Here is a 72,089-nt window from a genome sequence, read left to right as displayed (position 1 = left end):
TTATAAATATTAATCATCATTAGTATTATAATTACTGACATTTATATATATTTGATCCTCACAGCAACCTTGTGAAATAAGTCCTTCGTGTCCACATTATCTACATTTTACAGATGTATGTTTTAGCAAAGTATGGTTCAGCAAGTTGAAATGCTTTGCCTGTGACCACACATTGAACATGGGATTATTTCTCTTGATTCCAAGTGCATCAGGTGATGGTGACTCATTAGCATCCCATGACTTTTTTATTACTGATTGCTAGCTCTGATCTGAGGTTTTCTGGTCCAGAACAATGAAGTGATCAGATAGAATCCATGACTTTCCCCCTTAGATTATCTGTTGATTTCAGATGCCCCCACACTCTCCCTCTTCTATCTTGCTGCAAATATCAAACTTGAAGAGGATGTAAATTCTCCCTCTTTCTTTTAAAAGGCATTTGATTGTGTTTCTACAGTACAAACCTGAGAATGTTTAAATCACTGTGGATACTTAGTCCCAGAAACACAGTCCAGAAAACTTCTGAGAATGTGACCTGATTACTGAGGTTAAACTCACAGGCCATTCCTCAAAATCCCTCCTCATGCCCAACACACACACACACACACACACACACACACACACACACACACACACACAAGCTTGTATGGCTTGAAGCAGTGGGTGGTCTTACTGTATGTACAGTCTTACATAACCTACTATACCTAGGCACAATGGTGAGAGTCAGAGATGCTGTTAAACCCTTAGTTTCCTGGTGTGTGCCTGGGTGGTTGCTGCTGCTCCTGCTGCTAGGACCTTAATGCTGGTTTAATGCATTTTTGTGCATGTGTATGAATCCCTTTTCCAGTGCTGCCGATTGCCTACAGTAACCCCCTTTTTATGACTGAAAGCCAGTTGTAGTGTCCTTGAAGAATCAAATACTCTTCCAGTGGTGGAAAATCCAACAGTGGGTTTTTCCCCCTCTCCTTGTACCCCTTTTCATTCGGGCATCGACCCTTTAATCTTTCTCCTGAAAATCTAATATACTGGAACTAGGATGTTTTTCAAAAACTGGGAACACTTCAAAACAAGTTTAAATATAAATGAAATCGATTTCCAAATGTCTTGTTAAAAAAACGCAGATGTTTTATATTTATTATATCATTTTTGTTTTATCACCTTGCAAAATTTTACAGCCTGGAATTTTATTTAATGCAGTGGCATTTTGAGCAGCAATATTAGGCAGCTGTATTTGCTTCATACTAGGTTTTTTTTTTTGAAGGATATTAAAATCGAATCTGATATAACCTAGTGTTTGGGGAAATGTGGACTAGGCGTTTTGCATATTGGTAATTGGAAACAACAAAAGACCTCTGCCAAACCCACCCCTCCACAAAAGCTTTTATTGTTTAGATTGAGATTTCTCATGTACAAAGAAGTTCCAGTGGAGTCTTTTAAAGAAGAAATATCCCAGTCAAGGGCACGGGCCATATCTTTTAACTCAGATGGGTCATTGCCAACCATAAGGCCAAGTGTATAGGTAGCCATAACTAGCAATTTTTAGATTCTGCATATGGAACAAGAAACAGAAAATAGCACCTGTGACAAGTAGTACTACCTTTGCCCTCCAATCAACCCTGGGGTGGGTGGGTGGATGGGTAGGGGGAATGAGGGATGGCCAGAGAAACACTGGGGCCCCACAGTGCTTGCTGTTGGGAAAACTGACTCATAGAGTTGACCAGGACAGCGCCAGGCTGGGGAATTTTACCTGCTGTGGGACCTCTGGGAGAGGAAGCATGCCATCTGTTAGCTTCCTAGCTTAACTAATTATTGCTAATTAGTTCCTATGTTACTGAAGGAGTAAAAGTGTCATTCAAATATAAATGTAGCAAATTTTAAAATTACACAACTTTAAAATAATCCTCATTTAAAATATTTGCACCATCTATATCTTAGAACCCTGAGGCAAAACTCCAACTGTCCCACCCTAGTTATCTCTTTCTCTTAGGGAACAATTAGTTAATTAGATTGTGGTTTGGGTGAGTGGGGGAATGCTGCTGCTAGATTGTGTTTTCACAAGTAAATATATCTCTAATATTTCCAAACAACTAAGAAGAGATGGTATTATTATCATGCATGAGCTAAATAAGTCAAATCATTTTCCTTTTACCCTAATCTACCTGGCTCCATCTTCATTCCCTTGCCCCACCACAGCCCCCTTTTAATTTGCTTTTAAAAAAAAAATGTTTTGCTGCAGCCCTTAATGAGGGAATAGGCTGGTGGTTAACAGCTGAGGAAATGCCAGTCTTTTTCTTTCTTTTTTATATTTCCTTCTGAGTTGGACAGGCACAGGCAGGTTTCTAGCTTTCCTTTAACCAAACTGCAGAATTGCTGCTGGTTCTCACACCCTCCAGGTCACAACTAAATCCCCTATTAATTAAACTGAAATTATATCCGAAATAAATCACTCTGAAAGAAACCCACTGTGGAATTTTCTAAAGATGTTTGCAATAATTAATGAAACATTCAGTGACTGGTGACATTTTTGATAACTCTTAAAATGCCAGAGGATGTTGATATGTAAATAGTTTCCTACAGATTCTGGGGCTGAAAGTAAGTTATATGGTGAGGGCAGAATATAAAACTCTGATTTTCCTGAATATCTTTTTGCTTTTTTCCCCCCTCTGCTTTTTATTTGGACAATAAAAACTTTGGGGCTGTGCATTTCATAAGACTTTGGATTAAGGGGTAAGCATTTCATATTAAATAGAGGCCTGGCCCTATCCAAAGGCAACATGATTTGACTCAAAGGACTATTGTTTACCCTCCAAAATATGTCCTAGTACTTGCTTAAAAACTACATCATTAAAGACATGAATAGATTAAAAACCAAGGTATCGACATTGTCTCCTGAAGGCTTCTCCTATAAAACATGTTGATATCTTTAGACTCACATGATGAGAAACCAGAAGAGGTAAATATAAGAAGCTAGCTAGCAGGAGTATGGAAAAAAGAGAGAAGAACAAAGTCACCTAAAGTTGTTATTCATTCATCTACTTATCCATTTATCCATCCATTTATCCATCCATCCATCCATCCATCCATCCATCCATCCATCCATCCATCCATCCATCCATCCATCCATCCATCCATCCATCCATCTACCTATCTATCCATACATAGGGCACCTAGGTGGCACAGTAGACAGTGCTGGGCATGGAACCAGAGAGACTCATTTTCCTGAGGTCACATCCAGCCTCAGACACTTACTAGCTGTGTGACCTGGGCAAGTCACTTTACCCTGTTTGCCTCAGTTTCCTCATATGTAAAATGAGCTGGAGAAAGAAATGGCAAAATAGCAAATTATTCCAGTACTTTGCCAAGAAAATGCCAAAATGGGGTCATGAAGAGTCAGAAATGACTGAATTAACTTAACAACAACAACATACATACATAGATGCATCAGTCAATCACCTAACAGGTATTTACTATATTTTAGGCAATGGGAATACAAAGATAAATATTAAATGGTTTCAGCTCTCAGGGATTTTATATTATTCCTTACTTCTTTATTTGTAGCCTTTGTAGCACTAGGGATCCTTATCTCAATTCCTACTCTAACTGATGAATCAAGTCCTCCAGAAAAAAAAGCCTTCCCCCCTTCAGAAATTTTAAGCTAAGTCTGAAGGTCAGTGGGAGTATCTTTCTCTAAAGTCATCAACTCGTATCCCCATTCTGGTTTATTCCCCAATATCAATCACCAATGACAGTTAGTATTTTCTTTGTATCACTGATATCTTCCAGTGATTAGCACCCCACTATCATTTGACCAATGAACATCAATAAGTTCTTTCAAAAGGATATTTACTGAGAAGATATAGCATGAACAGAAACAATAGAATATTTCTCCTCAACATGAGGACACATTCTTCCCAATATCCCTTTGGTTCCTGGAGAGAGTGAGCTCAACTTCAGAGCAGTGCCAAGCAAAGTATTTGCTCTACCAAATTCACTTCTGAATGCAACGTAACTGAAGACTTTCTCTGGCAGAATGGGCAGATGTTTTTCCAACAGCCATGATGACGGGAAGCAGGTGCTATGGAGTATTAAGAGTTTGGTCAGACATCAAAGATGCCAAGATCATGTGCTTCATCTTGGACCATCATCAGTCATCTTTACTTTTGTCCTGCCACTGGGCTTCAATAATTGTGGAAGAGAGAGTGAGGCTGATGACTTTGTGCAACTCTGCCTCATTTAAATCCAATTCACTCACAAGTCAAGACATCACCATGATGTCACTAGTCCTTTCAGAAAACAAAGAATAAACAACAGCCAAATGGTAGATGAATCACTGTCACTCTTTGTTGGCTACTTTTAAATTATTGCTATGGTTTCTCCATTTTCTGTCTCTGTCTTTGTCTCATTTGTGCCACCTCCTCTATATTACTATCCCTTCTAGAAGGGAATCTCAGTATGATGGAACAAAATATAGGGTTTAGGGCCATGAAATAAAAGAGGAGATGGGTAGAACAAATCCTCGATGTTATTTTCTTCACAATGTTGTTTAGACTAGGCTTGACTCTGGGGTAGACATTCAAATGCACAACCGGATTATTCTGCTATAAAAAGAGAAGGAAAAGCTTTTAGAATCAAAGCCGATCTGTGCCACAGGGAAATCTTTGTTAAATTGTGAATCCCTAAGACATGGCATTGTCCAGATCTTGTAGCCAGTATAGAAAGGTGAGCATGTCTCTCTGTAACTGTAGAACTTTTGAAAACTGCCCCACACTTTTCGTTGTGAATAACTTACTAGGGGAAAACCACTGAAAACCAAAAGGGGGAATCTAGGATTGCATTCCTACCTAGTTAAGTCACTGATTAATTTTCTGAGAACTGGGCAAATCAAATAAAATCTTAGAGTTAGATAGGACCTTAAAGTGTATATTGATTGCTTGTGTGTACGTGTCAATTGCTTTAAACATGTTATTTCCATTTAGCTTTGATTTCATGATGCCAGTAAGTCTCTTAACATATTTAGACAGGGTACCACCACCAGCAGCAGCAGTTTGACCTCTGTCACTGTGAGATGAAGCATTTCTTAGAGTGTGCCCAGAACCAGGGCTTTATCAAGGTGCTGAAGCAGTGCAGATTTGCAAATAGATTAGCCTAATTGAGACCTTCAAAAGAAAGAAATGGAAAAATCAACTCTGAAGACCAATCTAATTTAGTAATCTGTAATTGATAGGGAAATGATAAAGAAAGCTGAGACCACCCCCCAAAAAAAGAGTAGAAAAAAATGAAATAAGAGACAAATTTGGGAAGCTCCTAAAATCTCAAGAGGGAAAAGTTCAAGAACCTGAGGTCACTGAAAACCTGAGGTCACATTAGATGAAAACTACAGAAGTTACATCTCACAATGAAATGTATGTTAAAAACAACACCAATGTCTTAAATAATTTTGAAAAGGAAATGAGTATACTTAGACTGGAAATTCATTTTTTGGGTTTGATGGAATGGATAAAGCTTGACAAATGATGCCAAACAGAGCAAGATGGCATTTGTCCTGATCACCATGAATGAATACATTCTCCAACAACATTTGAAAGAACATGTCAAAATATTTTAGGACTTGCTAACAGAGTTTATATGGCAATCATTGCTACAGCAAGAAGCATAAAAGGAAAGGTGGTTCTTTCTAGGAATATCCCTATGGATAGGGGTCAAACACCATCATGGGAGAATTGACTTGAGAGAGTCATTGAAGATCTGTAGAAAGGCACTGGAATATTGGAATAATAGCCAATTGGTAACCACAGCAGATAATTTGAATGCTATATCACCTGACTATAGGCAACAACCAAGGAACATTCTGAGTAGAATCTGGAAAGCAAAAGTATATCAAGTATATATGTTAATTCTTTTCTTCAGCACTTAAAAAAAACAAAATTCAAAGTGTTATCGTGATACAAGGAATCCATGTAGCATAAAGAATACTACAAACATTTAAATAGCAATAAAAACGTTTCTACAAAGGCTTCAGAAGCAAAGAAATCAGAAAATAGAGACAATCCCTGAAGAAGTAGAATGTGAAAAATTTCTGGTTATATATATATGGAGGCAAGAAGTCCAAAACAATGACAATTTCATAAATGATAAATAAAATTCTGTACACTGTTAACATAATTAAGAGAAGAATGGTTGTTTCAATGGAGATTACTTGAAGCCCAACTTCTCTGCAAAACTGTGAAGTAGAGGAGCTTTGTAGGATCCATAATTATTGGCTCGATGCTTAACAGTGGCACATAGATTACTAAAAGAGCACTTGACACCTTTTTTTCAGATGTAAGCCTGATTCAGCCTTTCTTAACTGAAGGAATCTCATATCTGCCGTCAAGAGATGAAGACACCAGTGATTCCTACAAATATAGAGAAATTATGTGCTTAGGTAGTTTATACAAAGCATTCACAGCTTGTTATCACTAAAACTATCTATAAACACAAGAAAACAATATATCAGTTGAGGAGCAAAAAGATTGTGCCCAAAGTTCCCTGGGTGTCAAGAATAAATTATTCTTGATTTCATAACTATCTAACAAGTTGCCTCAGAGTGTTATAATACCTATATGGCCTTTATTGGTTATCTCAAGTCTTTTGATTTGGTTCCACACTTGTGGCTTATTCATTAAATGTGAATATATAAAATAGACCCAAGTATAGTGAAAACATGTGAGTATTTGATGTCCACATGGAAAATTGTTCTCTATTTAAAACATGTCACCAACATAATAACGTCAAGAACAATTGATATAAAATGTGGTATTTTTCAAGGAGACAGTTAGAACCCATTATGATTCTATCTAGTCTAAATTCAATATCATTCCTCCCAAATAGAACTAAATATGGCTTCAGAATTAAAGAGGAAGACAAACCAAAACATCTTATTAATCTCTTGATGCACATGGAAGACATCAAGCTATATGGCTCCACTGAAAAACACATTAAGATAGTTCCTTCGTCTCATGAAATCTTTGCCCAGTTAGATCAGAATGTCATTTGGAATCCATAAGTGCAAAATTCTTAATGTGTACCAAGGAAAGCTAGAGACTGAAGGCTTGGAGCTTGAATCTTGAGGCCAAATTGATCAAATAGATGAAGGTGTTTTTACAAATATCTTGGTTGTTTCAAGGTAAGACACATTGAACATAAAACTTTTAAGAATAAAATTGTGGCTAAATATGTTAAGAGACTTACTGGCATCATGAAATCAAAGCTAAATGGAAATAACATGTTTAAAGCAATTGACATGTACACACAAGCAATCAAAGTACACTTTGGGGACTATAAAAGAAATCAGAATAGATTTGAAAAATATCTGAACAAAAATCCACAGGGCCTATCACCTGAAATAGCTACAGAAAGATGAACATTTCTTCATCAAAAACCTTTAGAAATATTTTCAAATAAGCAAATATCATTTTACTGAGTAATAGTAAAACTTGAAAACAGGTAGACACCATTGACTTTGTAAAATAAAACCAAAAGTGTTTTAAAATTGTTTTTCCTACCTAGCATTTATATAATGCTTATCATAGGCTTGCAAAGTACTTTACCAATGCCATCTCATTTTATCCTCACAACAACTCTGGGAGGCAGATGCTATTATTATCCTCATTTTATAGATGAGCAAGACACAGATTAAATGATTTGCCCAGTCACATAGCTAGTTAGAGTCTGAGTCTGTACTCAGGTCTTCCTGATTCCAGGTCCACTGCTCTAACCATTGTGATATCTACTTCCAGATGGAGCCTATAAAATGACTAAAAACCAAGAATGAAATCAAAAGGTTGTTCATGGACAAAATCTGAATGAACTTTGTAGAGGATAAAACACTGAACAAATGATTGCCATTTGGATTTGCTTATGAAAATGAAGGAGATTATTGTGGCAATGACAGACCAGGTCATCACCACTGAAATTCCAGAAGACTTATAATAAAGGAGCCCAGACTTAGAGATCACTGCATTTTATGCAAGGAAATCCAGAAACTGTAATACTTCACTGAATGTTGTAAAAATTTAGCACCCACTGAGCCTCTAGCAAGATGTGATGTGGTAATGACAATTCTGCATCAGAAACTTGTGATCTTTTGTGGACTGATGAGAGACAAATTCCCCATGATAGAAACACAGAATTCAAACTATTCTTGAGAACTCAACCACTAAACTATACTGGAAATGGAACATTATCACAGAGTGAACTGTTGCCCACAATTGTCCAGACATAATATTGATTCATCAAAACTTAAGAACATTTTAATAGATGTTGCCATATGATATATTCATTCTCTCCCAACTGTATGGAATGAAAAGCTTTCCAAATACATAGCTCTAGCTAAAGAAATCAGTATCATGTGGGAATGGGATAAAAAACATCACCCCGTTATACTGTTTGTTACTCGGATTGCTACTAGATCTATGGTCTAGCCAAACTAACCTTCTCTCTGCTCTTCACACATGGCACTCCTTCTTCTGTCTCTGAACCTTTGCTCTGGCCAAACCTTCCTGTTTGTAATACATTCTTTCCCACTCATTTCCTCCTCAAAGAGTCCCTCTATTCCTTGAAGATGCTGCTTAAATGCCATCTGGTATAAGAAACTTTTCTTGATTCCCCCAAATGCTAATGCTCCCTTGTACTTATTATAATGTATTCTCTTTATATTTATTCTGCATATATTAATGGAATATGTGAAGTGGTTTGCCTCTGGTGGGGACCCTCACACTAATTCTCTGGTTTGGCACATTCATGCTAGCCTGTCCTTACACTTTCAGTTTTAGCTTCTCAGAGAAGGCCCATCCCTATATGTCTGAACTAAAAATCTCTTAGGAGCCTAGGGGTAACATTGTAGCAGGAGATTACTTTCCTCCTACTTATCACTATAGCACTTGAACCCTAAGCAATGTGCTTCTTTTTACAAAGACCTATCTCCTCACAATGATGACACATTAGATTCTGAACATAGCCATTTACTAACAAGGTAGTGAAAGTAACAACAAAAACATCACAGATACCCACATAAGGCACAGTTCACACACACACACACACACACACACACACACACACACACACACACACACATCTGGGACTCACTCCCACCAATGCACTCAGTATCTGTGAGGAAGAGTGGAAACACACTTAGAGAAATGTGGCAGGAAAGCACCTGAGTAAAGAAAACCCTGGTGTTCAGAGTAACTCACAACTCAGCAACCATAAACTTAGCATCCTTTTTCTGTCTCAGGAACTGTCCATAAAAGTTCCTTGATGAACATAACTTCTATTTTGAACAGACACCTCTATTACTAAACTAAGTTATTCCTGATTAACTTTTTACTTCACATAACATCTCAGCCAAATTAACAGATCTACTGGGTGACTTTTTTGATTCACTGAATTCTATATGTTCTTCTACGAAGCTGGACTTACACCTCTACAGCAACTATAGTATCCATCACTGCTGGCTTCAGGCTTAGCTGATGCCTTCAGCTAAAAGATAATTATACTGTTTTAGGAGAAAGCATATTTTATCCTAAAGTAGGCAAAGCCTTTACAACTCTGCTTCTCTTCAAGATTCTTCTTCTCCTTTTCCATCCTTCAACCCCCAAACCAACCAGATAAAGCCAGTTAAAAAAAGGAGAGGGGGTACTTAATTAATGTCATAGAGCCTGAGGGAACAGAAATGTCCTGATGCTTTTTCAGCAGAAAAGTCTGAAGGAAATTGTCTCTATAATAATTTCAAGCTCAGAGATATGTATAACATATGTATTATTAATTTGCAGGTTATCAGGCTCTTGGTCCTCATTTCTGTGAACCCTCTATGATTCTGGAGTACTGGTAGTATGGAAGAGAAGAGTATATGTTTGGGCACAGATGTTAGTGTGTCATAGGCCATGCAAGGAGAAGGGACCAGGCTATGGTACCTCGTGTCCAAGTGACTACATAATAGAAAGGGAACCATAGAATATGTGAAAAATCATGAAAAATCATTTCCTCCCCAATTATCTGCTGATTCAGCTTAGATAGTTGGGTCTTTCCTTTCTCCCTCATTTCATCCTTACTGATCTTTCTGAAAGCACCATGCTCAAAATCCCTTCCAGATTTAAGAACCTTGCTTTAGTCAATGGTATATAAGAGTTAAAGAACAAAGCAATTATGGGACAGGTATTGTGAGCAGGTATATGAGCCAATGCCCAAACAGTACAATAGATAATACCTGTGACTCCAAGAATCATCTTTATATGGGCTGCACCCATATCTACAGATAAAGTCCCACTCTCTCTCCTGAGACCTAGTCCCATATTTTCAAGCACCTAGAACATCATTTTCCAGGTGTCTTGACTTTACTTTAAACTGTACATACCCAGATCCAAATTAATCTATCTAACTTGTCCTTCCTCCTCACTTTCCTTTTTCTATCCAGAGTGTCATCAGAATGATCTATAATTTTTCTTTCTTCCTTTAGCTGATGGTCCAGGGGATTGAGCTGTGAGCCTGGGATCAGGAAAATGTGAGTTCCATTCTGGCCTCACATTCTAACTGTGTGATCTTGGGCAAGCCATATAACTTCTATATACTTCAGTTTCCTCAACTGTGTCATGGAGATAAAGTAGCACTTACCTCCGAGTTATTTTGAGGATCAAATGAGATATTTGTAAAGTCCCTTTCACAGTGTCTATTATGTAGGAAATGCTTTATATATGTGTCTTCCCTTTCCCTCTCTCAACAGCCACATCTATGCCATGTTCTACTGATTATATCTCCACATTGCAGTCTGCATTCATCTCTTTGTCATCCCCTCTCGTCACTGCCCTAGTTCAGGGTGTCATTGCCTCTGGACTAAATTATTTTAATAGTTTCCTAAATAGTCATTGTTCTTCATTTTTAAAGAGGACCACTAACATCATGGAATGATGTCTTAACATGAGTATGAATTGGGTTTAAGTGAGGCAGAGTTGCATGAAGTCATCAACTTCTCTCTTCCTGGGTCATTGAAATCCAGTGGCAAGACAAAAGTGATGGCCTGAGACGCAGTGCATAACCTTGGTGTCTTCAATGTTTGACCAAGCTCAAAGTACTCCACGGAAACCGTCAGTTGCTTTCTTTGCCATTGGAATAAATTATTCTCATCCACCTATTCTGTGTATGTATGTGGAAGTCTTCACATGCTTGGGGTAGACATCCTGCTAACTAACAGAAGGGTTTGAGGCCTCTTGGTTACCCTCAATCTGGTCTTTTTACATATGTGAAGATGGTTTTACTGGTGTGTGGCTACTGCATATACTACAGCTTCTCGGAGCCATGGGTGAGAGTTGGATGAGCAGCCCTGAAAAGGGTTCAGCAAGTCCTCACATGAGAGGTACTAATCCTTGAACACTCATCTTGTCCCTTCCTAAGCGGTATCATTGCCCTTTAAGCTCTATACTCTCTAGTCTGACCATCCTATTGCTTTGGCATTGTGGAAAGAGTAGTAGATTTGGAATTAGAGAATGTGGGTCCAGATCCCAGTTTAGATAGTTACAACTTGTGTGACCTTCACCTTCTAGGCATTAGTTTGCTCATCTGTAAAAATGAGGGGGCGGGCCAAGCAAAGATCTCTTCCAGATCTAAAAATGTCTGGGCAAAGAAGGCTTAGCTATATTGTGGGAACTTCAGCTACTGTTGTGAGAACCTGCTCAGTATGTGTGTGTGTGTGTGTGTGTGTGTGTGTGTGTGTGTGTGTGTGTGTGTGTGTCTACATTTACATCTACAGCTATATTTAAATCTATATCTTGCTTTGATGTTTGCAACACATTTTGCATATGCTATTTCATTCGTTCCTTATAACAACCCTGCAATGTAGGTATTGTTATTACTCCCATTTTACAGATGAGGAAATTAAGGCAGACAGAGGTCGAGTGACTTTCCCAGAGCCACACAGCTAGTAAGTAGGTGAAGCAGGACTTGAATTTATGTCTTCCTATTTGCATGTCCAGGGGTCTATCCACTAATATATCTAACTTCTTGTTTACTCCAGTATTTCCCCTCTCCCCTTATTGCTCTAAGTATCCTGGAACTCTTAAATTTGACCTGAGTATTCCTTTACATTTATCAAAGGCTGTACTTAGGAGTGTGCTCATAAATGTTTAACGACTGGCTCTCTGAAAAAAAAAAAGTGCACACAGCACATGTTTAAGTTTAATTTGCTTTACTGACATTTTCTCTATTACTTTCTGAAGTCTAGACAATCAACAAAACACTGTCAAGTCCTGATTTGTAGTATTTGACAATTTCTGAAAAGTAAATGATTATACTGAAATTTTAACAATTGGCTCTCCTGAGCCAGTTTAAGCTGACTCATGCACATCCCTCCCTCTTCATCATTTCTGCCTTCTTTTTTTTTTTTTTTTGTCATAAGACAAATTAGATCCCTGTGAAAATGAAGACTAGAGGGAAGTAAAAAGTGAGGAAGGGTATAGTGAATTTAGGCTCATAGAATTTAAAGTTAAAGGCACTTTGGCAATCATTTTACCTCCTTTTTTTTTTTTTTTTTTTGAAAGGTGGGGATGGGTCTGGAATACTTAAGGAATGAGGTCAGGAATAGTTAAGTGACTTACCCAAGGTTATTCAAGTAGGTTCAATGGTAGTGTTGTTGTTGAGTCTATTCTGTTGGTCTCGCTCTCCATGATCCCCTTTGTTTTTTTGTTTTGTTTTGTTTGTTTGTTTTTTTAAGCAAAGATACTGGAGTGGCTTGCCATTTCCTGCTCCAAACCATTTTACAGATGAGGAAACTGAAGCAACAAGTTTAAGAGACTTGCTCAGGGTCACCTGGCTAGCTGCCTAATGCAGGGCATATTTTACTATGTCACACTGTTTCACTTTTAGGAAAATTCCCCATTGGGGTGTCTGTGTATGTACTAGGTGGTGGAATTGTTGGCTTGGTATCTTTAATTTTTTCTTCATTGCGATTTTTGTATATTGAGATTATTGAAGCAAAGAGTCATGGAATTGGGGCAGCTAGGTGATGCAGTGGATAGAGCACTGGCCCTGGAGTCAGGAGTACCTGAGTTCAAATCCAGTCTCAGACACTTAACACTTACTAGCTGTGTGATCCTGGGCAAGTCACTTAACCTCAATTGCCTCACTTAAAAAAAAAAGTCATGGAATATTCAATTAATTCTTTGCTCTTTTTTTTTTTTAATTTCCAGGCTTTTTTATGGGTTTAGTTTTACTTTTTAGGTTGCATTTAAAGGACTACCACTATTAATGCATTTTTCGGTATCTTCCCCTGAACTGTGCTAATTATTTCCATCAAATATTTCTTCTTTCCAACCTTTTATCTTTTGTTTCTCTCTCTTTCCCCCTCCCTCTTTTCCCCTCTCTCCCTCCCTCCCTCCCTCCCTCCCTTCCTTCCTTCCTCCCTCCCTTCCTCCCTCCCTTCCTTCCTCCCTCCCTTCCTTCCTCCCTCCCTCCCTCCCTTCCTCCCTCCCTTCCTCCCTTCCTCCCTTCCTCCCTTCCTCCCTTCCTTCCTTCCTTCCTCCCTTCCTTCCTTCCTTCCTTCCTTCCTTCCTTCCTTCCTTCCTTCCTTCCTTCCTTCCTTCCTTCCTTCCTTCCTTCCTTCCTTCCTTCCTTCCTTCCTTCCTTCCTCCCTCCCTCCCTCTGTTCCTTCTGATTTGTACCCCTACACAAGAGACAGGAACACACGGACAAAGGAAGATTTGTGCAAACAAATGACCTAGTGAATAGAATGCTGGACTTGGACCAGGAAGACCTTCACAACCTTCTTTACTGTGTGATCCTAGGCAGGTCATTCAGTCTTTCTGCTTCCATTTCTTCACCTGGGAAAAAAAAAGGGGAGTTGGTTTGAACTAGACAGCCTCTTAGATCTCTTCCAGCTCCAAATTCATGATCCTGTGCCCATGTAGGCCTCTCTAGACCCTTGGAAAGGGCAGGATCCTTGTTTCTTGCTCCACCTGTGCGTTCCCATTGTGTTCCCAGGTGAAGCACATATGCAGATCCTTGCTACAGACCTGGGCAGCAGCTATGGAGAACAGGGGCAGGTCATTGTTAGAAAGGTCAGGCTGGTGGTCAGCTAGGTGGCACAGTGGATAGAGCACCAGCCCTGGAGTCAGGAGTATCTGAGTTCAAATCCGGCCTCAGACACTTAACACTTACTAGCTGTGTGACCCTGGGCAAGTCACTTAACCCCAATTGCCTCACTAAAAAAAAAAAAAAAGAAAGGTCAGGCTGGCCTATTAGAAACAGAGGGAATTATGGGGCAAGGCTTCCATAAAGCATTAGATCCAATCATTAACCCAGAAATCCAATCTGGGATTGAGCGGGCAAGGATGAATTGGGGGAATTACTCTGGATAAGGGTTCAGCAAAGATTGCAATAGGGAGAAACTTTAAACACTGTTTTTTAGTAAGTTCTCTATGCCCTAGCCATAAAGGACTCTAACGACCTTTTAATTAGGCCCAGAACAACAGCTGATTCCAACAGTTTAATTAGGGAGGTAGTAGAGAGGCATTGAAGTTGCAGTAGAAAGTATCAGGGAGTCAAGAAAATTGGGTGCTAGTCCCAGCTCTGTCCTTGGGTAGGGCATTTAACTTTTCTGAGCTGTTCTTTCATAATTCAAATAGTTAGAGAATGATAATTGCCCTTTTCTACCTTACAGAGTTGGGCAAATAATGGACTGCAGGGCCGGAAAGGGTTTTAGGGATCTTCTGGTCCGATGGCCTTCTTTTATAGAAGAGAAAGCTGAGGTCCCAAGAGATGACATGACTTGCCCAAGTCCACACACAGGTAGTAAGAGACAGAGTCAAACACAAATCCAGGGCTCTTTTCGCCAGATCGAATGAGGAGATGCATGTGATACTGCTTCAGAAATTAAAGGCACCATGCAAATGAGAAAAGAGATTTGTGTATTACGGAATGTATCCATACCTATTGATGCAGACCCATTTCTTCTCTTTCCTCTTGCAGACTTAAGGGGAGGCCACGTGGAATTTGGATGTACTGGGATGAGCCAAGGCCTTTTCTGAGTTCTGAGAAGCTCCAAGCAAATCTTTCCCTTGGGGAAAGAACAGCTTTGGAAAAGCATTAGGATGACTCGGGATCTTGCTTGTCATCTCAGTTCTGTTTTGCGATGGCTTTTGATCAATTTTTACATGTTCCCAGAGGACTTTCCATGTTGGAAATATTTTAAATATAAGAAGAAAATAAGTAAATAGGCTTTTTCTCCCTGGGTATCTGATAGTCTGGATCCTGCATCCTTTTCTATACTTATTTCACCCTTTTATGCGCTGTGCCTTTCTGCTAAATGGATCTCCTTGCCATTGCCCAAACTCAGCTATCCACCTAGTGCCTTTCCACAGGCCAGGCTGTCCCTCATCCTTGGAATGCCCTATGGCCTTCTCTCCAGCTTTCAATATTCCTAGTTTCCTTCAAAGCTCAATTTTGGTGCCAACTCTTACTCAAAGTCTTTTCTCATTCCCCTTCTTCCAATTGTTAGTGATCTCTTCCCTCCTCCAATTATATTGTATTTACTTGTAAGGAGACCAGAGATTTTTGTGCTAGCAGTAATGCTTAACAAAGACAGGAATGTAGAACAAAGGACATAGGGTGGAGGCCAGCTGGCCCTTTCAATTTATCCCCAAGTTGATTTGCATTGGCATGATGGTGGGGGAAGGGGTTGAGAAGAGTCTCCTTACCACGACCTCCACCTTTCCTCTTGAGCTTTCCTAAGTGGAGCTCCTGAGAATGATTAGCTTGGGCCAGAGGCATTGGAGAACTTAAAAAAGCAATTTTCTGACCTTAATTCAGATAAGAGTTAAAATGAAAAAGTCTTAAGATACTGCAGAGGAGAGAAGTCAGTTAAAAAGAAAATGCTAGCTAGTTGGGCCTAGCTCATTGGTTGGGTGCAGCTGGCTGGGGTATATATCTTAGAAGAGCTAAAGTTGGTTGCTTGAGCTATCAAGCAAAGGAGCTGGCACCCCCTCCTTTTAAAGGGGAAGAGGATGCATAGTAGCTGATGACCAGCAGATGGTAGCAATAGCAGCAGAAGCAATGACACCTAGTAGAGAGAGAGAGGTGGTATTAGCAGAGGCATCTAGTAACAGCATGTCAGAGAAAACAGTACAGTAGTGGATGCCAGCTAAGCTGAGAAAGCAGTTGCACTGATGACATTTTGGGGGCACTGGAGGAGTGAATTGCCTTGACATACATGTATCCTGGCCACATATTTTACTTATGTATGTATCCTCTTTATTTGTGCTTTTCTCCACTGGCGTTGGGGTAGCCTTGGAAGAGTGTACTCCTGCGTGCATGAAACCCTTCTTGTTTCTTATGTTATGCTGTTTAATGGAATGTCTTTTGCTTTGAAATAACACATCCTTTCTTTGACTGTTAAGTTAACACACATATTGGTGGTGGCTCATAAGCTCTGGTTTTGAGTGGTTGCTGAGACAAACCCCCAAATGTCTTAAACCTGGGTTTAAACAGTTTCCATGGGTCAGGGAATTCTGATTGCTATATTTAAGTATGTTAATGTTGACCTCCTCTACCTCCCAGTAGAATATAAGACAACTTTTTGTTGTCTTTTTATCCCAAGCACCTAGGACAGAGTAATATATCGTAAGTACTAATAAATTCTTGTGGTTGAACTGATTCATTCAGGTAAGAGAGAACAATGATGTCGATATTCTTTTTTTTTTTTTTTTTTTGGTTTTTTGCAGGCAATGGGGGTTAAGTGACTTGCCCAGGGTCACACAGCTAGTAAGTGTCAAGTGTCTGAGGCCGGATTTGAACTCAGGTACTCCTGAATTCAGGGCCGGTGCTTTAACCACTGCGCCATCTAGCTGCCCCGATGTCGATAGATCTCTCCAAGATCTTGGGAGTGATTCACTCAGTGTGGTCCCAAATGAAGCTTTATAAACTCTGATCAGCTAATCTACAGTCCTGGTAACTCGAGAGAAGGGGCTTTCAAATAGACTGAGCATGTGGATGGAGATGTGTGTACATCTTTGCCCAGCCTAAGCAGGCAAATATGTGTGCATGCATGTGTGGGTATATGTGTGTATGTGTGTGGTGTGGTGTGTGAGGTGGGGAGGGGAGGGAATTAGGGTTACATATGTCACAGATGGCCTTTCCTGTGGGAACATTTGGCCCTGCACGGCATGCTCTACACATGCTCCTTCATTGGAAAAGGACCAGTTCTCCAGCTGGAAAAGCCGTCAGGCACATTCCTTCATCAGAGGCTGCCGGTGCTGATTCATGAGCCACCCCATGCCTAGTGATGTTCAGATGGTACCATGAGAACCCATTCTTCCCTAGGTCCAAAACGGGTATTGACTATGAAGCTGCTCATTTGAATGTAGGATGCAGGTCTCTTAGCTGGTGAATCAGGTTGCAGATTATAAGTATCATTCTGTCTCCCAGACTTTCAATCCTTGAACTTGTTTCCAGAACAAACTAGGCTTGCCAATTTACTTGCTCATTATTATTATTTATTATTATTATTCACTTTAGGCAAGACCTCATTAAAAGCTCTGAGTGGTTTAGGAAGTACCTCACATACACCATTAGGAATGTTTTCCACACAATCATCTAGTAGCCAAGCAGGAAAAGACCTTAAGAGATGATGAAATGCTTTTACAGATGAAGAAACTGAGGCTGAGAGAAGCAAAATTGTAAATGGCAGAAGCAGGACTCAAAAAGCTGTTGTTTGAGACTTGAAACTCCAAATCCAGTACTGTTTTCACTTTCCCCATTTTCAGTTTTCTATATATGGTCTTTGGCCACAGGCAGTGCCAAATTCGGAGTGAAGGAATGTCAGAATGGATGCAGTTCCTCATGAGAATGGACCATTGCTCCATCAAGATAGTATCCTGTCCCAGAGACCAGCCAGTGCCAGATAGAAATACCTGAAGTGACTACCGTACTTAAAAGAAGTGCTATTAGGAGGAAACATTAAGGAATGATTGAAGGCAAGGAAAATAATGCTGATATCTTTTCCTGACATTGAATTAATGGGAGAACATAGAAACTCAGCTGGTTCCTTTTAACTCTTGCCTGGCTCTCTTGCAGCTGTTTCTGAGGGCACTGAGCTGGGCTGAGCAAACCAATTGTCTTTGGGGATCATTGCAGATCCTAAGCTGCTTTTTAGTAATATTCAGTTGACAAAAATGCCAAACATTCTTCTTATGGAAATTTGTTCAGTGTGGTTCTGATGAATGCCCTTCTCCCCTGGCTGTCAATCTCAAATATCTCTTACTTCTTGCTCCTTCCTTATCATGTTCTTTCTCTATCTTTTGATTGTTTCCTTCATTGTTCTGGAAGACTTTCTTTGGCAGAAATCTTTTCAGGATTCCTTATCCAGGAGGCCAACTGTCTCTCATCTTTCAGATTCCCACTTGCAACTATTCTTTTCAAAGCCTTAGTGGTATGAAAACAAAGAAAATACACAAAGACTATTCCATCATTTAGATAACCTATTCCATTAATTAGATCATCAGTTCTGGATGCTTATGCCCACATTCTTGCGTGTTTGGGTCCAAACTAGGGTAGAAAGAATATCTCCACAAATCTACTCAAATATGGGTCAGTGTTCAGTAAATATTTAATAATTCAAAGCTAAAGAGCTTTATGGTAGAAGTAAATGTCTTTGGCTTAGAAAATGGCTGTAGTCTCATGTTAAACACTTTTTAAAGTTTAATATTGTTTTCAACTAACAAATGTTGAATTCAACTTTTGATAATTCAGTTTGTGCTTGTTAAGGTTCTGTTACTGCTTATTTTCTCAAGGGCTTTTAATTCTTCTTAAGTACTTCCACCAGAGACGCTCATAGAAGGAAAAGGGGAAAAAACCAAAGGCTCATTGATGTAATGTGTTTTTTGGTAGCAGTGAAGATGGAAGAATATGAGAGGCAGAAAGCTAAAGCTATAGACTTATTGAGGTTGGGTGGGGGGGTAAGGGTCACATGGTAAGTTTATCTGTCATGCTAACTCTACAGTCTGCCCTGGGGATCTCTTCTTAGGCAGGGAACAATACCACACAGTGGTTTGGGGAGATGAAGGAATGAAACATTTATTAAGGACCTAGTATGTGCCAAACAACCAATTCCTACATTCCGCCTCTGAGCCACTCTTGAGAACCAATTAAGAAGTCAACCTGAAGGTTGCAAGGGTCTTGCAGGATGCTGAGGAGTTCATAGCATCATAAATGTTGAGCTGGAAGGGGCCTTACAAACTGTCTAGTTTTATAGCCCAATCCCCTTGTTTTATGGATAAACTGAGGCCCAGAGTGATTGAATGATTTGCCCAAGGTCACACAAGTAGTAAAGGGCAGAATTCAGACCTTGGGTCCCTGATTCCATATCCAGGTGTCTTTCCATTGAACCTCTATGCTTAAATAAAGGGATCCAATGCCCACTACTCCATTGCCAAAGTATTTCTAAGGATGGAGACCAGAGGCCTAGTAAGCTTGGTGGGGGGAGGGAGGCAGGGAAAGAGTGAAAGGAAATGGGCCTGAAGAAAGGGGGCTCTCACAAAGGAAAGTTGCTGATTCTGTTTGTGATCAATCACACTTAACAAAGAGCCCAGTGACACAGCCCTTGTCTCCTAGAATTCTCTCCATGCCACCCTTCCAGGCCTATCAGAAAAGAAGGCATTAATTTAAATGAATGTCTCATGCTCATGTTGGCAGCTTATTGCAATGTGGATTGAGTTCAATGACAGGGACATTAAAAAAAATACCCTCCATCCATGTGTGAACCACAGTCTTGGGGGGTCGGAGCAGCCACCTTCACAACAGGCGACACCTTTTTCCTACATGTGTCCCCCAAAATGTCAACCTCAACTATAAAGAGGAAAAAGACATTTCACATACATAAAATATGTAATTAAAATGATGAATTATTGTAAGATAGAATATTAGCCTTGTGACATTTTAATCTGAAAGAGAGAGAGGGAGAGAGAGCTCAATCTGAGCCGCTCAATTAAATTTAGAATTTTTCCCCCTCCATTGTTATGAATAAATAGAAAGATTCTGTAGCAGTCTGTGGAATTATTAATTGCAACTAGTGTAGAAGGTGCATGCACCATATCATGAAATGGAATATCATTGTTAGTGACTATATTTCTTGGTAATTAAGGCCCAGACTAATGATGCAAGTTTTCTTCAGCATGATTTTCATCTGATTATGAGGCTGCTTCATTAAGAGCACTCAGACTAACGAGCTGTAGCTGTAATAAAGTAATTTTCTGTCTTGTGCTCTGATTGATAAAGAGTTTCTATAGCTAAAAGGAATTGAAAATATAATTATAATTAGAAATGGTTGAATAAAGTTATTACAGGATTGCTGAAGGGTAGTACAATTGACACCATAATGTTTTTTTGGAAGTGCGCATCTTAAAATTAGACTTTATAAAGCAACAAAACTCTTTTGCTAATAACTGGGCCGAATGTTGCTGCTTCCATAAAATGAACATTTAGATTAAAGGAAAATGAGACTTTCCCACATTGTTCTCAACAAGAAAAACATATGCAGGAAGAAAGCCTCTGCCTTTCTTCCCAGCATTCTTCCCATGTGAAGTAAAGCTTATGAACATAATCTTTACCCCATTTATAAAAATTTTCCTTCTGCCATATGTTGGGAAAAGATCTTTTTGATTAAACTGATGTCTTTTTAAGTGTATGGCATAATTTTGGAGTTTCCCCCTTGCCAATGTGCAAAGAGTTATGCTGTCTTTTTATATACTTATATTTGTGGAGCAGGGGGTTTCAAATAATTTTTCAAACTGTGTGGAGGGGGTCTCTGTCTCTGTCATGCAGGGACTGATATAAAAATGTAACCAGGGAGGAGACAACATATCTTTTTTTCCTGCCTCTTGGGAAATGCTAATCAACTTTTTATCCTAGAAACCTGATTTCTCTCTATGATGTTCACATTTATAAACCACGAAAACTCTGTTAGAACAATCCTTTGTGCATACGTCATTGGCTCTTTCTGTGATATTGACACATAAATCTATAGCAGTGGTTTTATTTAGAATTAGCTGATACACTTAGTACTCCGAATTAGTTTCACATATTTACTTTAGGTTCTTTTGTACCCTCTTAGCTCCCTGAACAGTATGAGAAGCAGGCATCCACTTGAGAGCTGATCCATGGTTAGGTAAATCCATTTTATGTGAGCTCACAGGAACTTCAATGGGCTGGACTGGGCTCAGCCATCTATCATCCAGCTTGGCACTTGGGCTGATTACTTGAAAGCTACTGTTAGACGTTGATTCTGCCAATTAGAAGATTTTTGGAATTTTTGAAAATCATTCCTAACATATTAGAGGGTAATAAAAGCGTGTTATTGGAATACCATTAGTAAGATGAGAGGGGGGGAAAAAGAGCAGAATTTTATTGGTTGTTCATTGAAAATGTTAGCTGTGATTAGTTACATAATCCTACATTAACCTGTAAATTAAAATTCCTTGGTGCAATTTGATGGCTGATTTAATTTTGTCTTTCTTTGTTTGCCGCAGGCTAATTCCATTATGAATTCTTTATACAGCCTTTTCCCTCAATGATTAGCAGCTTCTACTCAAGCTCTGATTACTATTGTACACTTAGCACTACATAAAGCCGGGGATTAATATTCCCCTGAAGAATTGTTGCTATGGATGTGCTCGATTCCTTCTAAGAGATGTTTCTGCAGCTTCAATTGTCCATAAATTATGATCTCTAGTGAATTATCAGTGGGAGTGAGCTAAACTTAACAAGCTGAAGAGAGCACTCTAGTTCTGGGAGAAAAAAAAAAGGAGGGAAGGAGGGAAGGAATGTGAGGAGAGGAAGAGAGAGAAAGAAAGAGATATAGAGAGAGACAGAGACAGAGAGAAACAGAGACAGAGAGAGACAGAGAAAGAGATAGAGAGACAGAGAGATAGAGACAGAGAGACAGATAGAGACAGAGAGAGTTAGAAGCAATTATTTATGGTGAGGTTTGATCATTCAAAAGTAGTGATATTTTTCTATTTTCCTCATCTCCATCCTTGTGGACATGTACAAATCTGAGTGAGGTTATAGGTTAAAAGAAAAGTGTTAAATTTGTGACTATTTAACCCTCATAATACATCAGAGGGTCTTAATTATAAATAAATGGGTAGGAGAAATACTGGCTCTGTCATTCATTGATATTACTGAATTATAGGACTTGTTTTAGTTTTGAAAAGTTATTTTAATTCTTGGTGTGTGCTTTCCCCATCAGTCATTATAGCAATGTGTATCTAAGTGCCAATGTCTTCAAAACACCATTGGAATGAATAGAAGACTTAATAGGAGTTGTCTTGAGAGCCTTGAATAACTGCTTGGTATTTTGAAGTAGCTTCTATTTCCCAGGAAAGCTGGTCCATAACTTTGCAGCAACTTGGGTTCTGCTTTGCTAGGGTTTTTTTTTTTGTTTTGTTTTGTTTTGTTTTGGTGAGGCAATTGGAGTTAAGTGACTTGCCCAGGGTCACACGGCTAGTAAGTGTTAAGTGTCTGAGGCTGGATTTGAACTCAGGTCCTCCTGAATCCAGGGCCGGTGCTCTATCCACTGCATCACTTCGCTGCCTCTTTGCTAGGGTTTTAAAACTGTACGTCTAATAGCTTTGCATGTTTCTCTCTGTAAAAGAATGAGCAGACTGAATTGAAGATATAATATTAGCATGAGTACAGACTGTTTCTTCTCTTCATTCTCCATCAGGTCACCTCAGCACTCTCTGAGATAATGCTTAGCATTGAGCTTGGCCAAGAGCTCTTCTGGTAAACTGTCACTGTGGAATCTCTTCTCATGTGCATGATTTCTTTACAGAGCACTTGATCTGTGATGTGACAGAAACTCTTATTGAATGATATGTAAGGTTCAGGAGCAAAAAGCCCTGAAACTGGAACTTGTTGATTTGCTAGCTTTTACCAAATTATTTTTCCATTCCAAGAGAAATCAGCATTAAAGAGCATACTGCTCCAGATATTTCTTTCATCTTCTCTCTCCTCCTAGTTCCCTCTCATTTCCCTTTCTTACTCTTTCTAGTTCTCCTTTGCCTCTTCATTCCCCTTTCCCTTTGCCTCATTTATAATTCAACTTCTTTCTCTGTTTTCCTTCCTCCTTTTCCCTTTATTTCTTCTCCTCTCCATTCCCTTCCCCCAGGCATTCTCTCTCTCCTCCCTCAGCCCCACAAAGGAATAGAATGCCTGAAATATGCTGGCATTTTAAAGTTGAAGTAAAAAAGTGAGTTTTATTGCTGCTTCTACTTGGAAGCCAAGCTAAGGGCAGAGTCCTGAGGGAAGTGTGATAAAATAACTGAGTCTGAGAAATACACTTAACGGAATACTGCCACCAGAAAAAGAATCGTTTCCTAGAATCATCACTTCCTGGTCTTCCAATTGTAAAGGAATAGACACACACAGACGCACACATGCACATGCACATGCACATGCACATACGCCAAACCTGAGTAATTTCGCTACTAGGGAAATGCTCAGTGGTGATTCATGCTGAGGTCGCAAACAGTATTGACTGAGCCATTCTTAGAAGTAGAGATACTTGTTAGGAAAAGATCATGTGATATTAGTAGTTTGGATTATATATATATACACACACACACATACACACACATACATATACACACATACATATATGTGCGTATGTGTATGTATATATACATATACATACACATATGTGTATATATGTATATGTATATACACACACACACCTGGGTTAAATATGCAGATACTATGTGATTTCACCAGGGTAGAAAGCTTTCTGTATAAGAACCCCTCTCCCCAGTGCAGATAACAACCTTTCCATGACTTAGTGACTAAGGGCTAGGGAACTGTCTGAGGCACATCAGTGATCTTTCGTATGTCACACAGGAAGTGTCATTGGAGGGATTTGATTTTTGGTTTCCTTTCTTCTAAATTCATTATCTATTCATTATGATATCATACATGTATGTGATGTATGAACATATTAATCAACAAACATATACTAAGCATTCAGTATGAGCCAGTAACTATGAGAGGGGCTGGAAATACAAGGAAAAAAAAGAAATTATCTTTCTTCAGGGAGCTTATATTCTACAGGGGGACACACAGATATACATATGTCTATATGTTTCTATATAGTCATATATATATATATCCATGTATATGTGCATACCTGTATTTGGATACTATGTTATATATACATACAGATATACATGTATATACACATAGATTCATGTAACTGGAAGTTGCACAAAGTATTCTTAGAAGTATTTTGCCTGGTTATGACTGACCAAGTATGCCAATTCAGCACTTGGATGCTTTGGGATTAAAAAAGACCTTGGATACTTCTGGTTGGCCATTAGAGACTCAGGACTGAAGGGATAGTCAGAGATTATGAAGCAATGCCTTTAGTGGACACTGAAAAAGAAGATGCAATTAGTCAGTGGACCTTTATAGGGATGTTTCAAATGTCTCGTTTGTATTGAATGTCCATTTTTCCATTAATTATTAGCCTCAGGTTTGCAGAGTATGCCTTTTTTGAGTTATGTTTGGAAGTTCTTTTCTTTTAAGAATATATAATTCTATTCTCTTCTGTGGCTTACGGTGGGTACAGAATGGTCTTGTATTCTTTGAATTTCTTTTCTGTTATGTTTAAAAGTCTTTTGCCTGGTTAGTTGCAGAATTTGTTGCCATTGGTATCACACAATTTAAGCATTATATCTCTCAGAGATACATAGGGTGTCTTCCTGGAGGGGGAAGGAGAATAAGCATTTACTATATGGTAGACACTGTATGAAATGCTTTAAAAATGTTATCTCATTTAATCCTCACAACAATTCTGGGCGGTAGGTGCTTTTATTCCTATTTTACAGTTAGGGAAAAGGAGGCAAACAGAAGTTAAGTGACTTATCCAGAAGTCATACAGCAAGTGCCTGAGTTCACATTTGAACTCAGGTCATCTTGATTCCAGGTCCAGCGCTCTATTCCCTTTTCTATCAGCTGCCTCCTAGAGGTCATCTGTAGATTGTTCAGTCATCATTTTCTTTTCAGCAATTAGAAGTTCTGAACAGTTTTTTTTGTATTATTTCTGTATCATGTGTTGAGGTTTCTTTGACTTCTCATATTGTTCTGGGAGGCCCATCATCCTTAAGCTATCTTCACATATCCCTATCTTTCAGATCAATATATTTTGCTTGCAGAGAGATCATGTATTATCTTATTACTAATGTCCTTTACTTTAGTATGTGTGTATCCCCATTTAGTTGCTTTTTCTTTCTCGTCTTTGTAGAGACTTCATGCCATAGACTAGGATTTTTCTATTCTGCTCCTTTTTTCTGCTGGGAAGGCCACACATGTGTTCCCATTTAACCTTGCTTTAAGATGCTCATTTCTCTTTTGAACTGTTCAAGAAAATTTTATTGTATTTCCAGGCTCTTGTGGAAATCCCCAGGGTCCTCTGCTTTGTCAGGTATTGGTTTAGTTTGCTTTGTGTTGCAAATTATCTGGAGATGTTTTCAGTTGTTTAAATGTATTATTGGTGGCCATCTTCCCTCTATTTTAATATCTTTTCTATTGACTTGTGTGTTTGTGCTTTAGGTTGGTAGCTGAGTTCTATTCCCTTTGAGAGTTTTGGTAGTTTCACTCTTTCTTCTTTATATTCCCCTGCCGTTCACTTTCTGACTCCTTTCTTTTTTTTATTTTTTATTTTTAATTTTTTTGGCAGGGCAATGAGGGTTAAGTGACTTGCCCAGGGTCACATAGCTAGTTAAGTGTCAAGCGTCTGAGGCTGGATTTGAACTCAGGTACTCCTGAATCCAGGGCCCGTGCTTTATCCACTATGCCACCTAGCTGCCCCAACTCCTTTCCTTTTAATGATAAATATCAGAATTGTTTCACCTTCCTCCCATGATAAATTCACTAGTCTCAGTTTCTCCTCTAAGAAATGTCTAACTACCTTTCTCTGATTCCTTTCTTTTTAATTGTAGATCCTGTGGGGCTTGGACCTCAAAGCTTTCTCACCTTCTTCTCATGTTTGAGAATTCAGCAGTCTTAGTTTCTCTTCAAAATGACCTCTAGGGGGACGAGTGGCATCAAGTATATGCTAGTCCCCTTTCCTTCAGGTCTGGTGTAGCACCCTGCTACTCCCTTCCCCCACCCTCCATTGACCCTCATGCCCTACCTTATTTCCCTCTGTTCTTTAGTTTTCTGGCTGAGCACTAGTGTAGTATGCTGACACCCAAAAGAATATGCTTCCTTTTTCCAGTATTTTTTTCTTCTCACCAAGTGTGTGGGTAGAGTTGAATTCTGCTGTCTGTTCCCAAAGAATTATGGGGTGAAAGCAGGAGCCAAAGTATATTTTCAGAGACTGAAGAATCAAGGACATTCCTAAGTGGATCCCAGAACATAAGCTGATGTATTGAGTTGCGTACCTTGCCAGAGTGTGTGGAACTGGTGGGGGAAGGGATGATAAATGAGTAAACCAGAGAATCAGCCTTCTCTGCCACTAGTTCATAAGGTTGGTACTTTTTAGGAAGGTTTCCTGATGTTCCTGAGTATCCATAGCATTCATCCTGCTTCAGAGACTTTCTCCAGCTAACTAAACCCCATAGTAGTTGCCTTTTTTTGTGCCTGCCTGGGAGGGCTTTTTCCTCCCTGAGCACATCACTCTCTAGGTACTTTCTCTAGACATCTATAACTTCCCAACAATTGATTTGCTTTCTAGTGGGGACCCTTCTTTCCATCCCTTCCACTTCTAGCTCCACATTGCCAGACTGGGACTTCAGTCCTGACTCCCTCAGACAACTCCAATACTAGGCAGAATCACTATGGACAATGATGACTTACCTCAACTCATTCTTTAATGACTAACATACTCCAAGCCTTTCATTCCTTTCCCATCCCAGTGATTCTGAACCCCCAGTCCCATTGTTCCAACCCTGTTCTTGTTCCTCCACTGACCACTCCCTTATTCCCATCTTCCTCAACACAAACCCATCAACTTTTCATTATGAAACTAACCATTCCTTTCACTATGCTCTCTGAAATGTGTGTTCCACAGGTAACAGATTAGTTTTCACTTTAACCTTCTCCTTTCTTACTCCCTTCCTCTTGTACTCACTGTAACCTGGCTTCCTATAAATGACATTTTCACTTCCTGTGTTTCATTAGTGGTTGCATTCGTTTATTCTCCTCAGTTCATTGGTTGTGGTGGGAGACTTGGAATACTCCTTGCTTCCCATGACCACTTCCAGGGTCTCTCTAAAACCATCACTCAGTAACTTCTCCTCTGAGGTTCAGTCAATCCGCATTTATCAAGATTCTGCTGGTTGTTGTCTATTGACTTCTAGGGCAGTCTCCTTCCTTCATCAACACATTTGGTGGCTGGCTCATTGTCTTTCTTTCTTCCCCAACTCCTGTCCTCATGCTAAAGAACAGTAACATACATATTGATACTCCTTCAAATATCTAATCTCCCAGTTTCTCAACTTACTTATTTCCCATGACCTGCTCTTCTGCCTGAAACTCAGCTATATATGGAAAAGGTCACAGCCTTTACCTTGCCATCAACCATAAATGTACAATCACACCAAGTGAATCCACACTACAAATTAGTGTTTTGTAATCTCAACTGAGTCTTCTCTATAGTAATTCAATCCTTTTACACCTCCCTACTGACTCTATCCCACCCACCGCAGCAGGTTTTCCAAACCTTTTCTTCATTCTTCAAAACTCCCATGGCTTCCTCTCCTACCATCATCTTATCTGAGAACCTTACTTTATATTTTTTTGCAAATATTGAAGCTATTTACTGAGAACTCCCTCTTCTCCTCTCTTCCTCATCTCACATCACTCAGATGCCTTCTGTTACTTTTCCCTCCTTTCCTCCTGTCTTACAAGAAGAGGAGACTCTTCTTCTGGCCAAAGAAAATGCTTCTCACAAGTAATCCAATTTCATCCCATATTTCCTAGCCGATTGTCCCCTTTCCAATCATCTTTCATTTTTCACTAATTTTCAGTTGCTCACTTCTTATCTATTGGCTGCTTCCCTACTGTTTACAAATATGTCCTCACTTGATCCATCCATCCCCTCTAGATATTATTGTCCCATATATTTCCTTCCTTTTGTGTCTAAACTCCTCAAGAAGGCCATCTACAATGGGTTCTTTCACTTCCTTTCCTTTCATTCTCTTCTTAACTACAATTTGGTTTCAGGTCTCATTATTCAGCTGAAACCACTCTCTTCAAATTTGTCAATGACCTCTTATTGTCAAATGTAATGCTTTTTCTAAATCCTCATCCTTCTTGATCTCTCTGCATTCTTTGACACCATCAATTTTTTCTCTTTGATTCTGTCTTGCTTGTTGCTCTTTGCACATAATGTCCCATCTCCTGATTTAGTACTTTCTAATATGTTTTTCTTGAATTTTCCTGAAAATTGAATATTTTATTTTTAGTTCCATAGCCTTTCCATTCTTTACGTCATTACCCCAATTTAGAAGACAGGAAAGCAGGGACTAGGGGGAGAGAAGACCTGAAAGTATTTTGTTCTGTGGAGTAGAAACCTGGAAGAGCAGTAGATACAGAGTGGAGTGAACAAAGGAGTTAATTATTTTCCTTCTTTAAAGGAAGGCATTGGAAGGAGTTTGGAACTCTACCCTCTAGCCCTCCAATCAGAGGGGAGAGCCAAGTTCACATAAAGTAATAGTGTATATCTATAAGACACTTAGTAAAAATAAAAATCATCTTTGTGTCAGCTATAATTATTCTGTTATTAGTTTAACAATAGTAGGAATCGGTATAGTACATCAAAGAAACATGGTAAGAAACCAAGTGGTCTGTGAACACCTTGAGGAAAGGGTCATCTCTGAGGACAGATTATTTCATTTATGTCTTTGTGTCCTCATCATCTTGCAAACAACAGATACCTCATAAATGTTTGCTGAATGAAATTTTGTTATATTCTCCTAATGACTTAGTGAAGTAGATAATACAATTAATGCTATCTCTATTTTATCAATTATCACAATGAGAGAGAGAAGTGACTTATCATTGATCCTGTTGTTATGAAGTGGAAAAATTTGGATTAATTCCAAGGGAAGTGATGAGATCAAGAGTTGTTGACCAGGGGTCAACATACAGCTCTAAATCTGAATTTGGAGAATATTTCAATTGGTTGATTGGGAACAGGGCCTGCAACTATTTACCTTAGGGTCAATAGGGTCAAGCCTCAGCTATGTTGCTTCCATTTAAACCTGGGGCAAGATCCTGCAAAACTTAGACCAGGGAAATAGCAATAATACTGTAACCTAGATCAGATCAGTTAGGGCATGCTACAAGGTTTTATCTTCATGGAATTAGTTAGCCCCCAAGATTCTTGAAGAATACCAAACTCTACTTAGAGAATATAGCAGCAAAACCCATGATAACACAGTAAGACTACATAGTACCTCAACATTCCCTCCTGAAGTGTACAGAGGTTGACCCTAACACAAACTCCCAATTCAGGACATAAAGATGGAGGAATAAGAATTATCCTTCCCCCCCAAAATATACTGAAGATAAAACATTATTATGGAGATAGGAATACAAAGGGTTTAAAGTAGATAAAAGAGATTAACTCTCAAATACATATGAACAAAGACTCAAAGAATAGTATATATTGGTCACAAAATCAACTAGAATTACTGGAAGAATTAGAATGGAAATGCAAGTGTTGGAAGGAGAATTAACAGCTTAGTATAAGAGGTATAAAACCTTGTCTAAGACTAAAAATTAGAATGGCCCAAGCAGAAGTTAATGACTCTGTGAAACAGCAAGAAAGATAAAAATAAAGTCAAAAGACAAAAAAGGAAAAAGAAAAGAAAACATAAGATACCTCCCAGGAATATAAATTTACCTAGACAACACAAAGAGACATAAATTGAGAATCAATTGAATAACTGAAAGTCATGAACAACAACAAAAAGAGCCTAAATATCATATTTCAAGAAATAATGAAAGGAAATTTTGAAGATTTGGTCTTGTCTATAGGTGAGATACTATTTGTAAAGTGCTTGGCACTGTGTCTGGCACAGGGAAGGCATCCAATAAATGCTTGTTTTCCCCTCCCTCTGTTTCTTTATGTTTCTGTTCCTTGTATAGACCTGTCATCAACTCCTTTGTGAATGATGCTTTAAGGCCGTATTTTCTTTATGTAATGACACTTCTGGTCATATATGTTTATCATGTAAAATGATGCTGTGGATGAAATATAGTGTATTGAAAATCTTATGGTTATGATGCTTGGAATTGTTGGTCATGATGTTAAGGATTTTTTAAGGCACTTGGTAACACAAATATATGGTGGATATAATCATAGATCCTAATAGAGGTTATGTTGTTTGCCCAAGGTCTTATAGCTGGTTAACAGCTTATCCAGGAGTAGAATGGGGTCTCCTAAGTCTTCAGTACTCTTTGTTCTATGATGCCTGATGTTTAAAACTTTGAGTTTCATTGCCAATTTAAAAAGCTAAATTTCACATCAGATATAAAGTCTTGCTAATGCTAACTCTTCAAAGTACTAGCATCATTTACTCTTTGGCTGGGCTTAGAGAGATTCAGTCTGACACTTGGGTGGTCCCAAATAATACTTGTTCCTGACAACAATTTCCCCCCACCCCCAAAATACAGTTTGTTATTCAAAAACTAAGCATTTCTTGAATTTTTAAAATACTGTTAAGAGCAGCTAGCTACTCTGAATATTAATCAGAATTGAGGCTTTTGAAAACATATATTGATATAAACAAAGCTTATATATATATATATTGTGAATTCACAATATATAGCTCCTAAGTCTTTTGGAATCTTAGTTTCTTGCCTATTGAATCTGAGTTCTGGTGTTTCCCTTCTTGCCAAATACAAATAATGAATGTTCTTTTGCAGTTCCTTGTTTCTAATGCGAAGAAACAATGAGGGGAGCCCAGAGAAATGTTTCTTATAGTATGTCTGCTGCTAGCCTTGAAAGGAGGAAGCCCTGGTAACAGTTCCAGAGACAGAGACAATTTCCTTGCTCTATTGATATCTCACCCAAGGAATAGTTTCTCAGTATCAGAGCCAACAATCCATTCAGACCAAGCAATGGCAGTTTAAATGGCTGTTGTGTGTGTGTATGAATTATACTCAAATACAGTGAGAACATGGAGAGCTCAGCCTAGGTGATTTCCTGAATAATAAGTGGAGGGAAAGCTATTTAAGTCATCAGTTAAACACTCTCCTGCTGTCATATTGGTCAGTGTGCAGAAATGAATGAAAGGCCAGATGAAAGAAAACCACATTCTATGGATGCCTTCTTTTTTCATTTTATTTCTTCTCCATTTTTGCTGCTGCTTGGAGGGGAGCAAGTATGTTTTTCAGCCAAGGAAGCTGGCTAAGTTTCTCTTCCATTTTTCTTAAAAAACTGCTGTCAAAATTTATACAAGTTGAGCCATTGAAGTACATGAAAGAAAATATAAACTTATGAAGACATAACTGTCCATAATTGTTTTCTTATCTGTGTTTTTTTCTGTTTCTTATTGGGAAGAAGAATAATATGACTATCCTCAGTGTGGGAGCTGAAAGGAGTCTACATCATGTCAAGTTATGATGAGGTTTTTTAAGATGCCAAGTTAGTTCTGGTTTTTCTTCTTCTAAATCTATCTACTCATCTGTATATTCATTTATTTATTCAATGTATTTAACTGAGTATTTCCTAAATTCAATTTATAGTGCAGTGACTGGCCCATAGTAAGCATGTAATACATACTTGTTTCCTTGAAATGCTAGGGACTGCAGAAGAGAAAAACATGAATAAGACAGGGTCCCATTCTCAAGGAACTCATGAATCTAGTAGAGGAGATAAGGAAGATACACAAATAACCCTAATATGCATGTTCATTAAGAGAGATATGTAAAAAGTTCTATGGAAGATCAGAGGATAGTCCAATTACTTCCAGATGGGGAGAGATCATGGAAGGTTTCATCAAAGTGACATTTTGAGCTTGGCCTTATAGAGAGGATAGGGTTTAGTCAGGCAGAGACTAGAAGAATGAGTTAAGTAAAAGCTGTTGTTTGTTATTGTTGTTTGTGCTTTGTTCTCGAAGAGGACCATGACATCGGGGTGATGTCATGACTTGCACAACATTGGATTTAAGTGAGGGAGGGCTGTGCAAGGCCACCAACCTTACTCTCTCCTCCAGAGCCATCTGTATCCAGTGGTTAGAAACATATCAGGATGACTGGAGATGACCCTGGATTGTTTTGAGGCAATTGTGGTTAAGTAAGATTTGTCCAGGGTCACAGAGTTAGTAAGAGTCTGAAGTGAGATTTGAACTCAGGTCCGCTTGACTCCAGGGCCAGTGCTCTATCCACTGTACCACCTAGCTGTCCCTATAAGCAAAAGCAAAGAGGATGGAGATGTCAAATCATATTTGGTAAACAATGAGTTCAATAGGCCTGGAGTATCAGGTACATGTTGGGAGCAGTGGAAAATAAATCTGGAAAGAAAGGAAGGAAATAAGCAATTATTAAGCACCTACTGTGAATCAGGTATGGTATTAAGCACTTTATTAATAGCTAGGTGCTATGATTTTCCCCATTTTATAGTTGAGGAAACTGAGGAAGAGAGAGATGAAGTGACTTGTCCAGGGCCAAACAGCTACTAAGTGTCTGAGGTGAGATTTGAACTCAAGTTTACAAGCCTCTTAGCTGAGTATTCTATCCACTGCTCCAACTGACTACTTGAAAGACTGAACCCAAATCATAGAGGGCCTTGATCAGCAGGCTAAGAAATTTGGACTTTTATTTAGTAATCAATGGGGTGTCATTGGCAATTTCTAAGCATTTGGGTGATGTGATCTGCTCTAGGCTTTGGGAAGATTCATCTGGCAGCAACAGGTAGGATGGGTTAGATAGGGGAGAGAGTAAAGGTGGTGAAACTTTTAAAAGGACTCCTGTTAATTATCTAAGTAGAAGGTTATGAAAGACGTGGCTATGGGAGGTTCTGGAGTGGAGAAGGTGGACGCACAGGGCTTGGGAGTGGGGTCAGGAAGAATGATGAGGTTTCAAGGTTCAGAAAAATGGAAGAATAATAAATGATTATTGATTGGATTAATCTATTGACAGGGAGAAAGGAGTGGTTCAGAGGGATTAAAGTCCTGGAGATAGGTGAGCTCATCAAGTGAGAGTGCATAGAAAAGAGGGTGTATAGATCTATACCCCTATATCTCCAATTTCCCATCTTTGTTCTTTTCCAAAGCAAAATAACCCTCTTAGCCCACCACTGCCCTAGACAATGTTAGTTATTTTAGGGTAGGGACTGTCTTTGGTTTTGATTCTATATCCCTAGCATGTAGCATCATGCTTGGTATATAGTAAATATTTAGTAAAAATGAAAGAATTAAAGTCTTAACCTCAGTTTCCCCAACTGTAAAATGAGGAGATTGGACTAAGTATCCTCTCAAGTCCCTTCTAGCTTTTAAAACCATGATCCTATATATTGGAAGAAAAGCATGGGATTGAATAACTTGAAGTCTGATGAGAAAGAATAACACTGTTAGAAGGGAATGACTGGGAAGGGGAGGGAAGTTTTGATCAAAGGGAAATTTCAGACTTTGAAATTTTGGAGCTAGATTAGTACTAGGTAATGACAAGGTGTCAAGTTCAACTGCAGTGAATTCATCAAGAATTTATTTGAGCACTTAATATGTGCCAGGCACTAGACTGGGTACTGGTGTTCCAAAAACAAAACTACAAAGACAAATTCTTACTCTGAAGGGATTTATAAATTTTCCTGAGGAGAAATTATATATATATATATATATATATATATATAAGCAAAATTTTTGTTGTGCTATTGTTCAATTGTTTTTAGTCATGTTCTACTGTTTATGATCCTTTATGGGTTTCTTTTTTGGCAGAGATACTGGAGTGGTTTGCTATTTCCTTCTCCAGCTCATTTTATAGATGAGTAAACTGAGGCAAACAGGGTTAAGAGATTTATCCAGGGTCACACAACTAGTAAGTATCTGAAATAGGATTTGAACTCATGAAGATTGTTTTCCTTACTCCAGGCCTGGTGCTCTATCTACTATGCTAGATAGCTGTCCTATATGCAAATAATTAGATACATCATTTATACGATGAAATTCAGGAGGTCAACCACCAACAGTTGATAGGGGCTCAAGTTGCAATCAGGAAAGATCTCATTTAGGAGTGACAAACTCTGCAAAGCTATCAAGGCAGGATGATGAACCATTGTTTATGAGAAATTTGGCTGGAACGCAGAATGTGTAAAAATAACAAGAAATTAGACTAAAAATATAGGTTGGAGTTTACTTTGCATTATATCTATTTGTCCTATATATAGTGTGGCTATGAATGGTCATTGAGATCTTGTTGTATCCCTCTGACTGTCCCGGGCTAATAGAGGCAGGTTTGGCCAGAGTGAAGGGCTTAGGAAGGGACTTCCTGAAGAAATGATTAGATTGGAGAAATAGTTTCCTGTGGAAAATGACATAGGTTTTTTTTTTTCTAAACACAATCTTCTGACATTATTCCTAAAAGGAAGAGTCAGATGAACACATAAGCAGACAAGTGGCAACCCCATTTGTCCTGCTCAGCAATACCGATTAAACTAACCTGTTTTTTTTCCTCTCATACAAGTTGGACTTCAGGCCCAGTGCCTCTATCCACTGAGCCACTTTGTCCTTATCAGGTCTATAGGAGCAGACAAAACTCATCTTTATGAGTTCAAATATGGCCTCAGACACTTACTAACTATATGATCCTGAGCAAGTCACTTAATGTTGTTTGTCTCAGTTCCTCATCTACAAAATGAGCTGGAGAAAGAAATGGCAAACCACTCTATTCCCCCAAATACAAATGATCAAAAGATATGAAAAAAATAGTCCAAAAGATGAAATACAAAATGATCCGTAAGCCCCAAAGTTCAAAATCATTAATCATCAGAGAAATATGGATTGAAATCACCCTGGGGTATCACTTCATATCCATTAAACCAGAAAAAAAGAACTGAAGAAACAGAAGGGTTCAATCTAAAGTACAAAAAGGATTAAAGAGTAAGTGGCCTGAAGAGAAAGGAGACAGAAAAGGAGAAGGTAGTAGGCAAGGCAAAGTAAGTAAGAAAAGTCAAGTAAAACTGCAAAGTTAAAAATATTGATGAAACAAACAAGAAGTTAATGGGGGAAAAAAAGGAAAGGAAGTAAATGTAGCTGGATAGCTGTGGTTCAAACAAAGGTAAGGAAGTTTGGTATGGATGTCAAGTTGTAAAAGGCCTTCCAAGACTATAAAGGTCTGCTTAGGCAGTGAAGTGTAAACACCCACAAGTTATTCAATGAATTGATTAATAGTATTATCTAGCTTACCAAAAAAAAAATGACATTTTGCATCAACTTGCATTGTATGCTTGATGCCAGTATTTCTAGCACCGTCCAGTGACTACTATTTATATTCCATGTGTAGATTGGTCTGCTTCTTTAAATAAAAAAATGAAGGACTCAGTGATTGCCTTTCTAGGTTATCAGGAAAAAGGAAATGTTTCTAAATGAGTGGAATTTGGGCTCTGTTGGAAAAATAAAGGATCTGAAGTGGCCTTGTAGGGATTTTGGAGAATTCAAAAATGTCATGCAGACTCAGACAGGACATAAAAGAGCAATTGTTTACTTGGAGTGAAAACAACAACAGCAACAACAAATTTGAGCCTATTCCAGAAGAGGGGGCTAGTTGTTCTGAATATATTTCTTGTCCTTCAAGGAGTAATAAAGTAGAGAGATCATGCAGCAAGGGTCAGAGAAAGAAGAAAAATGGTGGTCGATGACTCCCTGATTGTGCTACACAATCAGATACTCTTTGTTGACTCAATTCGATTCCAAAAATAGAGATCAATTGTGCTATTAGAGGGTGTGTCCTATACATAACAGGGAAGCTTCTAAGACCTGTCAAAACAAATGGCTGCTACTCACCTCTGGGTGATTCATGAATGATTCTGCCAGATGCAGCTGAAGAAGAAATTGCCCAAGATTACAAAGTCTTGACCAAAAAACTTAAGGACATATAGTATTGTAGATATCTCTAAAACTATGAGGGACTTCAGAAGCCATCTACTCCTATTCCTCTATTTTACAGATGGGGAAAATGAGCCCTGGGTGGGAGGGGTAAAGTGTTAGTTCCCAGAATCACACAGGTGATAAACATTAGAGGCAGGATTTGAATACAAATCTGACTATAGAGCCAGTACTTTTTTCATGGTACCCCATTCCACAGGTTTTGCTTTCCTCACTGATGCTTATTGAAGACAAGGGATACAGAAGACAAAAATGGATATGGAAATGAAATGCTAGCTAAGATGTTATGTGAGAATTGAATTTGGGATTTAGGATCTAGTGTAAAAATTAAGGAATGAATCCTGGATGACTCCTGACTCCCAGATAGGAATTGAGTGCACATAACATGGGTTGAAAAGAATATATTTACCTAGTATCTTGAAAGCTTGTCTAAAGGATTTTAAAATCTTAGCCTATGTTAGAATGTTTGGTTCATTTTGCTTATTACCTAAACTTGGGGTTTTTGTGAATGAGCATTAGAGGAGATGGGAGAAAAATAACAGTTGAGCCATCCAAAAATTGATCGAGACAAAACCAAAAGAAAAGGGCTAGTAGAAAATTCCATCTCCTCTAATGCCTATTCACAAAAGTCCCAAGTTTAGGTAATAAGCCAGATGAACCAGACATTCTAAAGTAAGAAAGCAAATTTGACCTCATAGGTATCCCTGAGATTTGTGGGGAGGTTATATGGATGAATGAAATCCAAGACTGGAATGTAGCTCAGGGTTGGTAATGCTTATTCAAAGGAAAAAAAAGATAGGTAAAAGGGGATGAGACAGGAAGGTATATTAAGAATGCGTGTTGAAGTACAACCTATATCTGATTGCTTTCCACCTTAGGGAAGCAGGAAGGAAGGGAGGAAAGAAGGAATAGAATTTGGAACTCAAAACTTTAAATAAAAATGTTTATTAAAATAATATTTTATAAATATAAAAATAAAATAAAGCTTGGAAAAAGGGGCAAATAAACAAATAAAAAGAATGTGTGTGGTGCAGTGGATAGAGGACCAGGCCTCCAGTCAGGAAGACTCATCTTCCTGAGTTCAAAGCTAGCCTCAAACACTTACTGTGGGGCTCTGGGCAAGTCACTTAACCCTGTTTACCTCAGTTTTTCATCTGTAAAATGAGCTGGAGAAGGAAATGGCAAACCACTCCAGTATCTTTGCCAAGAAAACTCCAAATGGGGTGATGAAATGTCAGAAAGGACTGAAAAAAAGGCTGAACAACAATTACAACAACTTGAGAGGAAATGCAGAAATCAGATGGAGATAATATTGTGGAGCCTCCTTCCTCCCTCTACTTTCACCCCTTGTGATGGGAGCAGGAATGAAATCAGTTCTATCATTGCCACTGGAAAGGGAGTGACAATCAACTGCCTTGTATTCTCTGTGGCTGTCCAAAAAACTTCCTGATTATCTACCACTCTTAAGTATTTGTCTCACTTTATTAGAAATGCAAGTTCATTGAAGGCAGGAGCTGTCTTATTTTTATATTTGCAGCTGCAGCATTTAGAATCATAGGCAGCTAATAAAATGCATTTCATTCATTTATATAAAGATTAAAAGAGAGTAACAGAAGCAATATTATCATCAGAATATATTTTAGACTACCTAGAAAGACAAAATAGGTGAAGAGTTTGGGAGCTGATCACAAACCCAGGCCAGGGGCATTATAGAGTACTGATAGGAGACGTCATCTATCCACATGTCTATTAGAGATCTCTCAGACAAAAATAATGCAACCAATAACTTTTTTACTTATGTTAATGATAATTTCACTTTTCAAAAAGTAGGAGATTGCACAGAGGCAAATTCTCCTCTGGATATGATTCTTATTAAGTGGGAGGAATGGGCTGTTAGGTTGAAAGTGATGGAGGCACTGAGTGGAAGTGATCATTATCTCCTAGAGTTTATGATAGAAGGCAGGAGAACAGGATCTTCTGACGCTAGGTTGGGTGAAAGCAGATTTCAAAGAACTCAGAGGAAAGATAAGTAGCATCCTATTCTTGTCTCCCAGATCCTCTGGCCTCCTTCAAGTTACAGCTAAAGTCCCAGCCTTCCTTAATCTCAGTGCCTTACCGCTGAGACTACACTCAATTCATCCTGCATGCATTTTGTTGATGTCTTATTATTTGTATGCTGTCTTTCTGATTAAACTGTGAGCTTCCTAATACCAGGGGCTGGTTTTTTGCTTTTCCTTGTATACCCAGAACAGTGCAATGTTTGCACATTTTGTTCAGCTGTTTTTCAGTCGTGTCTGACTCTTCATGACCCCATTTGGGGTTTTCTTGGCAGAGACACCAGATCCTTCTCCAGCTCATTTTATGGATGAGGAAACTGAGGCAAACAGGGTTAAGTGACTTGCCCAGGATCACACAGTTGGTCAGTGTCTGAGGCCAGATTTGAACTCAAGAAGATGAGTTTTACTGACTCTGGCATGGGACTCAAACCCCTACACCACGTAGCCTGGAACATAAGCGGTGCTTTATAAATACTTGTTATTAAATGCCTATGGGAAGAGTCATCTAGGAAAGGGTGGAAAACACTCAAGAATGAAATATTAAAGACATACTAGGAAAGAATTCTAACAAGGAGGAAAAGAAGGAGTTTTCGGAGGAGATATGTCCCTAGGGAACTCACCAAACAACTCAGTTTAAAATAGAATGTGTATTGTATGTGTAGAGTATGGAACCAAGGATGGGTAACCACAGCATGGATATCTGTGGGACAAAGTATTTTAAAAATAGCATAATGGTACAAAAGCTCAGTGTTAAGGGCTAAAATTCTAGCTAAACTGTCTAAAATATCTAATGAGTGGTCGCCAATAAATTATAAGCTTTAGCAAGAGTTAGAGTTTTAAGCATTTATTAAGGAGAATAAGAATTTGGTAAAGAGAGAGAGAAAGGCCTAGATTCCTATCTATTAAAGGGAGAGCACATTTGTAGCTCTGCTCTCCACCAGAGTCCAAAGGAAAGAGCATGAGAGCGAGCGCCAGTCTCTTCCTTCCTCCTCCCACTAGCCTGCGTCACTTCCTGACGCCAAAGAAAAGACTCCTGGTCTTGCCCTCAAAGACCTTTACTTCATGGGTGGAACTCTTCTACAGTAAGTCTCCAGCAGGTGGCGTTATTCCAATTGTTACATCAGAATGAGGTGAGGCTGGCAAAGAAAATGAAGGACAACAAAAAAAAAAACTTGTTTGGGGCAGCTTTTTTTTAAGCTATGTTGGAGAATCAGCAAAGGTGGTGGATCACTGCTTTGGGTGATTAGGATGGCGATTGCTGACAACAAGGCCAAGTTTGTATTTGTTTCCTCTGATAAGGAGAATGACCTTTGCACTGAAGATTCTTTAACAAAAATTGCTAACAGGGAAGTCACAACCCATAGAAGTAGAGACCTAATAAGTAAGCACCAAGCTGCCTTGATGCACTGAAGTCACCAGGCCCAGAGAAAAATAACACTATGGCTATTGAAGGAATGAATGGATTTTATTATTGAATGAAGGTTAATAGTAGTGGAAAGTAGGAGTAGTGTTATAGGAATGGATAAGGGCAAGTGTCTTGATTTTTAAAAATGGGAAGGGAATAAAGCCTGAAATTTGTTGTTGTTGTTGAGTCCTTTCAGTAGTGTCTGACTCTGTTACTCCATTTGGGGTTTTCTTGGCAGATACAGAAGTAAGTTGCTATTTCCTTGTGCAGCTCATTTTACAGATGAGGAAACTGAGGCAAACAGGGTAAAGTGACTTGTCCAGGGTCACATAGCTAGCAAGTGTCTGAAGCCAGATTTGAACTCAGATCTTCCTGATTCTAGACCCAGCACTCTATCCACTGTACTACCTGGCGGCTGTATAGCCTACAGAGCAATTTGACTGAATATAGGCATAATTGTAGAATGAGACATTAAGGAGATGCTCAGTGAACACAAAGAGGCAGCACGGTTTTATCAAGAACAGATTATATTGGACTAATCTTACTTTTTGGGTAGCATTTCTCAGTTGGTAGATTAAGAGTAGATCAAAATATTACTGCTAATATTTTACTTGGATTTTAGCAAAGAATTTGATAAAATATCTCATTGTTATGGTGAAAGATGGGAAGAGATGGATTTAGAATTGGTTGAATGGCAGATTCAAAGAATGGCTGCTAATGGTTAGATATCAACTTCTCTGGAGCTCTATAGAGCAATCCTCAGAGATCTGTGCTTAGCTCTCTGTTGCTTTATATTTTTATCAATGCCTTGATAAAGGAATTGAAGGCATACTTATCAAATTTGCAGATGTCATAAAGATTCAAGGGAAAGTTGACATATTAGATGACAGCAAAGATTCAAAAAGATCTTGATAGGTTAGAACATTGGGCTGAATCTAATAAAATGGAATTAAATAGAAATAAATGTAAAGTCTTAGAAGATGGGTTCAAAATAACTTCACAAGTACAAAATGGAAGAGGAAGAATTAGACAGTTTGCCTAAAAAGATTTGAGTTTAAAAAAATAGTGATAATAATAACTAACATTTATATGACTCTTGGTATGTGCCAAACATAGTGTTAAGTGTTTCACAATTATTATCTCATTTGATTTTCACAAAAACCCTGGGAGATAGGTACACATTTATGATGAATCCATAGTATAATATAACAGCCAAAAAAGTTCACATGATCTTGGGATGCTTTGAGAGGCAGAACTTCCAAGTATAAGAAGGTGATACAACCTCTTTCTACTCTCCTGGTCAGACTTCACCTGGAACATTGTTTCCAGTTCTTGGCACCATAGTTTATGAAGGACACTGATAGACTGGTGAATGTCCAGAGGAGAGCAACTAGGATTGTGAAGGGCCTTGAATCCATACCATGTGAGGGTGAAGGAGATGGATATATTTATTCTAGAGGTGACTCAGGGGAGGGACTCGATTGCAGTCTTGCCCAAATGGCAAAGCTTAGGAGCAATTTATGGAACTTGGAAAGAGGGAAATTTAAGTTTAATGTCAGGAAAAACTTTCTAGCAATTAAAGCTAACCAAATCTTGAATGGGTTTCCTCAAGAGGTGATGGTGGTGGGCTTCTACTTTCTTGAAGGTCTTGGAGCAGAGGCAGGATGACTTCTTGTTGGGTATTCTTTTTTGTCTATATGTCATATTGGATAATAAAATACAATTAACCCTGCCATATCACAGGGGTTAAGGGAATCCCCCCCAATCTGGAAAATCCACTTAAAATTTTTGGCCCAACTTTTGCTTAGAACTAATCCAGGGCGGAGCAAAGATGGCAGAGGAGAGGCTGTGACTCCAGCAAGCTCCCAATAAACCCATCAACTCACTCTAAAATAACAACATAAAACAACCCCTGAAGCAGCCTAACTCACATAAGAACAGAGTGAGACTATTTTCCAGCCATAGACTGCAGCCAGGATCACCTACTGATAGAAGGAAGATATAGAGAGATGAAGAAAAGAATGGAAAGAGAAATAAGAGCAATGTGGGAGAGTCATGAGAATAAAAGTCAACAGCTTAAAAAGCCAAATGGGAAAGGAGATACAAAAGCTCTCTGAAGAAAATAATTGCCTAAGAATTAGGATTGAATAAATGTAAGCTAGTGACTTTATAAGAAACCAAGTTACAGTAAAGCAAATCCAATTTAATAAAGAAATAGAGGGCAATATGAAATACCTCCTTGGAAAAACAATTCACCTGGAAAATAGATCCAGGAGAGATAATTTGAAAATTATTGGACTACCTGAAAACCATGAACAAAATAAGAGTTTAGACATCATCTTCCAAGAAATTATCAGGGAAAATTGCCCTGATATTCTAGAAGCAGAGGGTAAAATAAGAAATGAAAGAAAAAAAAATGGAATCCACTGATCACCTCCTGAAAGAGATCCCAAAAAGAAAACTTCCAGGAATATTATACCAAATTACAGAACTCCCAGGTCAAGGAGAAAATATTGCAAGCAGCTAGAAAAAAGGAATTCAAATACTGTGGCACTCCAATAAGGATAGCACAAGATCTAGCAGCATCTACATTAATGGACCGGAGGGCATGGAATATGATATTCCAGAGGGCAAAGGAACTGGGACTACAGCCAAAAATCATGTACCCAGAAAAACTGAGTATAATCTTTCAGGGGGAAAATTGGGACTTCAATGAGAAAGAGGACTTTTAGGCATTTGTGATGAAAAGACCTGAACTGAATAGAAAATTTGACTTTCAAATAAAAGACCCTAGAGAAGCATAAAAGGTAAAGAGGAAAAAGAAATCACAAGGGATATTAAAATATTAAATTATTTACATTTCCTACATGGAAGATAATACTTCTAACTCATAAGATCTTTTCTCAGTATTAGGGCATCTGAAAAGGAATATACTTAGAGGACACAGATGTGAATTGAATATGAAGGGATGATATCTGTAAAGCATTTATTTTTTGTTTGTCCTTGTTTTTTGTGGGGCAGGCAGGGTGGGGTGGCTTATGTCTGGGGCCAGATATGGGCTCAGGGCCTCCTGGTTCCAGGGCTGGTGCTTTGTCCACTGTGTAGGGGTAAGAGGAATCCACTGGAAGAAAGGGAGAGGGAGAGGTGGACTTGGGAAAAATAGCTCACATAAAAGAAACAAGAAAAAGCTTATGGAGTGAAGGGGGAGAGGGGGACGGAGTGGGGAAGTGAGTGAACTTTACTCTCATCAGAATTGGCTCAAAGAGGGAATAACATATACACTCAAGTGGGTATAGTGACATATTGTGCCCTGAGGGAAAGTGGGAGGGGAAGGAGATAGTGGGGAGGGGAGAGGCAAAGGAAGGAAGAGCAGATTGGGAGAGGGGGCAATAAAAAGCAAAACACTTTTGAGGAGGGATAGAGTGAAGGAAAATAGAAAATAGAGTAAATATCAAGGGAAGGGAATAAGATTGAAGGTAATACAGTTAGCAATAGTAACTGTGAAAGAAATAATGAGCAGGATGATATCAGAAGGACGTATGAAAAATGCGAACCATCAACAGAGGAACAACTGATGGTATCTGAATACAGATTGAAGTATAGTTTTATTTCTTATCTCCTCTTTCTAAAGGTATTTTGTCTATTTTCTTTCACAATCTGACTAATGAGAAGATGTTTTGCATAAATGAACATGTATGACATATTGAATTGCTGGATTTCATAGAGAGGGATGAGGAGGGAGGGAGGAAGAAAATTTAGAACACAAAGTTTTAAAAAATCAATGTGAAAAGTAATGATGAGCAGGAGGAGTTCAGAGCAACCTGGAAGGACTTACATGAACTGATACTGACTGAGAGGAGCAGAACCAGGAGAACATTGTACACAGTAACAGCAACATTGTGTGATGAACAATGGTGATAGAGTTGGCTCTTTTTAACAATGCAATGGTTCAAAACAATTTCAAAGAACTTCATGATAGAAAATGTTCTCAACATCCAGAAAAAAGAAGTGTGGTTTATGAATGTAGGTTGAGCCATACAGTTTCTACTTTTGGGCTCTTTGTTTTCTTCTTTTTTTGAGGTCTTTTTCTTTGTGCTCTGATTCTTCTTTCACAATATGACTAATGCAGAAATATATTTAATGTGATTACACATATATAACCTAGATTGTTTTCTGTTTTGGGGAGGAGGGAGGGAGAAAATTTTGAACTAAAAATCCTATGAAAACAAATGTTGAAAACTATCCTTATATGTGTAACGATTGGAATGACGCCACCTGCTGGAGACTTACTGTAGAAGAGTTTCACCCATGAAGCGAAGGTCTTTGAGGGCAAGACCAGGAGTCTTTTCTTTGGTGGGAGGAAGTGACGCAGGTGAGTGGGAGGAGGAAGGAAGAGACTGGCGCTGACTCAGGGGCTCTTTCCTGAGGACGCTGGTGGAGAAGGGAGCTAGAAATGTGCTCTCCCTTTAATAGATAGGAATCTAGGCCTTTCTCTCTCTCTTTACCAAATTCTTATTCTCCTTAATAAATGCTTAAAAGTCTAACTCTTGCTAAAGCTTGTAATTGATTGGCGACCACTCATTAGATATTTTAGACAGTTTAGCTAGAATTTTAGCCCTTAACATATGTAACTGGAAAATAATAAAATACTAAACTATCAAAAAAAATTTTTGACCCTCCCCTTATACCAGAGAATTAGTCTAAATTTTTAATTTTTCTTTTATGTGGTCTTTATAGTACTTTATTGTAAAATCTTGGTTAAGTATTTGGTTATAGGCTCTGTATTATCTGCTGACCATTGTGTGTGGTTTAATTTCTTATGTATACCCATAATATATTGAAATCACAATGGGGAAAGTTATGAAGTGGAAGGGATAATGGTATTCTATAGCTCATATTTTATATAGAGCCTACTATGTGCTAGTTGCTGCACTAAGTGCTTGATACAAGGCTGCTGAGGTACCTTCCAATTAAAATTCTGTGGTTCTGTGATATAAAATACCTACCAAACAATTGGAGAATGACTGCAACTAGATGGTGTGGTAGATAGTGTTAGACATGAAATCTGGAAGATCAGAATTCAGATTCCCTCTTTAGATACTTACTAGTTGTATGACCCCAAGCAAGTTACTGAACCTCAGTTTCCTCCTATGTAAAATGGGGATAATAATAGCACCAACCTCAAAGGTCTCTTGTGAGGATAAAATGAGATAATGTGTGAAGCATTCTGCTATATAAATGTTACATATTATTATGAACATCTTATAGGATGGTATATGAATGTGTTAGTTTCTTCTTGCTACTTCCATTTTATAGGATGTCCAAGTCAAATTTCCTGAGGGGTGTGTGTGTGTGTGTGTGTGTGTGTGTGTGTGTGTGTGTGTGTGTGTGTGTGTGTGTGTGTGTATGTGTTCTCTCAGGGGAATGATCGCAGAAGTGTCCTTTGTTAGGGCTTTTGGAGATTAAGTAGCCCAGCATTAAGGCAAATAGACTCCAAGGTAATTAGCAACAAGGTTTTTGTGCAGAGATTCAGCAGCTGGCTTATGTATCTGACCAGACTAAGGACTTCACCTTCCTGCCAAGGGCACACTTGCTCCAGTGATTGAAAATGAGGTTTACAAAACTAGTTCTTTTGGATAATTTGAGGAGAATCCTCATGAACAGTTCTAGCAGGGAACTGAGTATTCTGAAGTAAGACAAACAATCTTACCACATTATTGGTGGAGATGTGAAGTCCTAGTTACATGACTCACTTCCTTCTCATCTCTCTCTGGTCAGTCCCACCTATATTCTTGCTGCCTTGACCCTGTGTGGATATCTCTCCCTTTTGTGTCTTCTCTTCATTAGAATGCAAGTCCCGGGGGCAGCTAGGTGGCGCAGTGGATAAAGCACTGGCCCTGGATTCAGGAGTACCTGAGTTCAAATCTGGCCTCAGACACTTAACCCTTACTAGCTATGTGACCATGGGCAAGTCACTTAACCCCAATTGCCTCACTAAAAAAAAAAGAAAAAAGAATGCAAGTCCCTTGAAAGTGAGGACCCCCTTCTCTTTGTATCCTCAGAGATTAGCACAACATCTGACAAATAGTAAGCAATTAATCAATCCGCTATCATCTACCCCATCTGTTCCTCCATCCATCCATCTTTACTGTACAGGATCCTGTAATAACTGATAGGGTGGAGAAAAGTGGGACACAAGAGAAATGGAGATCTTTTAAATGAGCAGGGGAGACCACATATACCTGTGAAAGGTACCTATAGGTTGAGAGAGAAACTAGAGAGGGGAACTTTAGCACTACATGCTCTCTGACAGGGAAGGGAGCCCAGCCCCCTTGCCTGGCCTGGTTTTGGAGCTCCTGCTGTTTTAGAAAATGAAGCCCAGCCCCTGGGGTTAGGCTGGAGGCTGAATTGGGGTCTCTGGATGAAATTCCACAATCTCCCTTTGGAAGGCTTTTTTTTTTTTAAGCTCTTAAATCTTTGTTTTTATCTTATTTTTTTCCCATTTTACCTTGATTTCAAAAGGATGACCAATGCTCCCCACCTTACTGAGATGCTTCAGGTGATGAACAACAGACAGTAAATTACAGTTAAGTGCTTCCTTTTTTCCATTGCAGTCAGAGAATTCTAGCTTTCTGTAACTCTCTCTGGTAACAAAACATCTAAATGTGTTCAAAACAGTGCTGTTATCTTTCTCTTTACCCATGAGCAATGCAAACTAAAACAGTGTGAACTGGCAAACATCCTTTCCCTAGCACTCTCTGGTACAGGAGGCAGCAAGTTCTCTCAGGAAGCCTCCTTTTCCTACCCAGGGATGATGTTCCTTTTTGGCAATTTTGGGACTTACTCCCATTTTTTAAAATTTTAGGGGCTGCTTTCTCAGTTATAATTCATCACACCTTTAAATCAGCCCTACTCAGAGATATGGTGCAAGCATTCATGGTGTCCTGCATAGTAGACCCACCCCTGGGACCACAAGAAGAAGGGTAGGGGCCAGTGGGCTTTCACTTGCCTCTATAATGGAGTATTCATCCCTGAGCAAACAGGATTGAAGATAGCAGGAGAGATTGAAATCAGTCTGTAAAAGACTGTATTCTTCCCAGTTCTGTAAGCAAGATTGTCCTAGCATATCTGACAAGTACTCATTAATCCTGGGAAGTCACTAGTGAGCAAAGGAAGATAAAGCACAGGGGTCAAGTTCTGGCGTGGAGCCTGGGTTTAGAGGGGAAAAGATCCATCCCAGTTCTGGATAAGACACCCTCATTCTTCCTTCTGGGGGTTTCACACCTTCCCCTGGCCCTATCTGAAGGATCAGATTAGGCAATTATCATGTCAGCTGGCTGACAGATAGCCATATCTGGCTAAAATCCCTTTTTACGGGTAGGACTGAGGGTCACCCCTTTTTACAAAGGAAAGTCGTGAAAATCTTTTTTTCTGTTTTCCCTCATTAGTGCTTTCAATATGTGCTCATAAGAGGAAGTAGTGAGTGGCCAATTATAAGTCAGACTTCAAGTGGTGGTAAAGAGGAGGCTTGTGTAAGTAATCAAAATAAGGATCTTCTATAAATAAGGCATGGGCCTTACACAGTAATTTGTTCCTAAGGGTCTTCCAGAGCTTGGCAAATATTTTTCCATTAATGGTATCTGTGTTTGTAGATTGACTGGCTTTTGAAGAGCTCAAAGTTTTCCCCACCAATTTCTGATCATTCTTTGTCATGGGAGGGAGGCAAGAAGACAACTCTTCTTATCCATCTGACTTCAGACACCTCGGTTTATCTTTGACGTCTAATAATTTAGCTATGTGACCCTAGGCAATTCATTTAACCTCTCTGTGCCCCACTTTCCTCCTCTGTAAAAAAGGGCAAGATATTGCCAGTTGTACCTATGTCAGTGGGTTGTTGTGGGGATTAGATGAGTTATTGCATGTAATAGCATCTATTTTTATCTGGGAACTGAAGCTCAGAGAGAATGTGGGTGTTTGGACTAGGTGATTTTTGAGGTGTCTGACAGGCTTGAATTCTAATATTTGCTCAGTGATTTGGGCTAGGTGGTGGGAATGGGGAATTGTGCATAGTGACTTCCTGCCCAGGAAACTAAGCCAAAACATCTGTTATCAAGGGAATTTCCCAGACTGCCTATGGAGGTTATCTCAGGTCTTTTGCATTTGTTTGCTCATCCACACCACCTGGTACCCTCATTCTACCACTGCTTTTTGGTCAATGCTCTGGAAAGGGTATTTGGTAGGAGCAATATCTTAACCCCATACATATTACCATTTAGATAGTCTTACCTTAAAAAGTAGGTAGGCTGATGGCACAGTGGATAGGGTGCTGGGCCTGGAGTCAGGATGTCTCATCTTTGTGAATTAAAATCTGACTCCAGAAACTAGCTGAATGACCCTGGGCAAGCCATTTAACCCTGTTTGCTTCAGTTTCATCATCCAGAATTGGAGAAGGAAATGGCAAACTACCTCACTATCTCTGCCAAGAAAACCCTAAATGGGGTCATGAAAAGTAAGACATGACTGAAAAACAATTTAATAACAACTACAACCTTAAAAGGTATTGACCAATTCCTTGGCCTTAGTTGACCTGTTGATTTTACTTCCTCATTGCCTAAATAAAAAGCAGTCCTGAGCAGGGTTCTCAGAGATTTGCCTGGTGTATCATGATGGGTAAGACAGGCAAAGGAGCTCTTCAAGATGTCTCCAGTGCCTACCCTTGTTGAATATCCTCATCTTGCTCAGGCTAATTAAGTCTTTTTATTAACTGTTGAATAATTTACCAAGTGTCTCATTTCATTATTGAATCTAAACTCCTGGGAGACTGGCCTGGGTTGGGTCCTACCTAGAAAAGGGTGTAAACTCAGAAATTACACCTGATGACAGATGTTAGTTGAGGAGAGTGGTTGGAAGTAGGAGTTATTTACATGCCAACCTAGAAGGAGAAGCTGGATGGCACAGTGGAGAGAACAATAGCCCTGGAGTCAGGAGAGCCTGAGTCCAACACTAGCCTCAGACACTAGCTGTGTGACCCTAGGCAAGTCACTTAACCCTGTTTGCCTCAATTTCTTTGTCTGTAAAATGAGTTGGAAAAGGAAATGGCAAACCATTCCCATATTTTTGCCAAGAAAACTCCAAATAGGGTTAGAAAGAGCTGGACAAGACTGAACAACAACAACCTAAATGGAGGTCTCTGTTGGCCTTTGTGTGTTTTACAATATTACTGTGATTACTTGTATGGCATACTTATCAGTTTTGAAAATGGGGTAAAGTTGGGTGGGATAGATAACATATTAAATAATATATTCAGGATCAAACAAAGAGTTTCACATGCTAGAATGATGTGTTAAATTTAATGAGATTCCGTAGTCATTAATGGAAAAACCTTATATTTTGGTTAAAGGAATCAACAATGTGAGCTGAAGAGAACTAAATGTTTAAGGGATCTAAGGGTTTCGGTGGGTTACAATGAGTGGAAATGAGTCAGCAAGGCCACATGGCAATCATAAGAAGCTAATGAAGTCCCCAGTTGCATTAAGAGAAGCATAGTGTAGAGAACACTGTGGGTGATGGTCCCACACTACTCTGTCCTGTTCAGACCATTATCTCTAGTATTAGGTATTTCTGGGCACCAAGTTGTATGGAGTACAGTGACATAATAGAGCATGTTCAGAGGTTTACATGCTAGTGAGTAGGATGGAGATCATGCCACCTGAGGATAAATTGAATACTCTTTATTATGAGAAAAAGAAGGTTTGGGGTGTGTGTGTGTGTGTGTGTGTGTGTGTGAATAACAATTGTTTCCAAGTATTTGAAGGGATATCAGGTGGAGAGCCATTGTTAGATTGTGAGCTCCTTGAGGGCAGGGACTATCTTTTGCCTCTTTTTTTAAATCCCCAGTGTTTAGCAGAGTACATAGTGGGCACTTAATAAACATTTCTTCACCGACTTGTTCGGCTTGTGTCTAGAGGACAGAACTAGAAATAATATATGGAAGTCTCAGTGGAAGATTTAGGTTTGATGCAAGGAAAAGAAAAAAAAACTTTCATTATGATAAGAACAATTAAAAAGTGGGATGGATTGTGTTGAGAGGTAGTAAGCTCCCTGTCACTGGAGGTTTTCAATTCAAAGATGGTTGACACTCACTCTCTCTTATTCTACTCAACATGAAGAGCACTTAGAAGAACTACCAATCTTTTTATAGTTCTCCAAGTGCTGCTGATTATTTCTCAGCTGCCTCTCTTTGTGGGTAGTAGCCACTTTCTGAACTTAGTGGGTTAATTCAATCGTTATCTTTGCTTTGTCTTATCTGTGATATAGAGGGTATTCTCACTTTGAGAGACTGGATGATCTCATTGGGGTCACTTCTGACTGAGATTTTTTATAGCCCCCCAAATACTGATGACCAATACTCTTTTTTAAATCATAAAAGTATTTTATTATTTTCCAGTAACATATAGAGATAGTGTTCACCATTTGCTTTTGTAAGATTTCTAGTTCCAAATTTTTCTCCTTCCCTCCCCCCTCCCCAAGATAGCAAGCAATCTGATAGAGGTTATATATGTACAAACATATTAAACATATTTCTGCATTAGTCATGTTGTGAAAGAAGAATCAGAACAAAAGGGAAAAACCTCAAAAAAAAAACGAAAACAAAAAAAAGTAAAAACAGTATGGTTCATTCTGAATCTAGATTATTTTTTCTGAATGTGGAGAGCATTTTCCAACATGTGTCCTTTGGAATTATCTTGGATCATTGTAGAGCAATACTCTTAAATAAAAAAAAAAATTGTTCTGTTAGAAATGTTTGCAACAGGTCTCTGACATCTCTCCTTGGAACTCCCTCCTCTAATAACAAAAAGAACTGCTACTTACATTATGGTTTACTGTTTGAAAACTCTTCAGAGATATGGTCCTGTTTGCCCTTCACAGTAACCCTTTGATGGGCATTAGTAGTGCAAGCATTTGATGAATGAAGATCCTGAAGTTGAGGGGTGAAGTGAGTCAGCCATTCAATCAATAAGCATTTATTAGGTGCCTACTATGTGCCAGGCACTGTGCGAAGCACTGAGAATACCAAGAAAAGCAAAAGACATTCTGACTTCAAAGAGCTCAAAGCTAATGCAGGAGACAACATGCCAATAACTATGTACAAATAAAACACATACAGGATAAGTTAGAGATAATCAACAAATGGAAGTCACTAAGATTAAGGGGAATTGGGAAATGCTTCCTGTAAAAGGTTAGATTGTAGTAGGGATTTGAAGGAAGCCAAGGAAGTCAGGAGATAGAGATAAGGAAGTAGAGAGTTCCTGGCATAGAGAACAGTCAGGGCAGGAAATGAAGTGTGAGGAACAGCCAGGAGGCCAGTGTTATTGGACCAAAGAGTATGCATAAGGTATAAGGAGACTGGAAAGGGGGACTGAGGGTTTAGATTAGGAGGGGCTTTGAATGGCAAAGGATTTTATACTTGCTTCTCAAAGTGTTGAATGGGAGGGAGAAGTGGTTAGATAGGTGCTCTAGGAAGACTATTTTGAAAGCTAGGTGGAAAATAGACTGGAAGAAGGAGAGACAAGTGGCAGGCAGACCCACTAGCAGGCTAGGCATGAGGTGATGAGGGCCTGCACCAGTGGTGGCAGTATCATAGTAGAGAATATGGTGTATATTCTAGATGCTAGAAATATAAAATCAATAGATCTTGACAGCAGATTGGATATGGGGGTGGGCAGTGAGAGAGAGAGAGTAAGGAGTCAAGGATTTCAACTTGTTGTGAGCCTGAGTTACTAGGAGGAAGGTGGAGCCCTTGGCAGTGATGGGGAAGTTAGAGTGAAAGGAGGATTTTTGCAAAATCAGTTTTAGACGTGTTAAATTTAAGATATCTACAGGCCATCCAGTTTGGGATGTCCAATAGGCAATTGGAACTGCATAAGCAGATTTGAGAATCATCAGTATAGAGATGATAACTGAATCCATGGAAGTTGATGAAATAACTAAAGGAAGTAGTATAGAGGGAGAAGGGAAGAGGGCTCAGAAGACAGCCCTGTGGGATGTCCATTATTGCTTCCCAACCAGGTGTGGCCTGTATCCAGCAAAAGAGATTGAGAAGAAATAGTCAGATAAGTAGGAGGAGAACCAGTAGCGTATGAGGCCAGGAAAACCTAGAGAGAAGGGAGTATCAAGGAAAAGAGGATCATTTATTATGTTAAAAAAAACTTCAGAGAGGTCAAGAAGATGAAGAATGAGAAAAGGCAATCAGATTTGGCAGTTAAAAGAGTTTTGGTAACTTTGGAGAGGAGACATTGGCATATGGTAATTTTGGCGGGGGGCACATACATGTTTGTAGGTAGCGGGAAAACAGGCAGTAGACAAAGAAAGATTGGAGATTAGTAAAATGTGAGTTCAATAGATGGGAAAATCTGCTGGAGAAGATGGAATGGAATGAAATGATTTGTACCGTAGAGGAGTGGGCCTTGGTAAGAAGAAGGGCCATCTCTTCTTGTAAGACAGGAGTAGAGAAGGATAAACTGGCAGAATGCATGTAAGATGAAGATAAAGCGAGAAAAGGAAACTCTTGGAAAATAACCTTAGTATTTGTAGTAACATATGCAGCATGGTTCCCAACCGAGAAGGTAGTGGGAGGGAGAGGTATTTGAAAACAGATTTAAAATTTGGAAAAAAATGATTGTGATGGGTAGAATAGTGAGCCAATTAGGGAGGTGTAAATGAGTTGCCTTGTTGCAGTGAGGGCCTAGATTATATTAAGTAATATAAATTTTTACTCTACCTTCATTTGACAGAACTTGAGTAGGAAAGAAAGCAGTAGATGGTGGGAGTAATCCAGGCTAAGGCTTGTCAGATCAAGGTCAACAACATGATAAGGGGGCAAAAAGAGAGAACAGTGTAGAGTTAAACTAGCTTACTAGTAGGTCAAGCCAGGAAAGGGATGAGTATGTAGCCAGGACAGGGAGGATAACCTGGGAAAAAAACTAAGGGGTTGAGGGATTGGAGGTCACAGAGAAAATCAAGAACAGTTTGAGTTTGGAATGACAACAGATTTTGATTACAGAAAGGAATTTTAGGGTTTATAAATATTGAAGTGGAACAATTGTGTATGGTATCAAGATCAAGGGCATGCTCAGCTCAGTGTAGAGCTGATGTGGGATGGAGGAGTTGGTCATGTGGAATGAGCAAATTGAGAAGCTACTAAGGATATTCGAAGGAATATCAATATGGATGTCAAAATCCCAAAGTATAAGGGCAGGGGTTATGGAAGAGAAAGACTGTGAGCCAGGGACTGAAATCTCTGAGAAAAGGCAGGGGTCAGGGGATGTCCTAGAGGTCTATAGACAACAGCTACCAGAAATTTGTTTGGATTGAGTGAATATCAAAGGAAGAAACGATACTTAGTGATGGTGGTAGAAGGTAAGTTTGGAAGTAGCAGTGGGAAGCAAGGAGTATTCCAACTTCCCGACTTCAACCAAAGAGTGACTCTGTGTGTGTGTGTGTGTGTGTGTGTGTGTGTGTGTAGATGAGTGAAAGTGTAAGCAGGGTTGGAAAGGGAGGCTGTCTTATCAGGAAGGAGCCAGGTCACAGTGACAGTCAGAAGATTAACGGAGTTGGAAAGGAAAATAAGGAAGAAACAAGTTTGTTATCTATGGATCAAGTATTCCAGAGTGCATAGTAGAAGGGGTGGGTAACTTTAAAGTGGGACATTGTGAGGGGTGGGAGTTGGGTAGAGGGGAACAAGAATAAGGAAGGAGGTAATGGATGGAGAATGGATGAATAATAAATCAACAGGGGCATCTAAGTGGCTTAGGGATAGAGCACAGGCCCTGGATTCAGGACTCTTGAATCCAGCCTCAGACCCTTGACACTTACTATCTGTGTGACCCTGGGCAAGTCACTTAACCCCAATTGCCTCATCAAAAAAAAATAAATAAATGACAGGTAGAGATTCAGGATCACCGGTATGGGGAGAAAATGAACAGGTGGGATTTTATTAATCATTGATGAATGAGCTCAGATGAGTTATTATCATCACTAGAAGTTCAAATTCAGGGTAGAATCCTTTGAGGGTGTTAGGCAGCTCAGGCAGAGGATTGGTGTGAGGAGCTAATGAAATATCATTTCCCTCTTATCCTTCCAGGCAGGTCAGACCAAGAGATGGGGGAAGGAATCAGGAAGGAATGGTTTCTTTGCTCCTGTAAATGAGAAGGGTCCCCTGCTGGAGGAAGAGACCAGCCAAGGAGACTACTGACACATAATAGACTAAGGTGAAGTGAGTTTTTGATGGTCATACAACTAGTAAATAGCAGGGCCAAGCTTTAACTCTAGGTCTTCTAACCCTAAGGCTAGTCCTTTTCCCCACTATATAATGATGCCTCATTAAGGTGAAACTTCTTTCAACTAATAGTTTTTAAAAAGAAGGCAGGGATGGTTTTTTTTTTTAATAGGGTAATGAAGGTTAAGTCGAGGGTCACACAGCTGATAAGGGTCAAGTGTCTGAGACCGGATTTGAACTCAGATCCTCCTGAATTCAGGGCCGGTGCTTTATCCACTGTGCCACCTAGCTGCCCCCTAGGGCTGTTTTTTTTTATAGACATCTCTTTATTATCCAAGTTATCAATACTCAATTTATGGCAGATTTATATTAGGAATTCAATCAATACTTGCCGAGAACATTGTCTCCCAATTGTGCCTTTCTGCTTCCAGTTCTGTCACATACAGAATACTCCAATGAACCTTGCCCAATGCATTACTCCTGCATTTACTGATCATAAGACTATAATTGCTTTTGCTTCCTTGTTCTTGGCTAGTGGAATGGTGGAATAGATAGTTAAGGGCTGGTGTGGAAAGAAATTCCTCTGGCTCTCAAAGCATTGGGTAAATGTATTATTATGTGGCTATTCATGTGACATTATGACTATATTATCTATTAATCAACCTGGACATCTATTGCCCACCCTACTCTAATCCATCCCCCATTCAGCCAAGAAAGTGATTTTTTTAAAGTGCGGGTCTGACTATGTCATCCCCCTTGCTCAATAAACTCCAATGATTCCCTATCATCCTGAGGATCAAATATAACATCCTGTCAGGCATTCAAAGTCTTTCAAAATCTAGCTCCCTCCTACCTTTCCAGTTTTCCTATAGCTTACTCCTCACCATGTACTCTTCAATCTAGTGACACTGGCCTACTGGCTATTCCACAAATAAGACATTCCATTTCTTGTCTCTGGACATTTCCTATGTCTTCCGTTCTTGGAATTCTCTTCCTCCTCATCTCTCCATTTTCTGCCTTTCTTCACTTCCTTTAAATCCCAACGAAAATCTCATCTTCTACAGGAAGTCTTTCTCAACCCTTTAATTGCAGCAACTTCTCTCTCTTCATTTTCTCCTCTTTATTCTGTATATAGCTTGTTATCTATATGCATAAATATATGCTTACACACATATAAGAATATACATGCATGTTTATGTATGTATATGTTATATGTATATATGTATATGTATGTACACATACACAGAGACACACATATATATGTTGTTTTCCTAAATAGATTGTAAGCTTCTGGAAGATAAGGCTGTCATTTGCCTCTTTTTGTATCTCAGGAGCTTAGCATAGTGCTTAATACATGCTTATTCACTGATTGACTCTCATTTTAAGACCAGCTGGCCCACCTCCTCCTTTGTCCTTAATGATGTCTTTTTCTGTCACCTTGCCTCCAACTGAGACATTGGTCTACCTTGATATGCAATGTGTCCTCATTAATTCTTCCCCAGCTCCCTCTTTAGCAGCAAATCATCCTGAGTTGTGGTTCGTAAAAAGCAGGAGTGCCTATAGCTTCCCATAGTTCCAACTCTATTCCCTTTTAGAGAGCAGATAAAGCCAAGGACTGGAATCTGTCAGAATATTGAGGATTTAAGATTCAAGGGGATTGAATAGAAATGAATCACCTTCTGCTCCCTCACCAAAATAGTTTTGTGCCAAGCAAGGTATTTCACAGGGCAGAGGCCAGAGGCCAGAGACCTGGTGTCTTGTGGGAAAAGGGAGACATGAAAAGGGGAACAAAAATGAGACTGAAGAAAGGGGACTCTCACAAAGAAAAGTTATTGATTCTGTTTGTGATCAATCACACTTAACAAAGAGCGAAGTGGCAGTCCTTGTCTCCTAGAACCTTACCATGCCACCATTCTGGGCCTATCAGAAAAGATGGCATTAATTCAAAAGATTTTCTCATGTTCACATAGGCAGCTTATTCTAACATAAATGGACTTATTAAGCAGTGATATTTTTTTTCTTTTTAGAATTCCTTTGAGGATATTTATTGATCAGATTTTTATATAGGGCTAGAGATGATGGAAATTATTGTTTTTTTCCAGTCCCTTCTTGACTTGAAGAAAAGAGTAAGTAGTTCAAAGATTTTTCATTTCATGGGGATGGATTCTTTCAACCAATTTAAGATCTCAGCCCCTCTACATACTTGGAATTGGTCTCCTTCCTCATGCTTTACTGAAACTTGGGAAATTTTCTATTATTTTTAGATTCCTGTTTCTACAAATATTTTCCTATGAATGCTTGATTTCCCAACCAAGAGGTCAATGTTGAGGTCTCCTGTGAGTATTCTTTGCTTATTATGACTATACCATATATACACCAATCCTATCTACCCAAGGATGCCTGTTTAATTTTCTTCATATAGAGCTCTTATCATGTCACTCATCTGATTAAGAAGCTATAAGGTCTCCTTATAAGGATAAGACATGAAATTCTTGATTTGACATTCAAAGCCTTCCACAGCCTAATCACTGTTCTGATTTATAGCTTTATTTTCTTTTGATGTTGTTCAGTTGTGTCCAACTCTTTGTGATCCCATTTGGGATTTCCTAGGCAAAGATACTGTATTGGTTTGCCATTTTACAAATTAGGAAACTGAGGAAAACAGGTTAAATGACTTGCCCCCAGTCACCTAGCTAATAAGTGTCTGAGGCTAGATTTGAATGTATTCCTGACTATAGGCTTGACTCTCTATTCATTGTGCCACCTACTTGCTCAGTTTATTTTTGCTACATATCTATGTGGAACCTTTGCTATAGCCAGTCTAACCTATTCAGGGGGACGCAGCTAGGATTTACAGGGGGGTATAGAAATCATGTCCTATTAGGAATGGTTGAAGGGACTAGAGATGTTTATCCTTGAAAAGAAAAAGAATAGGAGCACATGAAACTTGTTTTCAAATATTTGGAAGACATCACATGAAGAGGGATTTATTCTTTTTTCCAAAGAGAAAAACTAGGACCAATGGGTACAAATTACAGGAAGGAAAAATTTATTTAGATACAACAAGGACTTTCTAGCAATCAGAATGATTTCAAGGGGAAATGGGCTGCCTTATTAGGGATCTATCTTCCCATTTTTAGAGGTGTTGGAGCAGAGGAGAGATGTCAAGGATAACGTGGAAGGGATGAGAAGTGGGATTAGGTGACATCTAGAGTCTCTTTTAATTCTAAATTGCCATGATCTATGAATAGATAATTGGTCAGTATTGATTTCTTCTCCATCTGCATTAATTTACCAATTAAAATGGCAAACATTTTGGGAGCATGGATAATACCACCCTCCATTCTTTCAACATTTAATTTAAGAACCGTTGACTCATAACTATTTTCAGCTTATTCTAAATAAGGAAAAAATTGTTTTCGAATATAAAGATAATGTGCTTCTGAGGGCATTTTGATTTTATCTTATGTTCCCAACCATCTCTAGCTATCCCTGAGTGATCCTAGAGACTCTTATCTCAACCCAGTGAGTCCCTAGGGAGAAAAACAACCCTAAAATGTGACCATTTTTTTTACTGAGCTATTTTGTGTCTTCCATCTTTTCTAGATATAAAAATCTGAACTGAAATGGTTTCAGTGTGTCATGTGGGAATTTTATCCACTTGACTCTGGTACTACTACGACAGGAACACAGGGAGAAATAGACGATGGTGTATGTGGCAGGAATTCCCTGGAGTTCACTGGAAAGCCATCTAAAGAAGTTAAAAAAAAACACAACTATATAGAATGGGCCTTTGGGGTTCATGTGGGCAGTTAGGTGATAGAGTGTTAGATTTGTCATCATAAAGACTGAGTTCAAATACTTCTTTTCAGACATTTGCTGTGTGAACCTAGCAAGTCACTTAACCCATCAGCCTCAGTTTCCTCAACTGCAAAAATGGGGATAACAATAGCATTTACCTCACAGGGATGTTGTGAGTATAAAATGATCTATTTGTTAAGTACGTTCTAAACAGTAAAATTATATGCATTCTTCTTCTTCTTATCTTTTCTGATGGCACATTTCTTAAACTGTGGTGATCAATCTGGACCAAGAAAAGAATCATATTTGACCCCAAAGCAAAACTTTGAGTAGTTCATGCATTGTTTTCATTTACAGCTGATTGTATCTGAGAGTCAGTGTGTTTGAACTATAAAGGGCTATAGTCCCACTCTTTCCTTACATAGAAGAAGAAAATGAGACAGAGTTTATGGGATGTGTCCAAGGTCCTATCAATAGCTAATGACAAAACAGGGCCTGGGACCTTGGTCTGAATAGTGACCCAATGCTTTTTCTATCTCACAAACCCTTGTCAGGCTAGATGTGCTTCTTTTTTGAGACCATCAGCTTCCAGCTTTGAAATTTTTGGAGAAGTGACTATGGAAATGAACTGGGTGAAGGGAAAAAAAGATGACATTCCTCAGTAGTCATATTTTTTTTTGCTCTTAGTTGACCCCACAAGTGGAAGTTTTGACCTAGAGACCAGTGGCCTGGTTAGGGAACTGGGGAATTTGTTGCATTAGGGAATTCCTGGTCCCTCCCAGATGGAGAAAATCTAAGATTAAATAGATATGTACATATGTATTTGCAGTATTTACAGTGCCTGGAAGTTTCCTTAAATATATAATCAGAGGTAATTAGACTATGTGGTTTAAGAAAGGGTATAAACATTATTGACATGCTAGTCTCGGAATAGGTCCCATCCAAGTTGATTTGCCTTTGACAGTTCCTGATTTTCTATATTTTTGACATTTTGGGAAGCAGATGTGATGAGGGTGAGAAAGCCGAAGCTCAAACCTAGTGCCATTTGGTTCTAAAATAATACGGCTTGTTTGCATATACTCAGCTATGCAATACTTCCTCTGTTGGGGCGGGACAGATTCATGAATTGCATGGTTGAAAATTAGAAACTTAACTTCAAGACAACTCAATGGCAAGGTGAAGAAATTTGGATTTCTTCCTCTTTTGGGCCTGTCTCTCATAAATGATTAATCTCTACTCTTTTCTGCCTCTGCTCTACAAGCAGGCTGTTGGAGCTTTTTAGAGTTTTAGGGTTATTGTTGTTCAGTTTTTTTCAGTCATATCTGACTCTTTGTGACCCCATTTGGGGTTTTATTGGCAAAGATACTGGAGAGGTTGGCCATTTCCTTCTCCATAGTCTTGGGGTATTTGGTGACAATGCTCAACATGATTCTAACCAAAACAGTTCTTTTGCTTTAGGCATTTTCGAGGCCTTTACAAATGGACTAACCTGGGGCAGCTAGGTGGCACACTGGATAGAGCACCGGCCCTGGAGTCAGGAGGTCCTGAGTTCAAAGCTGGCCTCAGACACTTAACATTTACTAGCTGTGTGACCCTGGGCAAGTCACTTAACCCCAATTGCCTCACTAAAAAACAAAACAAAACAAAACAAATGGACTAACCCATCATTCTCCTCCCCAGGATATGGCAGAGCAGATGGCATTAACCTTTGGTGATTGCTTGTCTCACTGTACATCTGAGATGAGGATACTTCTACTCGCTGTGAGACTGTTGTATAGTATGGTAGAGTAAAGATTGTTCTCCTCATTTAGGTGGTCTATTCCTCAGTGGCAGAGATTTTCTTATTCTCTCTTGTGATCAGCTCAGGGCTGGCATCCATCATAATATTGGGCACAGAGTGCCCAGAAGAGGGTCAATAAGTGTTGCTGTTTGGATGGAGGCAATGAGCCAGATGCCTTCTTTGTTTTATGTCATTCGTACCCAACTCCTGTCCCATTGCTTTCTAGCCTCATTTCTGCCACCTATTGCAGAAACCATCCTTGCAGTGTTAATTTCCATTTGGGCAAAGGAAAAAGGTCCTTTCAAGTCTTCCCATTATGCAACAGCCTATGACTCAACCTTTAGGATGACATCAGGGAGATCATGCACCAAAGCAACTCCAAAAAGTTAAAACTCTGAGCAGACATGAAGCTTTATTATTGTTAATAATAATAATCTCAAAAGGGAACGGAGGGTAGGCGTTCCATTGAAGCAACTGTACCAAATATCAAGGGACAGATGACTTCTGCTGAGGTCCCCAAGTCATCATTACTGAGAATGGGAAAGATGAAGGTTGCTCAGGATGATACAAATTCTGTTTAGTAACTGGAAGAAATCTGAAGCCATTGAATCTATTTCCTTTTTCTTTCTAGTGTCTATTCATTTCTATCCCTTCTTTCCTACCTGACTTTATGGAGAAACTTTTGCTGATGGACTCATTAAAAGATTTAACAGAAAAAGACAATAGAAAGGATGCATTTTAAAAAGGAAGCCTTTTGTTTTTGGTTCCAGGCAAGGCCACCAAAGGCTGCCAGTATGTTTTCTGCTTCTTAAAGAGCATGTTCCATTTAATAATAATAATAATAACAATAACAGTAATAATAATAATAATAATATAGTTAGCATTTATATAGAACCTACTATATACCAGGTACTGTGCTAATATTATAAATATCACATTTGATCCTCACAATAAGCCTAGGAGGCATTATTTCCATTTTACATTTGAGGAAACTGAGGCAAACAGAGGTTGTGACTTGCACAAGAGGTTGTGACTAAGTGTCAGAGGCTGGATATGAACTCCAGTATTCCTGACTCCAGATAGAGCATTTATCCTTTGTATCAGCTTCTTCCTTCTGCATATTCTCCCTCCCTGTCCTGCCCCCATTTTTAAGTATTAAGTGTTCTTTTAGATTTGAAGTTTTCTCTTCTGAATGAATGCCTATCATTGTGTCATGAAAGATATTCAATGTCCCTAGTGCCATGCCAAAAGACTGATCCATGTAGTTTTCCTACCCAGGTCCTAGTAGAACAGAGGACATTGACTTTGGGCGGTCCCTTCTTGTCTGTGATGCATCTTTTTCATTCTGCTATTGGCTGTATTCCATAAAAGGTTTGGAAACTGTAGCTCCCTCAGTTAGGGGATGAAGTCACTTCTATGTGGATAATTTGTTAGATATATAAATCATTGAACCATTTTTGATTTTGTTAAACTATATGCCTGTTGACAATAATAGTAATAATAATAATAATGATAATAATAACTTCTAGCATTTTTTTTTGGTAAGGCAGTTGGGGTTAATTGACTTGCCCAAGGTCACACAGCTAGTAAGTGTCAAGTGTCTGAGGTCAGATTTGAATTCAGGTCCTCCTGAGTCCAGGGCCAGTGCTCTATCCACTGCGCCACCTAGCTGCCCTGACTGCTAGCATTTTTATAGTGCTTTAAGGTTTGGAAAACATTTCATAAACACTACCTCATTATCTCTTCACAACAACCTTAAGAAGGAGATACCATTATTATAGTGATTTTACAGATAAAGAGGTTAGATGACTTGCTCAGGATCACACAGCTAGTAAGTGTCTGACGCTCAATTTAAACTGATATTCCTGACCAGTGTTGGTGGTCTAGCCACTGTGTCACCTAGCTACTTATCAGTAATGTATTTCTTTGGATCATACCTTGTAGATGCAATAGGAGCAGTTTTTTATGACCATGAGTAAAAATCCATAGGGCTTTAGTTTCTATGAGTCAGTCATTCCTTCCAAAACTTTAATGGAATACATCCCTTCCCCCTGGAGATCCTAGGAGAAACACAATGTCACAGTTCCTTCATGGTTCTGAATGACTGAAAAATGCATATCAACAAAAATGTTTCTAAACAGGTTACTCATCCTGATGAACTATTTATGATGTTCCTATGACATATTAAATTGAGAGATTGGGACATGAAGTGCCCATTTTTAAAAAAAATAGCAATATTTTCCCAGTGATACCATGTTACTATGAATGATGGAACTTTATGATTTCAGAAGAATCATAATGCAAGTGATCCAGAGAGATGTGTGGCAGGGAGACTTAGTCTCCAGCATATTACCAATGATGACTTGCATGTGAGAAGAGGGAAGAAAGGCATTTTCAAGAACATGTATGCTAGCAAATGGAGATGGGCTGGTCATTATATGAGAGTAAAGGATAAGGCTATCTGTAGCATGTTCAAAATTACTACTAATCTGATAAATGAAAATCCAGAACCATTTTTAGATTCTACTTCATGCTCATCAGGTTGTCAAAGATGACAAAAAGAAAACAACAAATGTTGGATGGGCTATGGGAAAACAGGCACACTGAATTCATTATTGGTGGACTTGTGAATGAAAATAACCATTTTGGGAAATAATTTGGAATTATACATAAAAAATTACCAAATAGTGCATACCCAATTATATCATTGCTGGGCATATACCCTGAAGAAATCAAAGAAATGGGAAAAGATCCTCCTATATTTGTGACAATTTTATAACAGTTCTTTTTGTGGTGGCAAAAAAATCCCATCAATTAAGGAACAGTTGAATTAGTTGTGGTAGGTAAATATGATGAAATATTTTGGAGGGCAGCTAGGTGGTGCAGTAGATAAAGCACCAGCCCTGGATTCAGGAAGACCTCAGTTCAAATCTGGCCTCAGACACTTGATACTTACTAGCTGTGTGACCCTGGGCAAGTCACTTAACCCCAATTGCCTCACAAAAAACCAAACCAAAACAAAAAACCAAAGAAATAAAAAATTAAAACTACAGGTAGATATGTGTGTGCTACAGATATGGAATGTTACAAACACTTTTTCTACGCTTATGATTTTCCAGTCCTCCTGTTTTGCTCCAACTTCTCTGCTGACTTCTAATCTCACATCTCCAACAGCCTTTCAGACATCTTGAACTGGATGTCCAATAGACATCTTAAGCTTAACATGTCCAAAACTGAACTCATTTTCCCCTAGCTTCTCTCCCCTTTTAACTAGCCTGTATTATAGAGGGAAATACCATTCTCCCAGTCCCTTAGGCTCATAACCTTGGTGTCATCCTTGATTCCTTACTATCTCTCACTCCCATGTCTAGCCTGTGTCCAACGCCTGTTGATTTTACCCTTGCAGTATCTCTAGAATTTGTCTTCTTTCTTTTGATTACTACCATTCTAGTGCAGGCCCTCATTACTCCCTCATTATCTCACACCTAGACTATTGCAATAGCCTGATGGTGGGTCTACCTGCTTCAAGTCTCTTCCTGCTCCAATCTATCCATCATTCATCCACAAAAGTGATTTTCCTAAAACACAGGTCTACTACATCCCATCTCCCTCTCTACCCCCAAATGCATACACAATTAACTCCAGTGACTTCCTATCACCTCTAGAATCAAATACAAATTCCTCTGTCTGGCATTGAAAGTCCTTTATAACCTCGCCTTCTCCTACCATTCCAGTCTTCTTAATACCTTACTCCCTGACTTATATTCTTTTATTCAGTGACACTGACTTCCTTGCTGTTCTGTAAACAGCTCTGGGCCTTGTTTCTGGCTGTCTCCTGGGCCTTGAATGCCCTCTCTCCTTATGTCCTCCATGGCCTCCTTTAAGTCCCAACTCAAATCCCATCATCTATAGGAAACTTTTCCTAACTTCTCTTAGTTCTAGTGTCTTTCCTCTTTTAATAATTTCTTTTTTAATCCTGTATATAAATATGCTTGTACATATTTCTTTGATAGTTATATCCCCAATTAGTTTGTGAATTCCTTGAGGGCAGGGACTGTCTTTTGTCTCTCCCCCATAAGGGCTTAGGATAGTGCCTGGCACACAGTTGGTGCTTAATAAATGCTTACTGATTGACTTATTGACTTTCATATAAGGTCACTATAATGTTAGTTTACTTAGTTGTTTTACTTTGTTAAATGGCACCTCCCACAGAGTGAGGAATAATCTTTAAACAAAACATCAATAAAACTCTACAAAAATAAAATAGTGAAAGATAACAAATTGATAGCCTAAAAGATATCCTAGAGTCCAGGAAATATTTAAAGAACCAGGGAAAGGCTTTCAATGTATTGACTAGATTCTCTAATAGGAGCTGTAAAAAGAACATGAAAAAGAATTTGTACAAGATCAGAATGTATGGAAGGGTTAAAATCTCCCCACTTGCTAAAAGTATTCAATTACTGAAAGTTCAAAGTGGTGTGTGACAATTCCTGAGATGTACCTTACTGAATTTGAATGAATTTGAAAAGTATTGAGTCAAGAGGGTGCTTACCCCAATGCCAAGTGAAGAGCGGTTGGGCCAGCCTACAGGAACTTTAATTAAAGAAATATTTGAGATGTTCAGATCAATTGGCCTTGACTCCCTGACCTGATGCTGACCTGAATGATATGATTATAAGATACTGGAAGACTAAGCAATGATAATTCTTGACATTGTAACAAAAAACCCCCCACTAAACCTGTGCCAAGGACCCTTTGGTACAGGAGTAGAAAGCTGTTTAACTGCTCTGCAGAGTTTTGTTAAAGGCAAATTATTGTTGGAGGGAGAGCCTCTGCCAAGGCTAAAGTTAAGAGAGCAGTCATCTATGAGGGCAGAGAGATCTAGGAATTACAGTGGCTGGGACCTTTTCCATAGCACCATCTTAAATGAATAAAAACCCAAGTTAACAAATTAGACACCCCATTTAATGTTTATTTCTAGACTCTCGCTTCGTGAGATATAATTCTTTTCAAGCAGACGTGTGATCCTGTGTTGTCTACCCTTGGAGAATAGATATGGGCTTTGTGCTTTTTCAGTGGCCCTTACCTCATCCTAGCGAAGCCTTGGGGGCCCATAACAGTGCTTATGCTGGGCTTCTGATAATTTACAGTGGAAATAAAATTGTATGAAGATGTGCTTCTTACCTTGTGACCAGTGCTTGCAATCATGGTAACCAGCACCTATCATTAGTTCGATGTCTCAGGATAATGAAGAGCTCTCTCTTAGGGAGAAGCAACCATTTATTTTCTTCCAACAGCTCCCTCCCTGGAAGTCAGTCTGGAAACTCCTTCTATCCGCAGTTAATTGTAATATCTTTGAATAAAGCGACTGATCTTAAGCCCCCATAAAATCCCTTACCTGCTAGTTTATCTTCCTTTCACCATTATTGTTGTATGTTATCACTTTAAGTGGGATATTCTTGCTTGCAAAGCCTTTAAGCATCACTTTGTGAAAGGTGTTGGAAAGGTGAAAATGATAATTAAATCTTATCTCCAGTGTAATTTTATGATTATATAGTATCATTCCCCAGAACTAAGGTTTGGAAATTGGTGTGGGTACCACTCAACCCTCCTGTGTACTTACAGAGAGAAAGTGTTAACATATTGCCTTGTTGTCCAAATTCTTTTTTTCCATCAGCCCTTGAATGGATTTTCAATCTAGGAAACTTTTCTCCTCATCATTTTCAGTCACATTATTAATGAAAAGATAACACTGTAACCACCTTACATTTAATGACAAAAAGTCTGGGTCCTGAAGACTAAGAAACTAGTAGTAAATGAATGAATTGCCACTTCTTTCTTGTTGCTTCTCCCTTCTCTCATTTGCCTACTCTCCAAGCATTTTGTTAATTTACTAAAGATGAAACAAGCAAAGACTGGTGATTTATTGACCAAGTACCTGGCTCAATTTAGAACACCCCAACTCTATCAGGGATTAAAACCCTCATCTTGTCTAGAATGAATACATTTCCCTTCTCCCTCCAAGGGATGGTGTCATAGGTTAGTAAAACATTAGCTGATTACCTTAGGGCTCTTATGTCTAAGTTAAGAAGTAATGTGGCAGAATAAACACTGGATTTAGAACCACAAGAGATGGGTTCCGGTGGGGATTTTTCTCATTTACCAGCTATGTCAGGCAAATAATTTCACATTTGTAAGCCTTATTTCCCTCATCTGAAAATTAAGTATAGGAATTTTGTCATTACCTACCTTTCAGAATTACTGTTAGGAAAACATTTTGCAAGTTGATTTTACTATTAGAGAATGTAGTTTAGTGCATAGTGAGCTGGTCTCAGACTCAGGAAGACCTGGGTTCAGACGCTGCCTTTGACCAAAACCAACTGTAACCCTGGGTAAGTCACTTAACCTTTGGGTCAACTCCAGGCAACTCTCTAAGCTTTTAAGTTGCATTAACAATAGTGAATTTACATAGGTACAGGTAGCTTCCTTACTAGAAATTCTCTACACTAACAAAATCAGAAGTTGATAGAAATACAAAAATTTTATATGAATATGAGCTGCTCTTTATTGCACCTTGCATAAGAAGAGCCAGATCCAGAATACTCTATGGATTGTCTTCTATTCAAAATCAAAACTAATCCCCCACTAGTATGTCTTTATGTCATATCTGACTCTGTGACTCTGTTTCTTGGCAAATATACTGGAGTGGTTTGCCATTTCCTTCTCCAGCTCATTTTACAGATGAAGACACTGAGATCAACAGGGTTAAGTGACTTGCCTAGGGTCAGATAGCTAGGAAGTGTCTGAGGCCAGATTTGAACTCAGGAAGATGAGTCTTCCTGACTCCAGGCCCAGTGCTATATCCACTGTGCCAATTAGCTCCCTTATGCCAGACTGTATCAAATGATATATGAAAGCAAAAATTTGTTGTTGTCCAATCGTTTCAGTTGTGTCTGACTCTTTGTGACCCCATTTTGGGGTTTTCTTGGCAAAGATACTGGAGTGGTTTGCCATTTCTTCTTGAAGCTCATTTTATGGTTGATGAATGAGGCTTGATTAAATATTAAATCAGACTTTTTTTGTCTGGATTTGTGATTTTATTAGTGGAACAACTCTGGGGCTCTGAAGACTTATGACTTGACAATGGCCACACGATTGGTATGTGGCAGTGGCATGTTGCTCTGGCCAGCCTGCTGTCCTCTATAGAAGTGTCTCAAAATAGTAAGAAAAATGACAAGTAGTCCAAAAACATAGCAAAGTAAATAATGGAATTAAATCAAGTATTTGGTGTTCCTTGAACTCATGTACAAATGACTGCCTTTTCCGATGACTGTAGAGGAGCACCTGTAAATGCCTTATTTAATCCCTCTCCATCCTCACAAAAGCACAAGAAGGGTCCTTAGGCTTTTTGTGTGTGTCATGAATGCCTTGGGCAGTCTGGTGAAGCCTATGGACCCTTTCTCAGAAAATGCTTTTAAATGAATGAAATAAAATACATAGCATTGCGAAGGTCCCTCCTCCTACCCATCCATCGATCATTCATCCCTCCCTCCATCTCTCCCTCCACCCACTAACCCGTCCGTCCATCCATCCATCCATCCATCCATCCATCCATCCATCCATCCATCCATCCATCCATTCATCTGTACCAGATTAAAAACTATACATGAAAGAGAGACTTTAGATCAAACTCATGCCATTGGTGTCTCAGTATTCCCTTAAGTCTCAGTTTAGTGGTCCAGGGCACCAACTCTTTGGGGCTGGAAGAGTGTCAGAGCCTTTTTGTCACTGCTCTAGTGACCCACATTATGATCCAGAAGGGATGTGGCAGTTTGAGACACCATGGTCAGGTCCATGCTATCTCTCTGCGTGGCTTTTTCCTGTTCCTTCCTTTACTGAGACTTGTGTCTCTGCTGCCCACATCTCTACTACCCAGACTAAACTTGTGTGAGACTCTAATAGCACTTTGTAAACCCCCTAGGACCTAGTATCTCCTCACCAAGATTCCCGCTGAGTCATATCACTATGCTGTGGTCTTATATACAGCTTTATAACAAATGCACTCCAGATAATTTTTCTCAATAAGTGATGCTCCCAGGTCCTTAAGCATTGTGGGAAATAGAATCCATGAAGACCTCCTCTATATATTATTAGTTATAATAATGAGAAACCCTAAACTATTTTGTCTATCTCCTTTGTTGCTTGTATCCATATAATGTAAAGAATAACACTAATCTCATTGGTTAAATAATTACTGACTATTTATTGAGTTCTTCACACCAAACACCGCACAGTAGAACATATAGGAGACATGGCCTGCATTTCAAGAAGCTTAAAATGTGGCAGAGGAATCAGAGCCCATTCACATAAGAGATAAAAAAAAAAAAACCATACAAGGCAGTATCTGAGAAATACAGAACAAAAGGTAAAGACAATGTGTTATAGGGGGTCAGCCATCATCTTTCAATAGTACATGAATGGAGTGGATTGATAACAACTGATAATCAGTTGCGGGGCAGCTTATGAGTGAGAGTTCATCCAATATAGCATTAGAAAGACATCCTGCAGATCCCTCATGGCTATCCCTAGAAAGGTGAGGGAGGGACATAGCGGCCGCCCTCTAGGCACCTGATTAGCCAATGCTAATATGGGTTGGGAGAGCTGCTCAAGAGTCTGTATTGGCTATTATATAATATTGAATAAAATAGGCCTTTGCTTTTATAGGAAGCTTGGGGGTCAATAAAAAAGCTTTGCCATTTTCTGATAGCAATCTAGCTTTTTATCTTGATACTTTCAATTCTGGGCACAACTCATTGGCCATTTATGTTTGTCTATTTCAGATATAAAAATTTTTGGACAAGCTCTTTGGGGTGTCCATCCAAAGGCATGTTGAAATCTAGGCAATAGATTTCATCCACTTTACCTTTTTGAGTGGATGAACAGGTCAGACTCCTTTGAGTGAATACAGACATTTTTCAGGAGGTACTACAGTGTCTCAGGGTTTAGTTTCACCAGCACAATGTCACCCGAAAGAGGAGTGTCTGGGAGACTTCACCATCCATAGGCAATCCCGCCTAAACCTGAACTTGGCCTTAGATTTTGTCTGTCATAGTGGGGGATACCATTGATAAACATATATCTCCCAGGTGTGTTCCCTGACTGATGTTTATTATCAGAAGGTCATTGAATAGAGTTATTTCTATTCCATTTTCCAAAGAATCCTGAATAGTCTTGACATTACCTGTAAGGCAGCATTTTCTTCCATTGAGCAAAGCCTCACAGGGTTATGAAAATAAAATGAGATAATATATGTAAAATGCCTCATAAACCTTAAAGCACTATTACAATTTTTCTCATGAAGCAGCATGGTGTAATGAAAAGAGCTTAGGACTTGAATTCAGAAGAGACTTGTATGGGAATCTCACCTCCATTGCTTCCTATCTCTGCATTGTAAAGTTTCTTCAACTGCTAGATAGGGCAGTAATAATTAAAGCAATACATACCTCATAGGATGGTAGTGAGGCTCAAATGGGTTACTGTATACAAAGCGTCTTGCAGACCTCAATGTCAGGTATAGGGATGATGTTAATTAGGACAGAGATATATCTAATTATCGTGGAAGTACTTTGCATATCTTTAATGTGGAGATCAGTGAAGCAGATGTACTTCAGAAAATAGGAAATTTTCTGACTCTTTCTAAATTTGTCCCTAGCACTAATAAAACAAACAAACAAAAAAAGGCTGGGTGTTGAAAAAAATTGGGCCCCTCAAATTCATTTGATCCAGAATCTAAAATAAATTAGGTATTACCTGCAAAAATAAACCAATTATGAGGAAGGAACACTTTGAAACTTTCTACATATACTTAACTCATTAGAGATTTTAAATCAGCTAATAACCAGTTTGCCACTGGTCAGTTCAGTCAGCCCTGTCAAACTGGTTGTGCATCTGTAGACACAGACTTAATGAAATAGAGCACCCTGAACTCTACATACTAGATCTTGTTTTGTTGGTAATACAACTAAATATTAGTAATATTATTATATTAATATAATATATCACATTAATTTATGCTATATAATATGATGCATCAAATTAATATGTGATATGCTATATTACTAATATTACTATATAGTAATAGAGAGATGCCCTGTCTCTGTAAGACTGTGATGTGTGGAAGATTGTGAGGACTAAGAAGGAACTACACATTGTCTAATCATGCATTAAAAAAAAAAATCAACCAGGGGGCAGCTAGGTGGTACAGTGGATAAAGCAAGGGCCCTGGATTCAAGAGGACCTGAGTTCAAATCTGACCTCAGACCCTTGACACTTACTAGCTTTGTGACCCTGGGCATGTCACTTAACTTTCATTGCCTTGCAAAAAACAAACAAAAATCAACCAAACAAAAACCTTTCCTTGAAAAATTATTTCCAATGTTACTCTAATATTTTTGCAACATGTAGCTAGTGGGAAAAGGAATGAAGCAGAAATATAATTAAGGAGTGGCAATCAGAGATTTGCCCCATGGCACAGAATTCAGAATATGCCCATTTAAGTGGACAGTGACTGTACTTATAATCCCTTCAGCTGCACAGAAACAATGACTCTTCATACCTATTTAGTATGTTTGTTAGTTAACCAATGTTAATGTCATATAATTTTTCATACCTAGTTAGTACTAATGATTAATTAGAAGCTACCAGATAGCAGGCTAAGACAAGGCCTTCCCCCTTTCCCTACCCTCCCTTGCCCCCCCCCCCAGCTTTGTGCCAGGGGCTCTGTCTCCTTTCCATCTATGTGGCAGTGTCCTGCTTTATCCTTTCAATTCCCCCCCCCCACCTCCCTACTCAGTCCCTTAATTCCTCCCCCCACCCCCTCCCACTTTCCCATTTCTGCTCAGCTGATGGTATAATTTTTTTTTGTTTTTTTGGGTTTTTTTTTGGAGGGCAATGGGGGTTAAGTGACTTGCCCAGGGTCACACAGCTAGTAAGTGTCAAGTGTCTGAAGCTGGATTTGAACTCAGGTACTCCTGAATCCAGGGCAGGTGCTTTATCCACTGCGCCACCTAGCTGCCCCTGATGGTATCATTTTTGATATTTCACCCAGGTGCAAAAATTCCTTATTGCACCTTTGAAGTGAACCCTAGAGTTTCCAAGTATTTGGAGGTCTTACCTTGTGTTGTGTTACATGGAGTTACCAGTCCTGCTCCCCTACTGCTCAGTAGCTCTGCCAGTGGCCTCAAGTTAAAGTTTAATTGTCACCTAGGTGTTTGGTACATGTACCCAGAGGCACAGCAGATGGGTTTTTAAAAACCACTCAAATATATAAATAAACAACAGTTTAGCCAATCTTATTTTATGTAGCTCCGTGCTTTCAGAGTCTGCCTGAGGTTAGAAACAGAAATACTGAAATACAGAGACAATTTGTGTGTGTGTGCTGAATGGATGTGTGTGTGTGTATCTTTGATATTTACATCCCAACCAGGAATAAGAGTAATCTGACAATTTATGTGCACCATGCAGACAGCTCTCAGGAGATGTCTATCTTCAGATGTGGTTGACTGCAGGCTGAGGTGCTTCCCAGATGCTGTAGTCTGAAAACCAAAGGGATTAAAGGAAGTTCATTGAATCTTTCAGTTTGTTGGAAGTGCATGGAATGTCAGAGTAACTTGCTGTCTCTTTGCAGTTAGTGGGAAGCAAAGTTCTTGTGGACCCATCATGCTGCTGCAGTATTACTGTCCCTCCATTAGGATTCTTGTTTTCAACTAAAAGAGTGGTTCCTTGAGGAGGAGGGCTCCGTCTTAACATCGACAAAAATCACAGACCTTATTATCTCGATCGTTGTAGGATTATTATCGATTGATTGAGAAAATGCATGATGACCCAAAGTTACTATGAATTTAGTAATACTTCTAAATGAACTTGTATTTTATTAATCTTGAAAACATCTATGTACATCTGAAAACAATGGCAATACATATGTGTGGGATGAGAGATGGACAGCACGAAAAAGTAGAGAGAGCCAGCTTCAGAGTCAGGGAGCCATGGGTCAGGTCCCTTTTCTGATATATGCTTCCTATGTGACCCTAAGCACATCACTTAGCCTTTTAATGCCCCAAGTTTATTATTACTATTAACAATAATAACTAGCATTTATATACAATTTTAAGGCTTGCAAAGTGCTGTATGTATTGTTGTTATCATTCAGTTGTTCAGTTGTCTCTGACTCTTTATGCCCACATGGACTTTTCCAGGATGGTATTCTTGGCAAAGTTGCTAGAGTGATTTGCGATTTCTTTCTCCTGTGTGTCCCTATTTCACAGTCAAGGAACTGAGGCAAATGGGGTTAAGTGACTTGCCCAAGATTAAACAGCTAGTGTGACAAGTCTGAAGTTAGATTTGAACTCAGGTCTTCCTGATTCCAAGCCCAGTACTCTACTGTGTCACCAAACTGCCCCAATGTATATATAGCACAGTGTGTATATGAATACACACACACACACACACAAACATTATTAACAGTGATTTTGTACTTATATGGCATTTTATAGTTTGCAAAGTGCTGTATATTTAGATAGATAAAGCATACTCTAGATAAACTGTACCTTGCAAACCTCTCTCATTCTCTCTCATTCTCTCTCTCTCT

The sequence above is a fragment of the Dromiciops gliroides genome, chromosome 2 (genome assembly GCF_019393635.1).
Source record: "Dromiciops gliroides isolate mDroGli1 chromosome 2, mDroGli1.pri, whole genome shotgun sequence".
NCBI lineage: Eukaryota > Metazoa > Chordata > Mammalia > Microbiotheria > Microbiotheriidae > Dromiciops > Dromiciops gliroides.
Note: the sequence above shows the minus strand (reverse complement) of the source record.